At 37.3% G+C, this 70,279-nt stretch overlaps 6 protein-coding genes and 2 pseudogenes across 9 annotated transcripts in view; 4 read left to right on the top strand and 4 right to left on the bottom strand.

Moving 5' to 3' along the window:
- LOC141812872 (ferredoxin-dependent glutamate synthase, chloroplastic-like) overlaps positions 1-32,265 on the bottom strand; it is a 39,250-nt gene extending 6,985 nt beyond the window's left edge. Inside the window, exons 1-22 of the mRNA XM_074700821.1 lie at positions 31,627-32,265; positions 28,521-28,833; positions 27,707-28,149; positions 27,492-27,623; positions 24,851-24,949; positions 24,621-24,691; positions 23,736-23,832; positions 21,842-21,934; positions 19,292-19,437; positions 16,539-16,698; positions 14,859-14,969; positions 14,572-14,787; positions 12,732-12,889; positions 11,470-11,599; positions 8,890-8,948; positions 8,674-8,779; positions 6,003-6,099; positions 5,316-5,431; positions 4,636-4,833; positions 4,438-4,548; positions 3,017-3,256; positions 2,816-2,914 (exon numbers count right to left, since the gene is read on the bottom strand). Of these exons, the coding sequence (XP_074556922.1) occupies positions 2,816-2,914; positions 3,017-3,256; positions 4,438-4,548; positions 4,636-4,833; positions 5,316-5,431; positions 6,003-6,099; positions 8,674-8,779; positions 8,890-8,948; positions 11,470-11,599; positions 12,732-12,889; positions 14,572-14,787; positions 14,859-14,969; positions 16,539-16,698; positions 19,292-19,437; positions 21,842-21,934; positions 23,736-23,832; positions 24,621-24,691; positions 24,851-24,949; positions 27,492-27,623; positions 27,707-28,149; positions 28,521-28,833; positions 31,627-31,905 (3,474 nt within the window). The 5' untranslated portion in view covers positions 31,906-32,265. The remainder of the gene's footprint in view (positions 1-2,815; positions 2,915-3,016; positions 3,257-4,437; positions 4,549-4,635; positions 4,834-5,315; positions 5,432-6,002; positions 6,100-8,673; positions 8,780-8,889; positions 8,949-11,469; positions 11,600-12,731; positions 12,890-14,571; positions 14,788-14,858; positions 14,970-16,538; positions 16,699-19,291; positions 19,438-21,841; positions 21,935-23,735; positions 23,833-24,620; positions 24,692-24,850; positions 24,950-27,491; positions 27,624-27,706; positions 28,150-28,520; positions 28,834-31,626) is intronic.
- A 4,356-nt stretch (positions 32,266-36,621) lies between these two features.
- On the top strand, positions 36,622-39,639 carry LOC141813595 (phosphatidylinositol 4-phosphate 5-kinase 6-like; annotated as a pseudogene).
- A 1,961-nt stretch (positions 39,640-41,600) lies between these two features.
- LOC141813123 (transcription factor TGA2.2-like) lies at positions 41,601-45,811 on the top strand. 4 transcript variants are annotated; one of them, XM_074701029.1, is made up of 13 exons: positions 41,601-41,670; positions 41,798-41,914; positions 42,001-42,089; positions 42,323-42,396; positions 42,486-42,653; positions 42,959-43,012; positions 43,095-43,154; positions 43,221-43,298; positions 43,391-43,436; positions 43,533-43,795; positions 43,903-44,142; positions 44,891-45,033; positions 45,375-45,811. In XM_074701029.1, the coding sequence occupies exons 2-13, from the start codon at positions 41,844-41,846 to the stop codon at positions 45,460-45,462; spliced, it is 1,374 nt and encodes a 457-aa protein (XP_074557130.1). In that variant the 5' UTR covers positions 41,601-41,670; positions 41,798-41,843; the 3' UTR covers positions 45,463-45,811. The 4 variants fall into 4 exon arrangements, with proteins under 4 accessions (XP_074557130.1, XP_074557127.1, XP_074557129.1 ...); XM_074701026.1 differs by having other exon boundaries at positions 43,530-43,795; XM_074701028.1 differs by having other exon boundaries at positions 41,619-41,670; positions 41,833-41,914; positions 43,530-43,795.
- Positions 45,812-47,280: 1,469 nt separating this feature from the next.
- LOC141813269 (two-component response regulator-like APRR9) lies at positions 47,281-53,942 on the bottom strand. Its single transcript, XM_074701207.1, has 8 exons — positions 53,673-53,942; positions 53,433-53,594; positions 52,903-53,033; positions 52,697-52,810; positions 52,424-52,556; positions 51,887-52,328; positions 49,605-50,454; positions 47,281-48,404 (listed from the first exon to the last, which is right to left on the bottom strand). Exons 1-8 carry the CDS (start codon positions 53,908-53,910, stop codon positions 48,294-48,296), a joined length of 2,181 nt encoding a protein of 726 aa, XP_074557308.1. The 5' UTR covers positions 53,911-53,942; the 3' UTR covers positions 47,281-48,293.
- Positions 53,943-54,912: 970 nt separating this feature from the next.
- On the bottom strand, positions 54,913-56,254 carry LOC141813271 (rho GTPase-activating protein 4-like). The gene is made up of 5 exons (XM_074701209.1): positions 56,082-56,254; positions 55,887-56,007; positions 55,691-55,810; positions 55,377-55,607; positions 54,913-55,285 (listed from the first exon to the last, which is right to left on the bottom strand). Exons 1-5 carry the CDS (start codon positions 56,204-56,206, stop codon positions 55,079-55,081), a joined length of 804 nt encoding a protein of 267 aa, XP_074557310.1. The 5' UTR covers positions 56,207-56,254; the 3' UTR covers positions 54,913-55,078.
- Positions 56,255-56,989: 735 nt separating this feature from the next.
- LOC141813270 (mitochondrial fission protein ELM1-like) lies at positions 56,990-62,381 on the bottom strand. Its single transcript, XM_074701208.1, has 10 exons — positions 62,181-62,381; positions 61,503-61,741; positions 59,127-59,223; positions 58,886-59,035; positions 58,667-58,793; positions 57,984-58,096; positions 57,836-57,899; positions 57,674-57,767; positions 57,491-57,599; positions 56,990-57,091 (listed from the first exon to the last, which is right to left on the bottom strand). The coding sequence occupies exons 1-10, from the start codon at positions 62,379-62,381 to the stop codon at positions 56,990-56,992; spliced, it is 1,296 nt and encodes a 431-aa protein (XP_074557309.1).
- Positions 62,382-64,443: 2,062 nt separating this feature from the next.
- LOC141813238 (actin-like) lies at positions 64,444-65,749 on the top strand. Its single transcript, XM_074701168.1, has 3 exons — positions 64,444-64,503; positions 64,582-65,589; positions 65,684-65,749. Exons 1-3 carry the CDS (start codon positions 64,444-64,446, stop codon positions 65,747-65,749), a joined length of 1,134 nt encoding a protein of 377 aa, XP_074557269.1.
- Positions 65,750-67,521: 1,772 nt separating this feature from the next.
- On the top strand, positions 67,522-69,964 carry LOC141813680 (UDP-glucuronate:xylan alpha-glucuronosyltransferase 1-like; annotated as a pseudogene).
- The last annotated feature ends 315 nt before the right edge of the window (positions 69,965-70,279 follow it).

Raw genomic sequence — 70,279 nt, 5'->3', positions numbered from 1 at the left:
ATCTTCCATCCACTATTTGGTGATCTCCTCATCGCAACTTCATGCTCGTCAGTTAGCAAAAGGATGAGCAGGCCAGTCAGCGGAATGAATGCTTCCTTTGTCTTGTGTGTGTTGTGCAGCACAGAACAATTTCAATCTCTGAATCCAACAATTACAAGCTGACGCAAATTTCCAAAATGCGCAACCAAAAGGCTTCCAGCTAAAGGTCGGGAGTTCGAATCTGTACAGCGGCACTATTAGGAAGGGTTTGAGATATCACTCCCACTTCACATAAGGATCGTATCACATGCTATGTGATGTGAAGACACCTCAAGGTCAAACACTAAAATGAGGATTTCAGAGATGAGCAAACCCTACACAGTGACCATCTTCTTTGAATCTCAATGGACTGCATTAAAGTCAGCATGGAAGAAATGTGGTTCTCTTGATACGTATTCTGATAAATAAAAGCAAAATCTCTGATTTCTTATTCAATACCGACTTTATTTCATCTCTTTATTTCGCATGAATTTTCTGCTTCATTATTTAAATATAATTGAAAATAATCTAATTTGATTGACCGAAAAATAGAGGCATCGATCAACTATAAAATGATGCAAGAATAATGAATAAAGTTGTTGCCCTTGGAGGCTCTTGGGACTTATCTGACGGATCACAAACTGGACCATCTACTCTGGATTGGAGTTGGAGGTGACCTACTTCACTTAGATAGGTGGCCGAGTATGCATGTAGCGGGTCGGGCCCATTAGCAATGTGGTTTGACTGAGGTTTGTGTATGATGGCTTCCCATTTGTCATGTGGGATGGTTGATGTTGGTGTATGGATGTACCTTTTTCTTGGATATATAATATTTTTTACTTATCCAAAAAAAAGAATAAAGAATAAAGAATCATTATGTAGAGAACTAAAGGAGTTGTTCGTTATTGAACTTTGGCATAGGCAGGGAAGTGTTGGTGCAACAATGCTCCCAAGTGGTCGAGTTAACCAAGTTGTTTTGATGTGTTTGGAAAAGGGTCAAATTAAGTAAATAGGGACTTAATTGAGTGCATATGGAGATCACAAAGCTCATAGCTCGACATGGTGAGTTGTTATGATTGACTTGATGTAGTAAAAGATGGATGGTTTGTGATTGATGGCTCAAACATTTGTAGCAAGGAGAAATTGGAGTGATTAGCGAAGGGATATGGTATATGAGGGATCAAGATTTTCTAGGGAAGTAGTGTCCTAGCATGAAGTGGTTGAAGACCTAGAGAGCAAGTATTTAGGCAACATCATTGATGGATGATGTGAGGTTGAAGACGTAAAAGCTATGAGAGATTATGAATGATTGTAACCTTGGGATTATGCTTTTAAGATGATATCCAGTGACTTTAAAAACTGTTCAACCATGGAACAATTTGTTCCGGGTTGAAAAAGGCGGTTAAATTCAATCTTGAGTGTTGCATAGGTTTATGAAGCATAAGCCATTTGAAATCGAAATCTCTGATCAAATTCACTCGACTGAAGGTAACCTCAATTGAATGGAGTGCTTAGTTGACTCGGAAGTCTATTGAAAACTCCATATTCAGAGAACCAAAAGTTTCTGTTTGGGCTCCAAGCAAATTCAGTTAACTAAAGAACATCCTTAGTCGATTAGCCAACTTGAAAGTTAACCAAAAACTCTCTATCCATAGAACTTAATGCTTTTGTTTGAGCTTGAGTTGATTGAAATTATTCTAGATCTGGTTGACTAGATGCACGAGCAGTCATTTGAACAAGTTTTCTAGTCAATTGCCTACCTATTGGCTATATAATGACCATGTTTGCATGATCAGTAAACTGGGGATGTTTCCAGTCAACTGGAAGCATGGAGGAAAGAGTCATTAGAGCTGTTTTAAACACGGTTTGAAAATTATTTGGCTTTTATAAAAATTTAGGAATCATCAAGGCTTTATGTCTTTCAAAATTTTCAAGCTTTGTTAAGCATCGTTGCTATTTCTATCATGCTTATCTATATTCATTGAGAAAAGTGAGCCTACACTTTGTGCCTACACTTTCTTATATCATTTGTACAAGGCTTTCTCTCTCTCAAGAGGAGCTTTTCATAGCAGATTTTTGACAGTGAATCACTGAATGAATTGCTAGGCTGTGGAGTATGAGCAGGATTTCTAACTACGTAAACTCTTACAGTCAGCATTGTGCTTACATCTTTTATCCCAGTTGTGGTTACACCATTGACACAAACAACAAAACGATTAATTTCAATTCACCAACTATTCCCCTTTAGTCTGTCATATGAACCTATAGAAGGTTTTGCTACTGATAAAAGATGTAAAAAAAAAAGCAACAAAATGACAGCTTTTGCCACTAACAAAAGAGATAAAAAAAAGTTGCGAGAAAATAGCAAAGGTTTTGCAACTAATAAAATATGTAAAAAAATTGCAAGAAAATAGCAAAGTTTTGACACTAATAAATGATGTAAAAATTAGTGAGAAAATGACAAATACATGCTAATGCACACGTAAACTAAATACAAGTGGGGTCGGGCAAATTGTTGTTATGTGCTTCAAAGACTCTTCTCCAGCATAAGAGGATTAATGAGAATGCCAACAAATAAGGCTTAGGGAACAAAAAAATTTAGTTTATTAACTTATTGACAAAAGTTACATAATAATCATTGTTCTAAAAATGACCCAGTACCAACCACCGTTCCCATTAGAATAAATAATTTTAGTCCTATTAGAGCAAGTTATACTGATTATGAATCAACACGAGCAAATGTGAATTGGAAGAAAAGAAATGCAGAGGTACTATCATTTAAGTAATTATTAAATACCTGTATGATATCAGCATTGCCCTTAGCTACACCAGAAGCGACAGTGCCAATTCCAGCTTCTGCCACAAGTTTGACAGATACCTTGGCTCTGGGGTTCACCTGATTACATACCCCGTAAGCAGTCATAAGTCAAGCATAAAATGAGAGAATCCAAAGACAATTTGTCTAAACACTGATTTCCTTTTAGAAACAAAATTTTACCTGATGAAGATCATAAATTAACTGAGCGAGATCCTCGATTGAATAAATGTCATGGTGTGGAGGTGGAGAAATCAGTGGAACTCCTGGTTTAGAGTTTCTTAACCGAGCAATATAAGCACTGACTTTCTTCCCAGGCAACTGACCCCCCTCACCAGGCTTAGCACCTTGTGCAATTTTAATTTCCAATTGGTCAGCATTAACCAAAAATGTTGGAGTGACACCAAATCTACCTGAAGCAACCTGTAAGCGTTTCCATATTTAATTCACCATGCAAATGACGAGTTGGAGATAATTAAGCAGCTTGAAACATGTTGCACACCAATCAGTAAGCAAACTTGTAAATCATAAACTCTTTTTCTTATGTACCACTTCAGTAACCTTCTATTTGTATATATTCTGCTGATAAATGCAAGGTTTAAAATAGCAGTTCCATTCAGGAGCTTCAGCCCCCAGTCATAACTGTAAGGGTTTAGTACCATGTTGTGCCGCGCATCTAAACAAACGTCGAGATAAATGAATTTTACTCTTTTAATACGCTTTCTTTCACTTAATTTATCTACTAAAAACAAAGCTAGCAAATAGAGAATCGACTACATTTTTGTTGTACTATGTTATATTCATACTCGACACGCTTTGACATGTGTTAAAGTGTGTAGAATGAATTCAAATAAATTTTACTCAATTAATCCCCTTTCACTTACATTTTATACTTTTAATAATACTATATTATTTAGATAATTGAATCTTTTTTTTACTTCAATGCCTTGAGATGAATTCACATTTTATGTTCATAGTCTTCTTTGTTCCACTTGTTTTAGAAAATGACTATAGCAATTAAATATTCAATTGAATAAGAATTTTTAGAGAAACAAGCTACAAATAAGTAATAAACATAATTTGAATTCATCTTTAGGCATGACAAATTGTAACAAAGTGGGCCCACAATGTAGGCATGACATGATGCTCATTAGCACAAACAATATGGTAGTACATAAGAGATGAGTTTCATCTTTACACATGACAAATTGTAACAAAGTGGGTCCAATGTCGGCATGACATGATGCTCATTAGCACAATCAACATGGTAGTAACGAGAGATTATTTGTGCTGATTAATATAAAATTTAAGCGATTTACAGAAATTCCAATCATGCAGCCCAGCACGACATGAAATTTCAAAGCATGGGTTGAAGCCTCCAGCATTTCATTCTGATAGCATAAGATTGATCCATTTAAACTTTGAACATTTATAAATGCCATAAGAACATAGTGAATTTAAAAATGGCGGTAAAATTTTCCTTCAAATAATAAAAGAAACATTCTTCTTGAAACCAACTCAAATATCACTATCTTCTTTTTTTTTAAATCGAGATTTATCATCTTAGTTAAAAGGCCCAGAAGGTTGGGTATAAATATTTTTACCTGTTTGATTGCACTAGTAGCAGTATCCCCATTTTGAAGGCCCTTAAGATGAGGAAGTGTTGGAGAATACCCATCAATGACATCAGTTAGAGGACTCCATCGAATGGGATCCTAGAAAATAGTTGATAATTTAATTAAAATATTTTCTTCAAATGAAATGAAATTAAATTAGAGAATGATTCTTCACCATAAACTGACCTCACCACCTTCTCCAGAATTTGACTTCCCTCCTAATCGGTTCATTGCGATTGCAATTGCTTCATGTGTTTCCCTTGAAATAGCTCCAAGAGACATTCCACCAGTGCAAAAACGCTGAGCAATGGATGATGCGGATTCAACTCTTCCAATTGGTATAGATTCTCTATCACTCTTAAGCTCAAGAAGATCACGGAGAACCTAAGAAAGTGAAGTCATTGTCACTGATGCACACAGAAAGAGTTGAAATATGCCATGCTTTTATAAACACGGTTTTAATTCTGAATAATAGATATCTATAGGTCTTCTATGTAGTATGAACCATTGTGTTTGGAAGGCATAGATCAGTACACTACTCAATGCACACATCAAGTCTAGACTAGAATCAATACCAGAACTAGAAGATAAACCATGGATAAACTATTTAATTAACACCAATCCCAAGTAATCCACCTATAATACCAGAATGATATTAAGATAACAAGTATTATTTTGACATGTACACCTGAATATTTGATCTTATTTCATGAAACAACAAATGCAGTATGGCATGCAGTGCATAGGTGTATGTTCTAATTTTCAATAGCAATGCTTATGAAGTACTTGTTGGTTTTGCCAATTAGCTTCTTGCTTCAAGTCACAGATAAAGCATTCATCAAAATGAATGCAAATTTCAAACTCACATTCACAGGACGATTTGCAAGGTGCTGTTGGTAAATAGAATATGCATTTTCACTCTTTTGACGAACTGCTTTGTGTAGTAATTTTGACATCTCTGGATTATTTCCATGGTATTCACCTGATTTTGAACAAGAGGAATATACATCAGCAGGTATGATCATTATACATTTACCATCAGCCAGTAGATTGAATGATTAGATTCTCTATTATGCTGACAAATATATACTGGCATGGCAAACAATAAAGAATATCTCTATTATGCTAGTATAACAATCATTGGATGAGTAAAAGAAAAATGCAAAGATATCATTCAGCTTTAAAACATTTAGCGGCATATACATCACAAAGGAGAAGCAGCCAAGACCATCTTTCAGCAAATCCAAAAGTGTGCTCATATAGAATAATTGATAACCACGAAGCCTAAATGAATTAATAGTCATTTTCAATAATATACAAGAAAATAACCACAATAAACTAGTAAGCCACTAAAAGATGTATTTTCTGAGGCATGCCAAATGACAACCAAATGAATAAAAGATATGGTGTGTTTGCTGATGCACAAATATATGGTGACAATACAGATTATCTAATGAGACAATCTGCCAAATAATCCAATCATCAAATTACTAGTAAATGTATTACATATTTTTCCAGTATTGTGTCTAGATATTAAAAGAATATAATTATACCTCCAGGTCTGAATTGAATGAATCCAAAATTTTCTAGTCTCTTAGCTGTATCCTCTGAGAATGCTTTCACCCAGAAGGACAATGTTTCCCTTGCTAACTTTGAAAATGGAAAAGAAGACAGTCAGAGGAAGCAAAAAAAATATTCCCATGAAATGAGGAACAAAATAGAGAATGAAACAAAACTTCCAGAATAAATGAGGTTGCAATTATTCTCACACATAATGCATACACATGATATGTAACTCAGCACATTCTTAAAAAACTAAGAATAACCTTCTGATGGAAATGTCAGAAATATCATGCACATATTACTGGCAAATTATTTTGAAGATAAACAGTTACCAGCAACAAAAACATTAGTTATCTCTAATAGGATTTGACCAACTATGTACATCAGAACATAGTAAAGAGAGATAATTAAGATGTCTTTACAAACAATAACTATGACCCTTTTCCTTCGGAAATCAGAAAGTAAAAGAAAAATGGAAATTTAAAGCCAAATAAACAGATTAGTATTTCAGGTGCAAGAAAGAAGGAAAAAACAACTGGTACCAAGTGCAAAGGGCATGCCACCAGATTAGAAAATGCACTATTAGTTGGGGGACCTAATGTAAACTAGAACGAGAAAATAGGAAATATATAGTTGACATAAAAATGTTATAAAACTTTATTCAATCAACCAAAATTTTACCCAATTACATCCTAATGGTTGATTGTTCTGCCTTTTAACCTGAAAGTTTTCAAATATCAAAATCTGTCAGGCACCATATACAAGTTTCTATTTATGCAGCATATTCTGTATTATGGTTATCTCCATCATGTGACCCATACAGCAAGTTTTCAACTTCTCGATTGGAATTAAGAATAATATGAAATAGATGAGCATGTTTTCATATAACCACTCTTCCCATGAACACAAACCTTCTGCCCAAATCGGCTACCACATTGAATCTTCTGTGTCCTTTGTGATGAGTCTTTCATGTCAATACTCTGTGTCCGAGCACAACACATTTTCCCCAACCTTCACACACATTCACACACAAGCAATGCATCCTTATGTGAGTGCCAGCCCTCCGCCTCTACACATGGTATGTCTTCCCCAACCTCCTCCATGTGCAACATGTGACATCTTCCTCCTTCATGCAAGGTCATTTGCATGATTCCCAGACAATGTCGTCCTTAGCATGAGTACCAAATGACACCTAGACTCACTTCACCCTTCATATGACCTTAAGGCTCATTACCTAGTTCCACCGCATCACTGCTTCATTTGCATCATCATTTCATTCTCCAGTGGCTATATATCTGTCAGCCGATTTTTCTATCTCCAATTCAGCACATATGCTTCCTGCTGTGTCAGCAGGTGCTCAAAGAATCTCAAGCTCACTGGTGCCTTAATTTGGCCCATTCAACCGCTAACCCAATTAAGGTTCAGCTTTTTAACCCAGTTTGCTATTTGGTTCAACAAATTAATTCTAGCATTGCTTTGCATGTATCATTCCATGAATCTCAAGCCAACGTGCTCTTCTCTATTTGCGTGCATCATTCAACAGATCTCCCCTCTCTCTGTATGAATTACTCCATGGAGCTCACAAGTTGGATTAGTTTCCATTTCTCAGCATGTCATTCGACATTTCCCAAGCCAACATGCGCTTCTCGCTCTTCGCGTGCATCATTCCATGGATCTTTCAACTCTTTTCATGTACCATTCCATGGAGATCTCAAGATGGATCAATCTTCTTCTCTCCGTGTACAACATTCCTTGCACCTCAAGTCGAATCAATCTTCATGTCTTTGTGAATTTCATTTCATGAACCTCAAACCAAATCAGTCCTCTCTCTACATGCACCATTCCATAGAAATTTCAAGTTGGATCTATCTTCTCTCCATGTGTTCGTTCCATGGATCAATTGGATATATTTGTAACTAGTTACTCTCTGCAGTAACGGAGATTGGCACAAATATGTAAGAGTTAAGGGTTATTTATAATAGCATCAATAATATAAAAGTAGGGAGAACTACATAAGGTTCTTGGGAAGTAGAAATCCTATTTTTCCCTCAACAATATGATTATGATCAAAAGAGAATCACATTGACACTGACACAAACAGGAATTTGCCAACATATCCAACAAATATCCTACGTAGAACTAAAACTATACTCATTAACATGACTATTATGATATATTCATACTATAATAATGTATTCATACTACATAATGTTAGAGTTGACTTGAGAGTGTATTTTGTTATCGATGTTAACAAAATTGTGCCAGTTCAAAAGGCTGTACTAGAAGAAAGGAAAATGAACAAGGAAGCCATCAAGTCTGATGCGTGCTTAAAAATTTGAAGTAAATAGTTACTAAGGGTAAAATTACATGTCAAAATGCTAACCAAATTATTTTTCACACATCACTGGAATCAACATATACACCAAGCAAAAAATCATCAATTCATAGCCTTCTTGCATACTATCTCATAATTTCTATCTGCCAAGACAGACCAAGTTACCATATCTAATTTATGTGGTTTTTCAGACACTTCACTGTTTTCATGAGAACAATTTAACCTTTCCATGAAAATAGTATAGGCGAAAAGGTGTCTAAGATAGAGACACTTGATACTTGTTTAACATAACAAGATATAGAGATGCCTTCTTTGAAGCGTCTGACCTCATCAAGAGTTAATCCTCCTATCTTTGACACACTTCCACAAAATGCAACATCAACAACGTCCTGATCAAGTCCATATATCTCAAATATCTGTGCCCCACAATAACTGGTTTGAGAGGAACCAACCAAAGACAATTGGGTAAGAAAAGATCATTATATAACATTTCCATTTCAGATTCTAATCTGCATGCATCATCCATCTTCTTTTGCACATACCTGGATAGCAATGAGATTCCCATCTTTGACAATATTTTGAGAAGTCCAGATTGAACAGCCTGGAAAATTTTCGAATTGATAACCATTACAATTAGCCCAAAAAGAGATGGAAAAGTACCAAACGAAATATCTCAATTTATAAGATTCCATAGATATAGACAACATAATCTAAAATTGGACGATAAATTGCAGTGCATATTCAATGAGGAATATCAACAAAGTAAAAAAATGTAGATTGATCCATTCTAAAAGCTTCCATGTTAAGGATAACTAGATAAACAATCAAATTTAGCATGATATTCCTCAAACTGGTTTCATGTAGAAATAAAATTGCATATATGAAACGTGTAATAAGAAAAGATTTGAGAAAATAATTTCAAATGGGTGGCCATGAAATTCATACAAAGTAAGAGTTTTAGATATCTAGGTATGGTATTTCATTAAGACAATATCTAGATTCCAAAACCAAAATAAGATTTCTATTGAGTTAGGATGTTACATTCCTGATCCAACTTGTCCTAATTGTTCCTAGGCAGGATCTCAGTCCCAACTACCTAGACTAGATAAAAAGAATATGTTTTAACTATTGGCAATGCCATCAATTTTAATCATAAATTATCTTATAGAAGCTGCTACTTGTTATATATAGATGGAACACCTTAAGAATTATATTGTATTTTGAATACATATAGTATATCAATAATTTGAATCATACTTCATCTATTAGAATGAACTGTTTAAAATTTTCATATTAATATTATATATCCAAAGCTAATACATGTCCTAACTTGTCGATCATACTTCAAAAATGTTTTAACAAAAAATTTTTGGATAATTCAATCCTACACTGTGATCTATTCCTAGGTTGGATCTCGGTCGTTACAGCCTTGACCTAGAAGTATGCCTTTACTGAAGATCTTGTCTCATTCTTTTATCAATATTGTAATTCCCTCCCCTTGCAAACTCTCCTCTTCTAATTGCTTTATATGAGCTTGTCATCTTTGGCATGTCCAAGCAGTAGATGTTCTGCCCTTCTTTTGTGAGAAAAAGATCTCCACCAAATCCCCTCTGACATTCTTAAGTTCAGGCGGCAATCATCATGAATCTTCTTCCTTGGAGATATGGAAACAAGGGTAAGCCTTCGCTACTTCTTGCTCTTTTCTTCCTTAACATTTTTTCTCTTCCCTGTCTACTTCCATCCCTCACTTCCATTGTTCATCTGCTCAATTCGTCCAATGAAACCAACAGGCTCATTTTTCTCAATTGCCCCCATGCCATGGGTACAGCAAAGGGTTTTGTCAAGTCCTAGTATCGCTAGTCTTAGTCAGCTCACACAGTTGAGTGCCTTGATCTATGATCTCATGCAAGAGAGAAGAGTATTGTAGTGCTAAAATATTTATTGACTATTAAATGAATAAAACAATAGAAAGGAGCCTCTTTTAAGCCTCACAATAATCTGGTCTTTTAAAGGCCGTGAAAACTATACTGAGTTAGCTAAAAAGAATAAAAAATGTCAAATTGAATTTTACATACCTATTTATTAAATTGTATTGATTTGTTTTTATCAAAGGAAGATTTTTTTGAGGGCATCAGGAAGTCTGTGTCTGGTTTGTGTATTGTTTAAGTAGCAGCCAAGTCTTCCTAATCTTCTTCTTTGCCTTTCCTCTTACTCTTATTCTTGCCCCTTCCCCACTTCACCATAATCATATTTTTATAATAAGTGTTGATTGACAACAACTGTTACAGTACTGACACAAGGTGAATTGATCAGCACCAAAACAATTTTGTTCCAACAAGTCAACTAGGCTTGGTTCTAGAGTGAAATACTAAACATACTATCCTCCAATGTCAGAAGTGTATATATCAAATTTGTTATGCTAGATTCTTGAGACACATTGCAGGTACTTGATAGAAGTTATTTTTAAAAAACAAATTGTTACTGAGATAATTAATTACTGTCTTATTTGACACGGGTACTAATTGTGCAGATCAAGGTTGTGTATACGTGAACTGTAGATCTATTTGTAGATTTACCCTAGATGATTGTAACAAGACAATAATTAGTTCTCCAATAAGCACAATCAAGATACTAATACCAATATAGCCTTTTAATAATAGTTCAAATGTAAGAGATGAGCACTCACCCAATTGCGTAACATGGAAATAATTTGATGCAGAACTTGTGGTAACATTTAACTATAGTTTGTATTCATATTCCAAAATGGGCAGCCCAAAGTTATTTGATGGAACAAAGGTTTGCAATGTCTAGGTATTCAAGAATATTGCAACTTGTGAATATTGGGTTGTCTTGACAACATTACAGGATATGACGAGTTTAGGCTTTATGGAAGTTTTGACAAACTTTATTACAAACCATAGATATCCCTGAGTGTAAATGTATCATTCGAATTAACATGTAAACTTGCAAAGTTCAATGCCTGATTCAAATGCTATAATCAGGATTCTTAAAGAAAGATACTTGTGAATTCACAGACGTATTATATCCATTGACCAAGCTAATGTGGTACAAAATGAACTTACACTAACCCAATAAATATGACAGCTGCAATAAATGTGTACCTTGCAGAAATTCCTTTGTGCTTGCTCTATTGTCACTGTGGGCATCTTTCCAGTTCGCATCAAGTTAACAACTTTGGTACTGAGTCTCCATTGGCGACATGTCTCTAGTGCCAAATAGGGGCATATCGCACTGAGAAGCACATTTATAATGTTATCAACTTGATACCCAGAATTTACAACTTTATGAAACAACAATGAAAAATGATCTAGTTGGTACAACTTTTGTTGTTAAAACCTAGGAATTTGAAATTTTCTAACATAGCCTTGCATAGTGGTCAATGGAGGGATAAGGTTTATTTAGCAACATTAAATAGTTAGGACAAACTTCATGACGACGGTAGGACACAATAACAGTACACCACAACTTCATTAATAGATTTTTCATTTTTAATCACATCATCCCAGATATTTTCAACAAGTACAGTAAGCTACAAAATTGCTATGGTTCAATAATACAAAACCACCTTGAGAGATCATCATGTTGATATCCCAAGTTATCGTCATAATCTGAGAGATATGATTACTACAAAAGATAAACCCTTAAAAGCTAAATTATTTTTCTTTATCCCCCACAAGAAATTGTCAAAATGTTTTAACTCATTCCGATAAAAAGGAGTATCAAATAGTAAATACAAAAATGGTTTGGTTTGAATGAGTAGTTAGTCATTTAATATTACTCCCATCAGACTTGTGTAACTTCTATGTGAAAATTGTTGTATATGCATGCATTGAACAATCGAGACACTGTTATATGCCCCACTTCCTACTAAAATTTGGATTGTATTGACTGAAAATTATGCGTGGAAGTAAAAAATTAGAATGTATGATCAGCAATTAATGAGAGTCCATCAAAGATTACCAAACTGCAGGCAGTAGGAAATACAATTGAGAATCTGATCAAGTCCAATTATCAATATACTCGTCAATGAATGGACCCAAAAACTTATGGTTTATAATGATAATAGTGGCTCCATGCCTAAAACAATCTACAGCTAACAAATCCTCAGATTGGTGCAGCCTGCCGTGTGGGTAAGACTGGCCAAAGGGAAGATATAGTGGGACAGCATGTAATTGGCTCACATATGGATATTCATCATGATGTTCATTGATTTCTAGCTCACAGACTTCAAGTGGTATAAAATAAAAGAATGCATGCCTCATTGAAATAACTTAACAAACTGAACAATCTGGGTAGCAGAACAGATTGTAAGTATGAATTTTTAGACAAGAACAATATACATGACTACCAAGATGAATCATACCTAGCTCCATATCCAACTAGACATGCAAAATGATGGGTGCTAAAACATTGAGCAGTATCAGCAACAATTGAGGCTGACATCCTCAACCCATTTTGAATCAGATGTTGGTGGACAGCACCGACAGCTAACAGTATAGGAATGGCAGGACGAGTAGGTATCTATTCAAAATTATAAAGCAAAGAAAAAGGAAAGGTTAATGGCAAATAACAGTTTCAGAATGCTGTGTTAGACACAAAATAAATTACATTTATGCTATGGTCTCATATTTGATTAAAAAAAACTTCCAAAAGATAATTCCTAATTTGCTCAATCAACAAGTTCTTGAATGCGTGCAGTGTCAATTAGAAGAGCGTGTCTGATTGTCACTTCTACAATGTCCATGTCCATACTTTTGCACCTTTTTCTTTGTCCATATTGATGCTTGGGACCTAGCCATCCCTTCAAAACTTGAAGTTTAAGTACTTTAGAACTTTTGTTGTTGATTAGTCATGCATGACTTTTGTGAAAAAGAAGAAAGTTTTGAAGCTTTCTCCATTGTCTTTAATTTGGAATCACTGCTACTGTACTTAGAAATGACAATGCCAAATAATACTTCGCTAGTGTCTTTCAATCTTTCTTCTCTAGTTGGGTATCTTCATCAGTCATCTTGCTTCCATACAGGTAATAGGATGGTAATGTAAAAAGGAAGAGTGGGCATTCAATTGAGACAGAACCTTGTTGCTGTGTTCACTTGCAGTTTTGGGATGATGTTATTTCACCCCAATCTATTCTGTATTTTACTTGGGTGATCTAGATATGAGAAAGACTATTTTTGTTATTATCGTAAGTTAACATCGAGCTCTTGTTTCAGCTAATATGCTTCATCCCTCCTACCATACCTGAGACAAGCTCAGGTGCTTCCTATGCCTAGTACTTAGTATATTCCACCATCTTCTTTTATGTGTGCTTCATCTAGTCAACCATCCTTTACTACAGAGCAAATGATACCAGAGACTCAACCAGTATAGACATACAACAACAACCACGTACTGAGCAAGTTGTAGCTGTTTTGGCAGACTCCACTGCCCAACCATAAACTTCTTTGGATCTGGATACTACCTCAGACATTGACCTTCCTATTTCCCAAAGAGTAGCTGAAAGTGCAACAATTACACGTCCTCTTTACCGTTACATCTATTATGCTGGCTTGTATCCACAGTATTCTTTTATCTCTGCTTTAGATTCTGTAATGATTCCTCAGACTATCCCAGAAGCTCTATTTTATTCAAAGTCAAGACAGACAATAGCAAACAAGATGACTACATTACATTATAAGAATACAAGAACCTTGGCACTCCTTCCTTTGGAAAGTCTACTGTTGTCTTCAAATGGGTGTGTACTAAGATATCTTATGATGGCTCTATTGACAAATTTGAGGCTCAATAAGTGGTGAAGGAAAACACATCTATGGGATGGACCACATTGTCACTAGTGACTAAGCTTGCATTAGTTTGCTTCTTCCTTACAATAGCAGTTGTATTTTAGTGGAATCTACATCAATTAAGTATCAAGAATGTTTTCTTCTATGGTAAGCTGGAGGTGGAGGTCACATGGAGTAACCTACTAAGTTTGTTGCTCCTGTTGTCTCCAAGAGAATGGTTTAGCAAATTTACCTCCGCACTTATCCATTTCATTTTGGTACGACTAGGAACACATGAGATCAAAGATATAGAACATCTTTAGATATTGAAAAAATAAGATACAATAAAACATTTTATTTAATGTTTGTTTGTTGAAAGAATTAATGTAATAACCTAAGACATGTTAACAAAGCAGAAAGCTGCAGTAGCCAAATGCTCACCAGCTCCTCTGAACGGTCAGAAAGAACAAGAAGTTGGCAACCATCCCGAACTGCTTCATCAGCTTCTTCACAGAGCTTCTGTAATGTTTTCTCCAATGAACCATCCAAACCCTTTCGAATATCAAAATATGTGGACAATACTTGAGCTTTTAAGTTTGGGTCCTTCATCAGTGAATCAAGTTCTCCTTCATTCAGAACAGGATTTGACAGAATAACCTGGGAAAAGAGGTATTAATAAATTCCAAATAGCTTACAAAGTTTACAAAAGATGAATCAATAACACAGACCTGAGATGCATTTTCTGGACCAACTTCTAAAATGTTCCTACGCTTGCCAAGATTGACCTCAAGAGACATCACTAGGCCTTCTCTAAGTGGATCAATTGCAGGATTTGTGACCTGTGGAGACGGCCATGATCAGCAACATACAAAGAAGGAAAAAACAGCTTCTGAATCAACATAAATTTGAAGTCAATGCATGAAGAAGAAAACAGAAATGAAGACACATCAAACTGAACTAGTCAAAACAAAACAATCATCTGAATTTGTGGTGATAGGAGTTCAGATGACAGAAATTCAACATATGGACAATGGAAATGATGCAAGTATTCTGGAGACTAAATGAATGTAGAAGGATAGTCACCATTTTAGATGGCATAAAACAGCTTACAAAGCTTGTTTGTGAGAGTGCATAATATATTTTAGGTGTTGAAGAAAAGAAGAATGTTAAGCATAAGCTAGCATCTAATCATGTTTAGATAACATGCAGTGGATGGAACTTCAAGATGAATGTTTACACTTTACACAGAGGACTAGTGAACTATAGATGAATATGGAAACAATTTGTTGAGAGCTGTGCTGAAATTCCTAATATAAAATGTTCATTAAAAAAGACTGTTTGCAGGCTTAATTAAGTTTGAAACAATGTCTATTTGGAAACTTAAGTAATTTAGTACCCAAGGACCAAATGTCATCCATCTCAAAAATCGGCAATATGAGTATTACATAGCTCAAAATTTACAAATGTGTAAAACAGAAGAACATGAATGAGAAGACTCACAGCCTCATTAGTCTGAATTTTATGCAGAAGTTTCTAATTTCTGATTAAACATACTAATTCATTTATGAAACTGGCTAAAACTAATAAAAAAGCACCAAATAGAACCTATACCTAGATATAAAATACATAAACCGAAGCAGCCTAAGTTGAAGCATCATAGCTTATGGCACTTATTTAGTCTCATATGTAGATTGTGGAGAAATTAAGGGGTTCATAGGATTACATCAGCAAATTATTGAGTATTTGGTCAACAGTTGATCCTAGAAAATTAATAGATCAGTTGCCTTGAGCCCTTGACATTTACAAATCCCTTTTATTGGTCCACAACTCTCCAAAAGGGACCCAACTTGGATCTCACAATAATTTTCTAACTATTTTAGTGCAAAGAGAAGTTGACTGTGAAAGAGGGTCTTATCTCAATTTGCATAGTTACAATGAAAAGATAAGACAAGGTTTCTATCAGTATAAATATAAAGCAACTTCTCTAAGAGAAATAATAAATTAATAATATTGAACAATATTAAATTTTTCTAAGAAAGGAGTACAACGCAGTATCTAGAATCTAATTCCTCCATATAATATCCCTGAAAATAACTTAAATCTCACGAAAGAAAATATTTAACCATAACAATATATCTGATCTAAAAGGATCAAAAATGAAAGAAATCAATTTGTGGTGTAAACTTTGGGTTTTTTAAATGATTTAAAGCGATAAATAATCCAATTTTCAGTAAATAAAAGTTCAAAAGATTTTAAAGATTTCTCAAGTTAAAGGTATGTGATTGCCTAATAGAATAAAATGCCATGTTGCAGATGCATGAGTAACTTGCTACCTTATAACTAATTTCCCAAATAAGAAAGATAATCACATCACATTTACACCAAACTTACAACTTAGACCAACCAACCTGAGCAAAGCGTTGTTTGAAAGAGTCAAAAAGCATATGTGGCTTCCGAGATAATACTGCCAATGGAATGTCATCTCCCATGCAAAATGTTGGCTCCTTTCCTTGTGAAGCCATTGTTTCAATGACCATTTGGACATCTTCACTTGAATAGCCAAATGCCCTAATCCAAACAGAAAGCAAGGAACAACATTTTGAAAATAAAAAACAAATATAATATCTCTTACCATAATCATCATCTATCAGAATTATATCATAGATCCATAATTTCCTATGGAAATATTTATATTAGAACAAAAGATGAAAATATTCAAAATTAATAAAATAAAATAAAACCCAGAGAATTGCTGTGCAAGAAAATGGATTTTTAATAACTTGATACCATAGTTTAAAATATCATTCAGTACTGCTCAAACAGGGAGAAAATCATCCTAATAAATGACTGGAACCAACACAGCTTTGAGGTACATCAATAGGTACAGGAGCCATCTTGTTGGCACCCAAATCTCAGTGTGGAACGAGATTATAAATCATATTTGATACCATGGATCTCACATACATTAGAATCTACATAAATTAGTTAATAACTAGTACAGTCAGTTACAAAATGTTACTAGTTTTAACAAAATCTATGCTAACCATCCAATTTTAACAAATTTATCCTTATCCAATTTGATTTCACAATGGAGCTATTCATCCTCAGTTGAATTTATTACACATCATTTCAAGGTTTAAAAACTATTTCATGCTAAACTTTTAGTCTTTCAACTGAAAACAACTTTGGTACAGTGCTGAGATGACTCTCAATGCACTTCAAAGCATTCTGAGATCAACTCAATTTTAACCCTATAATCCCCATCACTTATACCTTTTAAGCCTATACTAATTATAAAATTAATTGGATTATTTTGAAGCAATAAGTTATCAAAAATATAACAAGCATCTTGAGTAATGATTATAGCTTCCTAATACCAAAATGAGTATCGAGTATTAGATGGAAGGATCAGTTCTTGTAGTAACCTAGTGGGATTAATCCCAATATTTTCTAAGGTTCATATTAAATAATGGTCCTAAGACATAGGATATAGGAATTCATTTCTCCATATATGTAGATTCATATTAAATAATGGTCCTAAAACATAGGATATAGGAAATCATTTCTCCATGTATGCACATAAATATATCTTAGACTTGGATTGTCTCAATTAAAACTGAAGGATTCATCTCAATTTCTTTGCAACAAAAGTGCTCCGAATCGTGCATATCCTTATCCCTTCCACTCTCTCTTCAATTTTTCATGAACAGTAGATGAAATTGAGGCATGAATCATGAATAGAATCTTATTGTCTCTTCCCCACTCTCTCTTCTCATCCACTCTCCTTTTAGTGTTTCAACCTTGGATCACCCGAAGGAATCAAATCAAAGGATGAATTATGGGTGCAGCAACAGCTAGTTCCAAACTATACTAACCGAGAAAGCACATTCTTGGTAAGTACCATCAAAACCCTGGTCTGAAACCGGTTCAGACATGTTTTGTCTTGGTTGCGAACGATGAAAATCTTGCCAGCATGAGTAGCACAGGTGCATTTACACATCTTAGTATTAACATCACTTCAGTCAAGCTGATTGATAGCAAACAACATTTAAAATCATGCATCCAACCATAATGCTAGATCATGAGGGACTAAGGACATGAAGCACTCTGGCTTCAACAATTTGTTTCAATAAATGTTCAGTGTTTTTGGTTTAATTATGTTATAATGTTAACAGCGATAATGTTTTACCATATTACCATGTATATTGGTCCAACGCTACAAGTAAAACCATCATACCAACCATAATGGAATTCTAACAAACATGATCTAGGTGCACTAAAAAGAATAGGAAAGGGCCAGGGGAGAGGAGAAGCACTACTAGCAACAAAGGAGTGACGCTAAAATTAGAAGAAATTGAGAAGAGTTCATATTTTGTATGTGTCTATTTTTAGATTTAATTGTGTTAATTCAAGTCTCATTCCCAATAATTAACCGGGATATATTTATAGACATGTCGAGAAACCAATTTTAATATGAAATGTTCTAAGAGCATTATCTAATCTAAATCTTAAAAAATTATGGTCGATCTCACTAGGATTTTCAAAAGCTTATGCTTTCATCCAATACACAATGCTCATGTTGTTATTAATACGGTAATATCATTAGTCAAAACGCTTATTACATGTTTGCACTTGATGCTCTAAAATTTTAATTAAATAGACTTTTTAATTGTGATAAGGTTATATTTTGAGGAAAACAAGCTAAGTGGAAAGAATATAGGCTTGCAGCTCCTTTAAGTTGATCTCAGTACACTTTGAAGAATGCCACAGTGTGCTAAGTGTTGGCATGACAAGGTTTTAAACCTATAATATTTCAGTCAATAATCAAAATTTTGCGCCAGAAAATATTTTAAACCTTGCACAAATCCGAATAAAAAATTCCACAATCTGTAATTTATAACAGGAAAACCTTGGAAATCATTAAGGACAATCATCTCGATGAATATAAAATATGCAGCTGAGAGGCAATGTCAAGTTACTACAACTAAGTTGGGTGGTTGCTAGAAATGCTGCAACACAAGGCAAAAGTTAAAAGAGCAAACATTCTGATTTTGTTAAACTATGCCAGAATTTCAATAACTAACACTTCCAAGGCTTACATTATGAAGTCCATAAACCTGATGCATAACAGAAACTTAGGTAAAAGGTGATAGATCCTTACTGCTGATGCCTCAAGGTTGTTTCATTATCCATAATAACAGATGAAAGGAAGTTCCCTGGTTTCATATTGCGCATTTTTTCACGTAACCAGTCACCATAAGGGTGAGCTGAAGCAACTTTCTTCTTAACATCAGTATTCTCATAAACCTAAAAAAGTAATAAACAAGAATAACAATAAAAACATGAATTACAAGTTGGAAGAAGCTAAAATGTAACACAATTCAACTATTTGGTCACAAAACTTAGTCACCCATAATTTAAAAAAAAAACAGAAAAATAGGTAATTTAGTATGACTAGGAATTTAACAAGACCAGTCTAATTGAAATGTATTGAGCTTCAGTTTGATCTAAAATTTTAATTCATAGTTTTAATGAATTTATCTAAGCTAAATGATGCTAGCTGATGAAAGGTGAAATGCTGAGGCAATGAAGGAGATCAATTTGGATTGATATATCTGAAATAAGACTTTCCCTTTTAAAAATGATTCATTTATATTGTGGATTGGCCTAAAACTGAACTGCATTGAGCTGTGCAAATGAGAGTGATAAGTGACAACTAATTATGTTTGGATCAAAGATGTGATTCCATTCTAGTGAAGTACTGCAATTGGACATAGGATCCTATCCCTCTTCCTCTAATATTTAAAAATCCATGCAACTTGTTTCAAACACCACTTGATTTGCAGCAGTCTCCTCCCTCTGAAACTCCTGATGCTTTCTTCATTCATATTATATGTTTTTAGATTTTTTTATGGTTCAGTCATCATCATCAAGATACTAGAGATATTGCTGATGTTTAGTTTTACACATGCAATTTTAAATTATTATTATTATCACTGTATAGTTGAAATAATATAACTAGATGATATCAATTGTGTGATTAATGTTGAAAACAATGATTACCACTGTTATCTCATACTGAGTAACCAACATAATGTTGACACATAGTAGTGTGTCTGATGACTGAAGTTGAGGCTATGGACAACATTGCACATAGTTCGCTCATCAAGTAATCCTCATGAGTATTCCAGTATGCACATTATTTGGTGGAAGCAGTGTGCTGGATGGAAAACTGTTTCAAATATCTGGTTGTTCAGTAGACATCCCCATGTTAGAGCAGGCACCTGGTACCACTTCTTTGATCATCGGTGGGAGTGTGCAAGGAAACCCAACCTGGTCCAAACTCCAAACACACTCTGATTGGCTAGACAAAATAGTAGATCATGGTAGGAGTGCTCTTAGTACTCATACGAGGAGTGCTCTTAGTACTCATACGAGGAGTGCTCTTGGTACTCCATGAGGAATGTTCTTAGTACTCATATGACTATTGGATTCCTCAAATGCATTCAGATTTTTTTAATTCTTACATTGTATTTTACTATGACCCCTCGTTACCACTTATTTCAGCAAAAAATGTTGGTTGATTGCCCTAGGTTTTCAAAATTAGCAGTTACAACTAAAGGTACTGTCACTTAACATGTATGCTCTAGCAATAATAATTGGAGTTGAAATTAGGAATGCATCCAAGCAATGTCACGCCAGTATAATAAAAACTGAATAATAATGAAACAGACTTTTACTAATAAGAAAGAATCAAAGGACTAGTTAACATGGATAGACATGAGATTTCTATAAGAGTGATAGAGTTGAATCTACCATTCAAAAAAGAAACATTCACAATAAAATGGATGGTTGAAATGGGAGAAGCTTTTCAAGACTTGTGTGATTGTCATGTGACCTTTAGACCAGGAAAATTTGTTGAAATTGTGGTGTGCCTGACGAATAGGTAGGAAACAACTCATATAAAAAAATATTGAGATGATATCTACATTTTGAAAGGAATCAATAGATTCTATAGGTAGACAAGGTGAGTCATTAAAGTTGAAAGTAGAAGAGGTAAAAGAAGACAACAGAAAATTCTATTTGAGAAATAAAAAGTAATTTGATTGTGCAAATATTACTAATGATATAGCCTCACATCAAATTTTGTAGAAAAATAAGACCAATGTAACAGTTCCAAAATAGTTCTTTAGACCAACATGGCATGACAATGGTGAAGAAAATGGCGATGTATACAAAGCTCCCAATAATTTCTAAATAGATGCCCAATGTTTGTATTGCTGTTCTGTTTGCAATGTCATTTCAAATAAAACCCATTTATATTCCATTCCTAAACAACACTTATTAAAACAATTAAACTTGGTTACCAACTAGACAAATTAAAGTAACCTAATCTCAAAATTGAATACTAATCAATTAACATCCTACTGAGACCATTAACTGGTACTGATCAGAACAAGTTGATACCGTGTGGCACTAGTCTTGCAATTTGAAAGCCAGTCACAAAATTTCAGTGAAACTCGGCTCTAGTTATGTACATACAGTTTCTAATTACATCAGTTTTTCTTGTTAAATCAGAATAGACTTGCCCAAATAAATAGGCATATGATAACAAATCAGATTGCATGTGTTCAACTATAATCATAAAAAGATATTAATTTCTTTTATAACATACTCTAGCTATAAGAAATGAAGGAAAAGGCATACTCACCTCACCACTCTGTAGATCTACAGTTATCATCATTCCTGGACCTAGTCGGCCTTTTGTTATAACCTTTGACTCATCCATTGGAAGAACACCAACCTGCAAACAGTTAGCAGCAACAACGATAAACAAAACATACTTTGAAGTTTTCAAGCAAACAATTACCCAGATGACCACAAGGCCTGCAAAAATATGCATTGACTGGATTGGCTAACTGTATCACCGATAGGTCTTCGTATTCACCTTCATCCTTTGGAAAGGGCATTAGTGTTCTATTGGCTAATTCAATTTAGAAATGCCAATATTCTCAAGTCAACCATTACCCACAATGATGCGCTTGTCTTGCTATGGGGCTTCAAATTTCTACTGATGTGCTTTTTGATAAGTCAGGCCAGAAAACTAAGGACATCCATTCTGGAGTTAAATCAGCACTAGGGTTTGAAATATTGGTTCCCACCTCCTAGTATGGCCAATATTTATCATAGACAAGGATCGTTAGTGGACTACAGTATACAACATTTTCTATATTGCTACTACGAGCAAGCACAACACCTCACAGATGTATACTACAAAATGATTGCCTTTGATCCATTTCTATGTCTATTGTCAATACAGTCAGACTAATCCAGTACCCAGTAAGTACCAATCCTACAACTCACTGAGATTGAAATGAGACTGGTATTCTAAACACTTGCTACAAATTCTATGCGTTTAAACTCAACTTAAACTCACACATCAAATTCCACCCACTACATTCGCCAACTGGAAAGATTATGAACAGGATGCACAGCCACAGCCCACTAGCTATGGCAACTTTCTTTTGTCAAGTTATTCACGAGGAGGATCTGGCTAGATATAAACTACACTATCTTCCAGCTTCTATCTTCTAGCCCAAGGACCCATCACGAACTTAATTCCTTACAGTATCTAGACTTCATCTATGACTGTTGCACTTTCCCTACGTGCACCATCTTGTCTTTTGTAGCCTCCAGTTTTCCTTTTAATTTTTTTTTAGTCTTTCTACATCCTGTCTTATTATTTTACATCTTACAAATTAGATATTGCCTATTTCTGCATGAAAAAAGATGCATGCCATGTTAAGAAAATATTAAAAATTCCTAATAAGATCAGAACCCATGATCAAATAGGACCTGGTTGGATAGGTTATCTTGTTGGCTTCTTTTGTTTTCTTATTTTATGAATCTCTTTGAATTCTATCTTCAACATAAACATGGAAGATGAGACATGTCTGTTTATATATTCACAAATGTGCGTACACTCGAAAACAAAATTCCATCATCCAGCAAAGAAAATCCCACATGACATACTATGCTTTCACTTATGTTGCCCAAGAATGTGTAGGTTGTTACTTCAATTTGCAAAACCCAGCTATATGTAGAAAACTAAAGATATACTAAATTCATCATGTTCTCCTCACGTTTATTCTTGAATAGATTAAAATTCAATTGAACCAATAAGAAAAATAAAATGATGAATCAACTGAAGCTGAAACAAAAACATTGCCATATATACATATGCAGGCATGTGACATGATGAAGAATATACATGGCTGCATATGCCTCCACATGGACAACCTTTTTAAACTATGCTATAGACCTAAGTGACAAATGAAATTGTTGTGAAGTAAGATGAGAGACAACCTCATTTTCCTTTGTGTTACACCATTATTTGAAGTCCACTTCATCAAATGAAACTTTTCTAGAACAAATAGCTGAATTATTACTAATTGTATAGTGCTTCTGGTCTTCATAATTGTCTGTATTGACTCAATTTATTATCTTCTCAAGATCCACATGATAGATATATTAATGGTGACAATGCAAATTACAAACACATTGTATCATAAAAACTCATCCTTCTTGAATTAAATATCAGGTACCTCAGATGCAACATAAACCATGTCATCCACTGTTCTCCAATATCGAGCAGGTCGAAGACCATTTCGATCCAGACAAGCTCCAACAGTTGTTCCATCACTATGGCAATTAAAATAAGCACTTAATTTAGGGTGGAAAATATCAATAAGAGTGCTTAGGAAGATATTCTTGATCACAGTGACATTTTTTTCAAAGAAAAGGTTTATACAGCAGATATCTGTTTTTCTAAAGAATCAAGAGGTTCGTGGAACATGACATATACATAATGATTATAGCTAAGGTTTTGGAAATTCTAGGTAAATTACCTAATTCACTACTAAACAAATTTGTTTTCATCTGTAAAACTCCTGGTTGATGCATATGGATGCACTGTAACAAGAACAATTCCAAAGAATTTGTCAAGCAGTTGCTACTCAAAGAATAACTTTGTCCCATAATCATCTAAATCACTCCTAGACTCTAAATAGCAGTACATGCACACACACCAAACTCTTTCAAAACTAGTGGGTTACTAGATCGACCAATATGATACAACCTTGATGTGCCAATCAAAATTCTAATATGTAACTTAAGCAATACTAATATGCTAAAAGACTACTAGTGTTTGGCCAGCTGATAGGATGTCAACTCTTGCTAACATAGAGGAACTAATGATGGAGAGAGACAAACATAGTTGAGGAATATTTAAGCAAGATGGATACAAACTTCTGAAAACAAATTGATCAAGAAATAAAAAATTACACCTGCACTTTCCATGTAATGTATGCATATATGAAAAAGAGTTGAGCCCTAACTAGGCAGGAAATAACTTCAAAACCATTAATGGAGTCAAAAAGACACATTTAGAATGTTTATGCCTACAACAATGAAAAGTTGATAAATGATACCTGAATAAAAGTAATGCAGGTCCATCCCAAGCTTCCATTTGTCCCTTGTAGTAGTCATAAAAATTAACAACCTAACATGAGAATAAACTATTTTATTTTAGAAAAGGATGCAAAAAGGAAGAAACAAAAGCAGAAAACCATTTTATTCAAAGAGAGGCATTCATGCTGAAACCAAAGAAGGAACAAACTCACGAATGTTTCCTGATGATATAGTTTGCGCAAAAAATCACCTCTGGGTATTTTATGGTCAATGTTGGATGATTCTTATATGCCTCAGGAACAAGAATCATAAGAGCTTCTGCTGGAGTCCGACCACTTCTCAACAATAACTGATCAAGGAAAACATGAATGTTATGAATCAAAATACAAGAAAAAAAATTACATATAGTTCAAAAAAAATGAGGAATTGGTATTCCTGCTGCTAGAGGCAACAAATTGCTGCAGTGGAACATGCAGAGAATTTTCTCACTGAATAATCAACCAAAAGACAGGCAAAAAAGTATCTTAGGATAGCCAAGATCCCAAGACCCACGAGTTGCAATGTTGCACCATAATGTCAAAAAGGCAAATTCTCCTGTGATAATAAAAAGAAAAGCTTGAAGAATGTCCGTGGTTGTGAATCTGATAATCCAAAATTTGTTTGGCTGCAAGTGTTGATCAAACTTTAATGTCCCAAAATCCTACCAATAACCACATTACCACCAACTGCATGTGTGTGACAGCACTGCTACAAGACAGAATGGTCTGCCACCAACTTAAACTGCTTAGCATGTAAAGTAATTGTTTTGCTGATACTCATCTTCTAAGACATCCATATAACCTAGTTGAATGAATTGTCATGTAACAATCATCAAGGCATGTTAATACCAATTATTTGGGATAGGTACATAAATCTTTTCCTCCATTGAGTTTTATGCAAAGCTATATTTGAATGAATTGAGTTTGTAAATTTTAATAATAGCTGACATGGATGAATGTCAAAGACCAGAATCTGGTATGACCGTATGAGTGCTAGAATACTAGTTCTTAACAGCCAACATGACAATTGTTAACAGTTACCACAACTAACTTACCTGTTAAAACTCAATGAACATTGTTCCTCGTAAATCAAACTGATACCAACCACAACTTTTACAAATATCGATGCAGAGTAACACTATTATTCTAGGTTCTAGATGGTGTTGCCTCCAAGAACAAGTAACTCTGAATAAAAAGAATGTTTCTTTTGGTACAAGAATGGGGTATTTGCGAGGAAGACAAATGTTTTATATGGTACCAAATCATGTCGGTAGCATATGATTATTAAAGTTAATAATCTTCCAGCTGATGCATGATAGAAACTCATATATGATAACTAATATGCCTTAAGTAATTATCATATTAATATATTAATAGTGAATACAAAATAAAAACTCGTATTTGACTACAAATTTGCCTTAACTAACATTTCAGTATAAAAAATTATCATACTGATAAATCTGATATTCCAGCAGTGACTTAAAATATAGGTCAATCCAAATGTTGTGTAAAGACAAGCATGTATATAAAGTCAGTCAAATCAACTCATAATCAAGCTGTACTAAACATAAACTAGAACAGCTTGGTAGATTCCAGTTCAAGTTGTTTGTGAAGTGTCCAAAATAATTCTGAATGCTGTCACAAACCATTCCAAAGGACCAAATTATAAGATCAGTTTCAATAGAATAGAATTTGCAGAGTTTAAATCCCTAAAAAAACATTTCTAAAACATCTAAGTAAATTAAATTGAACGAAATTAAGGGATTTTAATGTCATCACTGTGTTAGAAAAGTAATTCAGCTTATGTTCCAGTCTTTTTAGGATAAATTTGGCATTATTAGGCAATATACCAGAATTGCAATGTTTAAATACTTTAAAAAACATATTTCTGAAACATCTTATAAGTAAATCATGTTGAACAAAATTAAGGGATTTTAATGTCATCAATATGTTGGAAACGTAATTCAGTTAATGTTCCAGTTTTTGAGGATAGATTTGATATTATTAGGCCCCAGAGCAGAAATATTTGTTCGAGTGCTTTGACTTTGAAGATGTTAAGAACCAAGATCAACAAGAAAAATACAGAATTCAGTTCAAGCCAACCTAATTTATAAATGTTGAGATATTATATCCACATAAATTTGAAATAAAATCCTCTCAAAAAATGTTTTTGCTGCCTTATTATTAGCTCAGTAAATCATAAATCTCCAAAATCAAGATCAGCTTCATCAAGCATGATATATAATATCTTAAATAACATAATTAATTCGAGGAGTCTGCAAATTGTCACATTTCTAATCAACATAAATTTGAAATTACTCTTCTATTATCTAAGACTCCATCTTCAACTATGATGTGTGTGAAGAGTGACTGCATAGCATTGTAAACATGATATTGATAAAAAGCTTAACGAATACACGCACATGCACACAGACAAAAAAAAAACGCAGCTTTACCTGTTTGATATGCTTATGTGACCTCTAGGTCACATGGCAGCAATGCCAAGAAGCATCAGTACAACAAAGATCCAGCTCAATTCTTTATGATTGAAGGTAAAAAAAACACCTTTTTGAAAGTTTCAATAAAGATAATCAGTTAACATATTCAGTGAAGACTAATATTGAAAAGATCCAAAATCACAGTGCCTATGTATGCCAAGATACCATGATCTTAAAGTGAAACCAATGGTAACTAATTTAGCTCAGAAGGAAATATGTCTGTCTAGAGCACTCAATAACATATAAAGCCAAAATAAAAAATAAAAAATACAATAAATATAACCAAGCTTATGATGGATAACAGTTAATGCAAAGTTGAAGGAAGCTAATCTAAATGAGAACTGAGAAGACATACTTCAGCTGCACTATCAAGATTTGCTGAATCAGATGCTTTTGGATTCCCAAATGGCCGAATTTCGTTCTCACGGCCTCTCCAAACAGGGGACTTGAGTGTTGCTTCCCGAGATTGCATCCAATTCAAGTTTCCCTTCAACCAGAAAAATTTAAATAATCAGGAAATCACTGTTATGGATGCTAAACACTCAGCAGCTAATTTAGAGACAAAATAACCTGTATAGTATTGATCTCTCCATTATGTCCAAGTAACCTCATTGGTTGTGCAAGAGGCCATCTAGGGCTAGTATTAGTGCTGTACCTTCGATGATAGATTGCAAACGAAGATGTGTAAAGTTCATTCTGAAAATCCAAATAAAATTGTCCAAGAGCTTCTGAGCGAAGCATCCCCTTATAAACTACAGTCCGATTTGACAAAGAGCAAAAGTATAGATCATCTGTCCATTCTTCAGATTTTGCAGCCCTTTCAATCAGCTTTCTACAAATATACAATTCCCTCTCAATGTCATCAACCTTTTCCTCTTTAAGGACTTTGACAAATACTTGTTGTATGTTGGGCATTGTTTCCTTCGCATAGTAACCAACCACTGATATGTTTACAGGAACAGGTCTCCAACCAATGACCTCCAAACCCTCCTCTAAGAATATCTTTGTTATAACTGCGATCATACAAAGAAAATTGAAGAGAACAGAAGCAGAAAAAAAATTCAACAGCATGAAGAGAAAATCAAAATAACAATTAAGAAATTCATCCAGGTTTAACTTAAAGGCGACAAAAAACAACCAAATTACCTAATTGAATAAGTGGATATAGCTTGTGATGCAGTTAAATTACCGGTATTTATCACATAACATATTTCAGCACTATATTAAAGAATCCATGTATATAAGCAACAAAATCAAGTAAAGTAACCAAAAAATATAGCTATAATACAATAATAAGCTACAGAAATATTTCTACTTACATAGTTGAAGCAACATTAAAAGGATGAGCAGCAAAGAAGAAATAAAATATTTTCTGTAGAAATACCTGACTTAGCTCCTTTCTCAAAATTTTCATCTTTTGGGAGAAAAATCATTCCAACACCAGTTTTTAACCTATCCAAAGAAGCAAGTCCTTGCTTCACAGCCCAGTTATTATACAAATCCCAGGGAATAGATGTCATTAGACCAGCCCCATCACCAGAGTCATTATCAGCCCCACAGCCTCCACGATGTTCCATGCAGCCAAGTGCTATAAGAGCATCATTCACAATCTTATGAGAAGGTTCATTTTTCAAGTTTGCAATGAAACCAACACCACAAGCTCCTCTTTCCGAGATGATATCATTCAAACTCGCAACCTGATAGCAAACCAGTGGTTTATTGCAAATGGAATATCAGAAGTGCAACATTGACAATGACTTATGGTTCATTAAGGATAGACATTTGAGAAGTAAATGAGATGCAGGTGTGAACACTATTCTCATGATTCAGCTACCTGAAGGGTAAAGACCTAACTAAAATACTTAAACTAATATTTGGTTAGTGGATTTTGATTTTGTGGCACAAGATTTTGTGGAAGTGTCCAAAACCCAATGTTTTGTAGACCAATTCAATAGAATAGTTGAATTTTATATGTAGAATTAAGTGGAACTATGGAAGTACACTCCCAGGTGATCTAGGGATGTTGAGATTTGATGCAAATACCAGTTTCCCTTTATAGCATATCAATCTCACAAACTTGATGGATTTCTAGGGAGATATATTATTCGTTATGTGGTTATTGTAGTTTTAAATTAACCTATTTAAAACAATTGCTGCTTTAAATGCTTGCTAGATCTTTTTAATACAATTACTTGTATTTGAATGGATTAAATTTAGAATTAGACAATGGAAGTTGTAATGTCAGTCTAAAATTTTTCCAAGACATGTGACACATTTATGTCAAATTAGTTATTTATTACTTAATGGATATTTAATCTTATAAGAATGGTATTTTTCAGGATATGCCCGCTACAATTTCCAAACGTCATATAAGATTCAAAAATGATTTTCATCTTCATGTATCTGAACGGTTAGACAACAGAAGTTGTAATGTCTTAGTGTAAAATTCTTCCAAGTCATATGCCATATTCAAAATTAAACTAGTTATCTATCACTTAACAATAGATATTTGATTTTTTTTCTATATAAAATTTTATGAGTTCATTACAAAATCATATATGAGAATATACGAATGCATATTTTTGAACATATTCCCACTACAATCTCCAAACATAATACAAAATTCAAAAATAATTTGTTATCTTTAATGGGAAAAAAACTTGTGTATATTTTCAAGAGATAATATTCTAGGAAACTAAATCAATTCTTTAAGCTTGAGATTTATCTATTTGTTAGCACAATACAAGTAAATTTCTAAAGTTCCACGTGAAGAAAAGCATAAAATGACAAGATTTATGATAAAAGAAACCAAAGGAGGCAACAAACATAGCGTCGAGCTGTCAAGGCATTGAATTATATGGAAAAATGAAAAACAAATAAAAATATAGAAATGAAAAAAAATGTTGTTCACCACAGTTCTTGTTGAGTAGGCACACTTCCTCCTCCCATCAGGAAAAAAAATAGCTGCTTCACCGCGCCACCTCCTCCCAATCACACAACTTTCTTATCTTAAAACCTAGCCTAACCAACCACAGATTCTCTCCACAGCCTAGCCCACCTTAACCCATGTTCTCTCCCACCCCCCCCCCCCCCCCCCCCCCCCCCCCCACCACACACACACACACACACAACATTGAAGATCCAAACCACATAGTTGTTCATCGTTTACCATCCCCTTCCCCCTCACTTCTACAACTCAGCTTGATCCTTCACGACTTTCTCTTCTGATAGCCTCACACCCTGCAAATCACAGATGAAGGCCCTCCAAGGACTAGATCAATGAGGGGAAGGTTTTTTAATAATATGCAGAACCCCAGGTAAAGTAACTGAGAGAATGTATTTAGAATCTTTGATATATCAGGGAATCACTTGGAAAAATCTTTAGCATGACAAGATAAGAACTTATTAATATAGACCTATCTTGATGCAGATTATGCTACCTTAGTCAATGGCCACAGATTGACATCAGAATACGCATCTGTGGAAATTTGGTTACTTGAAATCTATAGAAAGCAAAGTGAGATAGGCCATATGAGTGTGAAAGACAAGCACTAAGCAATACTCATATGTTTCTGAGATGATGTGGGTTAAGTTGTTCATAGATGAGTATTGTGTTGCATCATCGTAATCTATGTTAAGGCAATGCGTTGTAATAATAAGATAACTATCTGTCAGGGCTGGCAATACCAGCATCAAAAATTTCAAAAAATTAAGAATCAGCCAAACTGGATTGCTGAGATCAGTGGGATTGAAATCGATTAAAAAAATTACAAAATTTAAAAACACAAAAATAAGTATGGAAAGAATCAGATAACAATTTTAATCAGTTTAAAAAGTTACTAACTTAATTCAAATTAATTAGATTAATTAAAATAAATTTGATTTATTAAATTAATCTATGATTTAAAAATCTGATGAATTAAATTAATTTAATCAAACTACAATATGATTTAATGTAATTGTAATTTAAAATCTGATTTAATCGTTGATGTAATCAATTTAATCTATAAATTAAGATCCCTTTTAGTAAATCAATATGAGTAAATGGCCACAGAAGTCCTTTAATGATCAAAAACAAGTGCAAATTGGAAATGATTTTCTTTAAAAGGAGGTGCAAATTCTTATTAAAGCTACAGTGTACCAAATAGCAAAAACTAACAGAGTCAAAGCAAAGCTCCATACAAGATAACCAATACTTCAGCACCAATTCATTGTGAGCCAAGCACAAAGCTTATGCACAAAAACTCGCTGTCTGCAAAGTGGAATAAGTACATGTATTAATCTGAAATAGTTTTCCTAATCACCTAAAGAAGGAAAACTCAACAGACCTTCAGCAATCAAATTCATTAATCCATTCACACAAGAGCTAACTCATGACCATTCAAACGTCGATAAGAACTAAACATGAATTATTACTAGAGAAGCACGGATCACCCAATCAACCACGAATCATTGAATCTCACCTCCACATAACGACAGAAAGCATTTACCTTAGGCCGATCATCCGACTGGCTACGTTTCACCTCCGACGCCGTGAGCGCAGCTCCGTGACGCTCGAGCACCGCCCTAACCGCGGACGAAGACGACCACCCCCTGCCACCGGCCCCCGATCGGAGCGCCGCGGCCCGGCGGCGCCTCTGGCGCTGCCCGAAATGAGCCGCGTCGCGGAAGACCAAGTTCCGGGCGGAGGAGAGAAAGAGCGGGTTCGAGTGCGAGGACCGGAGGAGGATCTCGCGCGGCGCGGCCAAGTGACCAGCGGGAATCGCCATGCGCGATCAAGAAATCTCGCAAACCCTCGACTCGCCGACTAACCCAGCAGCCGGGAGAGCAAGAAGAAGGGAAGGAGGGGGAGACGAGGAAGGGAAGGGAGGATCGTGTGGAGGCAATAAGATGAGGATGGAGGAGCGAGTGTGTGGAAGGGGAGAGGATAGCGAGAGAGAGGTCGGAGAAGAGGAAAAAGGCTCCCCCTCACGTCTCTCTCCGCGGAGGTGGCGAATGGAGGAGGAAACGACAGGGCATGGGCTCGGGGCCGGGGGAGGAATCGATCGGGGAGTCAAATACCCGACTTGTGGCTGCGCAGGAGCGCAGGCAAAGACAAAAACCCTTGCTCTTGTTAATTTCGAATCGCCCCACTCTCAAGGAGAGAGGAAGAGAGAGAGAGAGAGAGAGAGCAGCAAGGAGATCGTCACGGCTCACGCTTGCGGTGCCACCTCGGTGATGCGACCCGAATTTGACTCCCTTTTAAAGAAATACAAGTGTATTTAAAATTCCATTTTGCCTGCTGCAGTGTACCGACTTTTGTGTTCGGCGCGCACTAAAATAATGCATTTGGTAATAAAGTAATTCGTGAGGGTGTGACAAGTATACGTTTTTTTATTAGAATCATTAATCAAATGTCATTAATTTTTTATTTATTGTTGTTCCGATCAATTCAGTCAACCGAATGATCCGACTTACGTGAAAATAATCTCGAAATATGACAAAAGTAATTTGAAACATGCTCCAATGGAGGATTAACTGGGTATGAGAATTTCCAATAAATCACTCCGATATTTAAATTAGAATAATTTTTTTTAAAAATATTGAAAAAGAACAAAAATATTCTCCTTTGTCATATATCCTTTTTTAAGATTTATATACTCAGCTGAAGAGCATCTTCATGTCGATCGGTGTCGCATCATTATGGGAGTATACAAGTAGACTAGATCTAATAGTTATTGATTGTTTTTGTTTCTTTTTGACACTACGTGCTGATAGGAGGGTATCCAGGAAATTAGATCTGACAACTTCATAATCACTCTTTTATTCTTATACTGTCGCATGTTCAAGAATGTTCATAACCCCTATATCCATAAGCTTGCAAAAAGCATAAACTTATACTTATGATATGAGGGATTTAGATATGCATGAAATCGGAATTTGAGTTGAAACTAGAATGGGTCTAGAGATCGAGATAGAACTTAAGACTGAGATGAAATTTGAGATCGAGATGGAACTTGAAATCAAGATGGAGCCTGAGATCGGAATGGAACCTAAAATCGAGATAGAACTTAGATGAAGATGGAACTTGAGGTCAAGATAGAGCTTGAGACTTAGATGGAACCTTAGACCAAGATTGAATCTGAGGTAGAGATTGAACCTGAAATCGAGATAGAACCTAAGATTAGGATGGAACCATAGGTCGAGATGGATTCTAAGATCGAAATGGAAGTTTAGGTCGGGATGGAGTCTTATTACATTTAGGTTTCACTAGAATGAAATCATTTTCTCTTAGATTATTCTGACTTTAGATGACATATCAATATGATCCTTAACATTTGAAATGTGCTTCTTAAGGGAGATTATCGCATCACAGGTCACATTCATAAATTATCAAAGGACATATAGTCGTACTTCTTTTTATATTTTTATTTATCAAAATTATTATTATTATTTAATATTAGTATAATAATTATAAGATGATAATTATTAAATAATTGTTACATCATTAGTAACTATAATTTTACAATTATTATAATTATATCATAATTATTTTAATATAATACGATTAGTATTAATTAGTTAAAAAAAAGTTTTTATATTATATTAGTTATGATTTATAATTATTATAATATAATATGATATTAATTTGTATTGATAAAAATAAAATGTTTATATTATAAAAATTATGAAATATAAATATTATAATATAATATTATTAATATTGATTAAAGTTAAAATAATATTGATAAAAAAATGAAATACACATGCTAGAGTAGATATGAACTATATGTTATTAGATAATTTATTTATATTGATCGGAATTAAAATTTATATATATATATTATTAATTATGAATTCATATTTATTATGTAAAAATTAAAAAAGAAATAAAAATATATTGACGTGGGATGAATATATTTTTACAATAAAATAAAAAAGAATGTCTTTTGACTATTTTAATAAAAAAATGTTTTTTAAATTTTTTCTCCAAAATAATTGGGAAATCAAATTGCAGGCACTAAGCTGATAAAGAATTAGACAAAAATGGCAACCGAACTACTACCTATGAGTTGACGAAATAGCTAGCTACGCGTATGGATGACGTCGGATTTGGGAAGCAGGCGGATTCTGGCAAGCCGTTATTGCCGTTCGCCCCCGGTGTACCAGCTGTCTGGTTGGCGAAGGCACCTGAAACTTCTGGCAAAATAAAAGTTCACTAGGTGAAAGACAGAAATGCTGTGTTGGCGTGGGAAGATTCATTTCAAATCAGTTAGTTTCATGGTGGGAAGAGAAGATGTGAGTTGGGAAATTAAATAAGGTTGCTTTTGGAGATTTTGTTCTTTTTAAATGTGAGGTCAAATCTTTACACCTTTTTCTTCTGGTAGCTAGAATTGTCGTGTTGTGGCAGCAACTTCAGCAGTTCGGGGTGTTTGATTAATACAATGCAACAGAACTGATATTCGGCGCGAACCGCACTCCACGATCCCTTACGTGACATAGCCGATCTCTGCCGTTGTCGGTCATCATCACCACGCCATCTAGCCACCGCCCGCTGCTGGCCCGGGCACGATCAACGCGCTACTCACCGGTGCATCGGCCGACATCAGATTTCTGATCAGATTGTGGTCGGAATCCGATACAATTTGGTCGGAAACGCGATCGACAGTGGCGCTCGTCGATTTCCGACCAAATTGTACCCGGTTAGAATCCAATGTCGGCTGATGCGTCAACAAGCGACGCATTGATCGGACCTGGGCCGGCAGTGGCCGGACGGCGTGGCGACAGTGGCGGGGCAGCGGTGGAGTCGGACGTGAAACACTGTGCATTCCCACATTTGGACGGTCAGATCTGTATGCGATCGCATGATGGATGGTGAATCAGCATGACGCTCACAGGCGTGTACAAGCGTGTCGCACAGAATATCAAACTCGTAGAATGCAAATAGGGAATCAAAGTAGAAATATTATTTGGTTACTCGTAGGTACTTGATCGCATAGTGGGCCAAACTATGCATCTTGTGCCCGGATAGTGGGCTGTGGACTGTGAGTTCTTCTTCGTCTTCTTTTTCAATATTTACTTTACTCACTTCTTCTGGAGCTTTTTCCCTCTCAATGCATGGCCTCGATCTCTGAGGTTTTAATATCTCTCGAGCTCTTCAACTTGAGAGAGTTTTAGCTTCCAAATTCTTGAAGCTGTTCCAAATTCTCGAAGCTGTTCAAAATCACAAGTCACAGCCAAATATGATGCATGACCTTTCATTTTACCTGCTCCACAACTTTACAGCGACGTCATGAGCTTCAGGTGGTTGCATTTACCTCTATTGAATAATTAATCTAATAAAATTTAAAAAATAAGAATAAATTATTGATTTTTAAAACTTAATAGTCGACAAAATTCTACAAAGAGAAAAAAAATACAACAAATGCCAAAACCGTCGTCCTTTGATATTTGAGTGTGTCATGCTACATTCATGCTACAATTTTTCATACTATCTATCATTACTCATACAACAAATGCCAAAACCGTCGTCCTTAGATATTTAGGCTCCGTGTTCCGTTTACTTTGTAAGATATATGGAAGGGGAAGGAAAGAAATTGACCGTGGAAAAAAATCCTTAGAAAAGGGTACTGCAAGAATGAATATGATGAACTTATACAAAAAAAAAATTAGAAATTAATTTATAATTTCATCTGTCATCTAATAAATAAATAATAATAATTCATGTTTAAATAAATAAAAAAATCACCGTAACAATGTTCATTTTCGTCCTTCCAACTAAACAGAGCCTCAGAGTGAGAGAGATATTTTTCACTTTTCGTCCCGCCATTTAATTGAATACGAGTGACGTGTCCACGAGATGGCGCCACAAAATCTAGCAACCGGAAAAAGCAAGCTGACATGGATGGACGACCCAAATCGACACGGCGAAAACCACAAACACGCGCGGGCGGCGTGCCCCCAAATCTATCCATTAATAGATACCGTTGACCAACTTCATCCTCCTCGTTCTCGCTGAACGGGATACGTGAAATCGTCAAATCATGGCTTCAATTTAAAATAGTTGCAAAAAGATTGTGACGAGACGAGAGTTGCGAAATGGGTGCACGACAGTATCGCCACAAGATTGTAATTTTGTCTTATTTTTTAGTGATCTTCGTGTGCCCGAAAAAGAAAACGAGATTTGTTCGGGCGAGAATTAGGCTCGCCTTCCATTTGTTAGGCCGGATTGGATTGCTCAAATTAGAAGAATGGCAAATCAAGAACAACAATGAAGCGAAAAGAGTTTTTGGTTGTGATAACAGACATCCCAATTTTGGCTTTCTTAGTCTTTAATCGCAATCTTTCTTTATTTTTTTCCACGTTAATTTGTGGAAAACTCGTTTGCATAATTTCTCGTTCCGTTTCTGGTTCTCTGTAAGTGATTCCGGCAATGGTGGTCGTCGCGATGGGGAAGGAGTAGGAGGGAGGAGGGAGGGAGACGACGGCGACGGCGAAGGAGTAGAATGTACAAGGAGCACCGGCGGCAGCAGAACATCGCCAAGTCGTGGGAGTCAGCGGTCCGCAAAGCGCAGCAGGTGTACCAGGCCGGCAGCCGGCGCCGGGTCCGCCAGGTGTCCCCCATGTCCGCGGACGACGACTCTGCTTCCACCTCCTCCCGCGGCTGGGGCGGCGACGATGACTCCTCGATGGCGGCGTCGACGGAGGCGGAGGAGGAGGAGCTCTACCGAGCCGAGCTCGTCCTCCCCAGCGGCGACTACTACTCCGGCCAGTGGTCCGGCGGCGTCCCCCACGGCACTGGCAAGTTCCTCTGGACCGACGGGTGCATGTACGAGGGTGAGTGGCGGCGCGGGAAAATCACCGGCCGCGGGAAGTTCTCCTGGCCGTCGGGGTCGACCTACGAGGGGGAGTTCAAGGCCGGGTTCATGGACGGCTTCGGCATCTTCACCGGCGCCAGCAGCGACACCTACTGGGGCAACTGGTCCATGAACCTCAAGCACGGACACGGCAAGAAATCCTATTCCAACGGGGACTACTACGACGGCGAGTGGCGCTCCGGCCTCCAGGATGGCCACGGCCGGTACGTGTGGAGCAGCGGGGCGGAGTACGTGGGGCAGTGGGCAGCCGGGCTCATCCACAACCGCGGTACCTTCGTCTCCGCCAATGGCAGCAGGTACGACGGCGGGTGGGAAGGCGGGTGTCCCAAGGGTAACGGCAGCTACCGGTGGCCAGACGGCAGCCTCTACGTCGGGGTATGGACCAAGGACGACGCCGGGATCCAGCAGGGCGTGTACTACCCCTCGCAGACGGCGACCTCCCCCGCCGCCCGGGACCCGCAGGAAGCCTTCTCGGCCGACCTCCGCGAGTGCAAGATCGCTCCGGGAGAGACCGTGTCCGTGCTCCCCTCACAGAAGGTCCTCAACTGGTCGGACGTCGAGATGTGGCGGCCGTCGTCTTCGTCGTCGGACCGGCCGCAGAGGCGGGCGTCGGTGGACATCAGCGGCCACGGCGGGGCGCCCAGAAGGTCCAACGGGAGGACGCACACCATCATCGGGGACATCCCGATGGACGTCGCGAAGGATGAGACAGAGGCCTGCAAACAGAGCTTCCCGGCCGCCGCGCAGGTCGTGGGCGCCGCCGAGGCCGACGAAGAAACAAGGAGAGACCATCACCAAAGGGCACAAGAACTACGAGCTCATGCTCAATCTCCAGCTTGGAATCAGGTAAAACCATCAGTACGTAGATCCTTATGCTCTTCTACCTTCTCTTTCAAAATGTAGAATTTGTTCCATTAATTGTTCATTTCACTTTCGGAAGAATTTGCTCTTCTCTTTCAAAGTTTCAGTTAGTTTCATAGTTTTTGGAGTTCAGACAATTAAGCAGAATCACGACTGCTCATGAACATGTTTACGATTCCCCGCCATTATTGTTACATCATGAAGCTCGAAACATGGAGCACTGGAAATGTCGATCAGCCTGATCTGTTTGTTCTTCAAAACTCACCGACGAAGTTTCGATGTCACAGGCATGCCGTAGGCAAGCAAGGCCACGCTCAAGCTGAGCTGAAATCGTCGGCCTTCGATCCGAAAGAGAAAGTGTGGACCAAGTTTCCATCTGAAGGATCAAAGCACACACCTCCACATCAATCTTGCGAATTCAAGTGGAAAGACTACTGCCCTTTGGTGTTCAGGTTACTGCAACAATTCTACTCTGTTATCTTCTTGTATACATAAATCTTACTCATCCTACTTCAGACTTGTTGATCCATTATGCTTAAATTGAATGTCCAGGACACTTTGCAGGCTGTTCAAAGTAGATCCAGCTGATTATATGTTGTCTCTTTGCGGAAACGATGCACTCAGAGAACTCTCATCTCCTGGGAAGAGTGGAAGCTTCTTCTACTTGACCAACGATGACAAATACATGATAAAGACGATGAAGAAATCTGAAGTAAAAGTGAGCATGCATGCATCTTTTCAGAGACAGCTCTTCTTCTTCTTCTTCTTCTTCTTCTTATTTATTTATTTTCCTCATTGTTGTTCTAGGTCCTTTTGAGAATGCTCCCAGCATACTACAGCTACGTGAGGAAATTCGAGAAGAGTTTGGTGACCAAGTTCTTTGGCCTTCACTGTGTGAAGTTAACTGGAGCTGCACAGAAGAAGGTCAGCTAATTCCACAACTTCCCCATTACAAAGATTTTACGTTCATGACATGTATAATGGCGATCTAGGTCCGTTTCGTCATCATGGAGAACTTGTTCTGTTCCGAGTTTGCGATTCATAGGCGCTTCGACCTCAAAGGATCTTCCCATGGTCGCATGACCAGTAAGCCAGAGTCGGAGATCAACGAAAACACCACCTTAAAAGATCTCGATCTCAACTTCATCTTTCGACTACACCGTTCCTGGTTTCAAGAGTTCCAAAGGTATCGTTATCGATTACTACGTACCTTCTTGCGCATGAAGATAAGAGATCATTCACATCGATCTTTTCTACAGGCAAATCGACAGGGATTGTGAATTTCTCGAGCAAGAAAGGATCATGGATTACAGTCTCTTAGTCGGCGTCCATTTTCGATACTCCAGAGAGACCCCTCCATCTGAAGGTTCAATTCAGCTTTCAAAACTAGAAAAGGATCAATTCCTCTCCGATTCCAACAGGTATAGCCAATCACATTGTTGAATGAGCTTAGTAGCTCGAGCGAGCGTCACCATTGATGGATGTTGCAGGTCGAGAAACGTCCGGCTAGGCCTGAACATGTCCGCCAAGGCTGAACTAACTGTCAGAAGGAGCGACGGCGAGCCGCAACTGATCGGAGAGCCCACAGGGGAATACTTCGATGTGGTATTGATCTTCGGCATCATCGACATACTGCAAGACTACGATATCAGCAAGAAGCTCGAGCACGCATACAAGTCCATTCAGCACGATCCGTCCTCCATATCCGCCGTCGACCCGAAGCAATACTCGAGGCGTTTTCGAGATTTTGTATACAGAGCTTTCCAAGAGGACAGTAATACTTAGACGCCATCAGACATTGCAATGCAAGCTCTGAGCTGAACTCAAGCAACAAACATCATCAGTGTCTGATCGATCTTAGACCTCTAACCTCTCAGCATGGCACACTTGTACATTACCTCGCCGGCGATCGATCGATCGATCGCTCGATCGGCTAGGAAAGGTTGCTCTGTGGCTGCTTGGAATCTGCCTTGATGGAGCTAGCCATGAGGGCTCTCCCAAGTAAATGTATGTGAATAGAGGAGCTTCAAGCAGCAATTCAGTACTGATCATTTGAATCTATAGAAGCTAGTGATGAGCATACCAATTTAGAGTTGTAAATCATTTAACTGATCGAGAGTAGAATGTATCAAATGTCTTTTTCTTTCTCCCTTTTGTAACAGTTTGGATAATACTAGTTATTTACCTGTTTTAAGGTGGAACAGATAAAGAAATACATATAAATTGAATAGTGTGGAAGTTGTGCATGGCTTTGTAAGTTCTGTTGAATTTACCTAATGTCCTACCTAATTAAATCAAGTAATGAGTGTATTTGATTCCCTGAATATAATATTTAAGGAATAGATTATCTTTTATTATTATTTTTAAAGAATTATCCGATGAGTTCCTTCTGATATTAAGTCAGACTCGAAAGGAAAAGAAATAGATAAGTGAGATATCATAGAATAATATTCTTATCATAATTAGCACTTAGGATCCGAGGTGCACTCGAGATTCGGAGTGCTCGGGCACTAGGGCGTTTGACACTTAGCACTCGGGTTCAACAATTCAAGTGCTTGAGGTCGGGTGGTTAGGTTTGGTAGCTTGGGTGCTTCGGAGTTCATCACTCACAATCCACTCGAACTCGTGCAACTATTCGATGCTCACAACCCACTTGCACAACCATTCGAGCTATTGTCACTCAGGCTCGATAGCTCAAGCTAAGGGTGACATAGCACGATGACTATGGCTAGCTGATCAAGATCGGGCCAAGATAGGTGCATCCTTATATATATAAATAAGAAATATAGTATAAAGAATTGGTTAGTAGGAATATTTAGTTTTCATAATAATAAAAACTCGATATTTTATATAAATGCTAGCTACATTTGACTCGTGTTATTTGCATGATCGATCCATTTAATTTAGTCCAATAGACTTAATTGCCTTGACTGACACAAAAATGAATTATAAAATGAACGTGCCAAATTATAAGTAATTAAATAACTTTGGCATGAAAAATATGTGTACGTGTTTCATCTCAATCCTAAGCCCAAATGAAACTCTATGTGTATATATATATATATATATAGTGTACCTAAACTTCGATCAAACTAGCTTGTGAAATTATTCTTGATCATCTAGCTTCTTTACCTAATCTAAGTTTTAGTTTAGCTAATGCCCAATCATGGAGAATGATTGGGATAGTGTGGCAAGTTTCACAACCAAAACTGTGTTTCTGAGCAAATGGAAATAATGAGTACTAGCTGTGCCTTAAAATTAATGCTCAACTTATTATACTTAGACCTTAATTTGAAAAGAGTGTCATGCTCCGAAGAACCCTAATATTTAAAGCTATGATCTATCTGTTTATAGAAAGGGAAGTATCTTTGGGTCGGCAAGGAGATACATACAGCATAATGCCACCAAGCAATTAAGTCCCATTTCCTGATAAGGACCTCTGATTGCCAATTGGAAGTTGGCGTTAGAATTGTGGGAAACTTGTGTTTTAGTCGACAGCAAAACACATGCATTACACACACTTATTAATTGCCCTAGTTTAATTAGTTAAATTGTACAGTTCATCCATATATTTTGATATTGTTCTAATATTGTTTATGAAAATGGAGGTGCAATTGGAGGAGTCAGTGACCAGTTGCACCTGTTCCCCTTTGCTTTCAGGTCCCACCTCTGGGGAGAGAAGTCCACGAGGAGGATGATCTTCTGCAATAAAAGATTAGTTTTTGAAGGTGGAATTATTGCAGGAATTAATTCTTCCTGCAAAGAGCCAACTTTAGACGAGAGGATGTGCAGTCAATTCCCAACTTTAGAAGAGAAGTGAAGTGCTAGCTAGATACTATCGATCTCTTAGCTATATATGATTCTGATTGTTCTTGCAGTTCTTCATTTAATTTTCTCCATGATCTTTGTTTCCCTTCTTGCTTCTTCTGTTCTCTCGCTGCAGAAGCAGCTACGTCACATGAAGGCGAGGTTTTGCAGGATGATCTTGGATGGCAAGTAATCAAGGAGAGGGCGATCATACTGGCCTTCCAAATAATCAGCTCATGGCTACAAACTTCTTGTACTTTTTTGTTTTCCTTTTCTTCCTAAAAATTAACTAACTTGTTATATATATACCAAGTTCATCTTCCTTGTACCTCGATCCAGTGACCAGGAGGGAGCTGCTTACTTTGGGGAGCTGGAAGAGGCTCTCATGCATGGAGTTGCAGGAATCACAAGTGATCAAGACAAAACGTGTAAGCAAGATATTAATCATCATCATTGTTTAGGCTTTGTGTAGTCCAACGCAGACATGGAGGAGGCCTGAAATGGCACCCTACCCTAAAAGGTTGTAGTAGTCGGCGTTAAAGCATGGATCACAAAGAACATGAACAGTGTGATACTGTTCCCTTTTGAAACATTTCAGCTGACACTTTGAGTCTTTATTCTTTTTCTTCTGATTTGGCTCTTTAATTTCTTCTTCCTGCAGCTTTCTGCACAAGCAGACCCCCAACTCTTGATATCTTCCCCTCATGGCCAATCAGATTCCAACAGGTTTCCAAGGTATGCATGCACCACTTTTGACTGGTTTTCATTTCTTTACAAGTATTTACACAAAGCAGGAAATTGAAGCTAGCTGCTACGATTCGCAGACTGAAGGGAGCACTGATTCAGGGTCAGTGCAGAACACAATTTCCCAAATGGACTCAGAGGAGTCCCCAGGGAGCAGAAAGGCTTCCTCGGAGCTGTTTGGGAAGCAGAAGGAAGAGATGGCGAGTGATTCTCCTCAGACAAACCAGAAGCTGAAAACCCAAGAAAAGGCATGCATGATGATTTCTTTTCTTTTCTTTTCTTCTTTTTTTTTGCTTATATGAAACCTTAATTCTCGCTGCCACTTCTGGAGGCTACAAATCCTGCCATACCTCAAAGCATAAAGACACATCAAGCCCTTTTCTCTTTTAGTTTAGCCATCCAATCTCACAAACTCCAAGAGACCTTTAAGTAAGTTCTAAGGCAAACTGTTGAGAAGAAGTATGCAACACAACTACAGCATTTGCAGCTAATGCATGCACGTCTTTTTTTCTCCCCCTTAACAACATTATTTGGCTTGTTTTTCGTGTGGCAGAGAAGATTGGTTGGTTCTACTTCAGATAAAGATGGCAAAGCAGTCGATCCAAAGGTCTCTCTCTCTCTCTCTCTCTCTCTCTCTCTCTGAAGAATATGCTTCTCATCTTTGATCCATTTATTACTACTCCCTGCAGACATTAAAACGCTTAGCTCAGAATAGAGAAGCAGCCAAAAAGAGCCGTCTAAGAAAGAAGGTTTACTACAGTAGTGTTTTCTTTTTCTTTTCAGTTTCTGAAAATATATCTGGTTGGAAATGGCAGGCTTACATCCAACAACTAGAATCCAGCAGAATAAAACTTACTCAACTGGAGCAAGATCTCCAGAGAGCTCGGGCACAGGCACAGTTCTTCTTTGTTTAAAGATTTATACTCTCTCCATGGAATTAGTGATCAAACTTTCAATCTGAATTAATACTTTGTTTAACTTGCAGGGCATGTTCTTGGGAGGATGTGGCACAGATGGAAATGTCAGCTCTGGTATGAGTTTGCTTGCAAGTATACACCAGCAGTGCAATGGTAGAATGAGATCAACAGTAATTGAGGCTCATGGAATTGTTGTTATATATGCAGCAGTGTTTGATATGGAGTACTCTCGTTGGTTGGATGAGGGCTGCAAGAACACGATGGAACTCCGGCAAGGTTTGGAGGTCCATCTCCCTGATGCAGATCTCAGAGCCATAGTAGACAAATGCCTCACGCACTATGATCAACTGTTCCAGCTCAAAGCAACTGCAGCCAAGTTGGATGTCTTCCACATCATAACCGGCATGTGGGCGACTCCGGCGGAGAGGTGTTTCCTATGGATGGGAGGGTTCAAACCATCTGAGCTTCTAAGGGTGCCTTCTTATATCTCAGTAACAATAATAGCTAAGTCTTTATCATACTAATTAGTGAACTCGATATCTTATAACATATATTATCATCTATATTTAAATAAATTCAGGTCATAATGCCACAACTCGATCCTTTGACTGAAGGACAGCTAGTGGGGTTGTATAACCTCCAACAATCTTCTCAACAAGCCGAGGAGGCATTATTCCAAGGACTCGAGCAATTCCAACACTCACTTGCAAACACTGTGGCCGGTGACTCGCTCATCGAAAGTGCAAATGTTGGGACTTATACGGGTCACATGGCCGTCGCGGTAGGGAAGTTTGCCAACCTTGAGGGATTTGTGAGACAGGTACTCCCTTCTATCTATATATATGTGTGTGTGTGTTCAAGCAATGAATGGTAACTAGTTTGGCATTCATGAGAAGTAGAAAGCTTGCTCAAGGTTTGGCTATTCTTGCAATCCCAACACCTATTCAAAAGTGGTCCTGAAACATGCATTCAAGTACATTTGTTGCATTGTCATAAGGCAAGGCAATTAGAAGAATCATCCATTGTCCTTAATTTTGTCTCATAGCCAGTGTCTTTTGCTCACTTTTCTTTCCCATTATGTGCTATGTATCTTCATCTTCTTGGATACTTGGTGCTTGCCCATCAAGATGGAAAGCCACTTGTACATTTTTAATGTTCAAGTGCTTTCAGATGTTGCTATCTGTCCATAGTACTAAGAAAGGGACCCAACAACCTCTCTTTTGCTTCTTGGATGCAGCCAATCAAAGCTATGAATTATTATAATTCAGTTCTCTCTTCATGATAATCTTTCCTTGGGAGATGGGACACACAGATCACATATCCTTCTGTCTCTTCTTTCTTCTTCAATGGGACAGATACAATAATTTCAGCATGATTGATCTAACTGAAATCATGAACCTTCGAATCTTTCTTTCCTTTTCCTCTTTCCCAAGAGTACAACCAATCATATTATCTGTTAGGCAGATAAGGAAACCTTCAAATATGCAAGTCACAATAATTAGAGTTTTTGTTGAGACAATATATATAAATACTGCAACTTATGATTCCCTTGTTTGTAATTTATCTAGGCTGATAATTTAAGGCAGCAAAGCCTGCACCAGATGCATCGAATTCTAACGATACGGCAAGCCGCAAGGTGCTTCTTGGCCATCGGGGAGTACCACAGTCGACTCCGAGCTCTTAGCTCCCTTTGGGCTTCTCGACCAAGAGAGTATGATTCTTTCACACATCAACATCAGCTTCAGCAATTGTCACGGGCATAGTTGCCGCGAAAATCTCCCATCAATTCATATAAAAATCACTTAAGGGCTCCATCTAGTTTCAGAGACGACAAGGTCTCAACTAAAAGTTTCTATTGTGGCTCATCATGGACCACTAGCTCTTCTTATCACAAAGGAACAGACATAAAAGCTAGTAATTGCATATTAAAAGCCCCACTTTTCTCAGTGTTCAGTGTGTCCTATCCATTTCTTGAAAACAATAATAAACCTTTTCCAATCTTTTGCAGTTTGCTTCAGCTAACTGATTTGTTCTTGAACATACATATGACAGGAACTTGATGAATGAGAGTGCCTTGCCTGTGACCACAGAGCTCCAAATAGTTCAGCAGCCAGTAGATGGTCATTTTTCAGGCTTCTAAAACCTGCAAGAATGTGAAGAGATTATTCATTGCATTTATTCACAGCACTTGTTGGTTGCATATAAAGAAAGCTGAGGTAACAGGTGATGGAATGGGTGCATGCAATCAATAGGTGAGAGAGAAAGAGAGAGAGAGGGAGAGATTCTTTCACAATAAACATGATGAGAAAAGTTAGGCAGAAGAAGAGGAGGAGGAAAAGGACTGATCATTTACATGATAGTGCAGATAAGGCTGTGTTCCTCCTCTAACCATCACAGTGCAACATCAAGCCCTCCTTATCTGTAAGTTGTATTAGAACACACTTTGGTCACAGATTTAATGTAAAAAAAGAGCAGCATATGTGCTTACTCTTGCTGTCCTTTTCATCTTTCCATATAAAAATATTGGCTCTGCCATTTTGCTATTTGGACCCAAGTGAAATAACTCTCTAGTAAAACTGGAAAACTTACTGTGATGTGATTAGATAGAGATTTCTTTTGAGCAAAAATCAAAAGGACATCCCACATTTAATGAATTTTTAAATGAGCATCTCTTTGTAAAAATCGTGCCCCACCATATGTTTTATCTAGAAAAAACGATTACTTTCAGTGTTGCTGTAGTTGTTACAACGTATAATAACTACAAAGTAACTGTTATAACGTTGTGACAACGCTTACTTTCAACGTTATTATAATAGCTACGATTAGCTATTACAACAACATGTAATAACTAATATAACACTCTTGTAGTCCCCGGGGCTATGGTGCCGCGGTAAGACATTCAAATTGTCACCCAGACACCCGCGGTTCGATCCCCAGTTACGGCGTATTTGCAGAAATTTTCCTCCAAATGGGGATCGCAATATCTGAGTTGGCCGCTGCGTGCGTTTCCCGATTTACCCTGGTGGCCGGTGGGAAACTTCTGTGGGACCGAGCTGGTCACTTTCAGATTACAACAATGTAATTTACTAATATAACACTCTTGTAGTATTGTAGTAATTAATACAACTCATATAGCAACTATTTAAGTAGCACTATAATTATTTTAAAATAATTTTGATAAAGTTTAAACAATTTTGATCGAGTTGATAAAGAATATTTCGATATAATAATGTTCAAGGTTTTTTAAAGTTCAAGAGTTTTAGAGTTTATAATTTAGAGTTCAACTACAACTGTGTAGCTACCTAATTAGATAGCTACTATAATTATTTTAAAATAATTTTGACCAACTTAAAACGATCTTAATGAAGTTTAAATAATTTTAACAAAATTGATAAAGATATGTATAATAATTTTGATTAAAATAAAATAATCAAAATTTCATATTATAACAGTTAACAATCTTGAAATAAGAGATATTTTTAGTACAAAACATTTAGTGGAACACTCTTTTGACTTTTTTTATAAAAAATATTCTTTTGATGATTTGCATAATTTAAGACACCCTTTTGATTTTGATTTTTTTTCTTTTTCTTCTATAGTGACAATCAAGGTCTTTATCAGTGGTAAACCATTTATTGGCAACATGTGGAGTGTCATCTTGTGCTTGGAATTCTTCTACCATAAGATTGATTTTAAAAATAACCAACACTACTTGTCAAAGGCATCAAATAAGGACTGATTATAGTATTCAACCTTACCTAATCCTGATCATTGGCCTGTCATATAAGTAGGTCAATCAATTAAACAATAATGATAATTGTTTTTTGAATGGAATTTACCAAAATTTAAACCTTAATTGAAAGAAACATTAGAACAAGCCTTGAGAATAATGGAAGATGATTCATCAATAAACAAGCTTATTAAAAGTTTTTGAAAGATAAACCTATTTGTACTGTACATGGAACATCAAGGAGCTTTGTTTGGCTAAATTGTTTGGCAATAGCCTTACAAGACCCTTATTTTTTCAAAAAGACAAAAGAAAGACCTAAGACGTGTATTCTGCCTTTAGTGCAAACAAATGGATCATTAAGACTCTCAAAAGGTTTTAGCACAACTATCACACACCATGAAAAATTATCCAAAATTCCTAATATTCATTTGATGATCAGTAAATCAGTGAACTGTAGCGATTATAAACTAATTATATCTTGGAAAAGAAAAGGATAAATAAAGCCCATGGCACGTTGGAGCATTAATCTGCACTTCTGGTTCCAAAACACCAAAATTTATTCTTCTACAAAGTGTAAACTAATGCAGATTCTGTACATGACCATGCCATAATTTGTCCTTTTGCAGTGCCCCATATAATGTAAGTATCTTCAATTCAGAAAGTATAAATACAATTAGAGAAATGGCTAAGATATAAGTATTCAACATAATGCTAAAGCTCAGAATCAATATACAAACTTACTTAAATTTAGCAACAGGTAGGAACTGCAGTGTATAAACACTTGATGGTCACCTCAAAGACCACGACAAACTCGGCATAGCCTTCTCGTGTATTTCTGATAGGATGCTCCTTTTAGAAAGACTCTCACATGTCCAAGTGATATGAAAAGTGGACCAAGTGTTGGAATTATACCATCATACTCATATAACTTAATAACCTCAGTCATCTATTTGCTTATGCATACAAGAAGTTAAATCTATCCAAACATAACGAGCACTGCTACCCAGACTCGCGTCAATTTGAGCCTTACGGATTATGATAAATTTAGCATGATATATATGTGATTTTTTCTGATTTAGCTGCTTTGCTAGTCTTGGCAAGTCGGTGGTTGACAGAACATACAGAAAATCAAGTAAACATCAAATCTGGAATTCTCAATATGAACGTCAGCACATCGACCCAGCAGTTAACATGACTGATAATACCACTTCTAGAAGAACATTTAGTGTCAGTAGATTCATTTAGTCATCTGCTTCGGTTGTAGTCGTCAAATCTATAAACTTTTGACGTACAAATTGCCCTTTCACTCTTGGTCTCTGTTCTGCAAGTTTCTTCCTGCTGTGGTATCTAACCTGTGAGAACAAAATACGGTATTACATATTGCAAGTTAGGAAATAAAATAATTTTAAAGTTCTTCCAAAACTTAAAGTAACATTTCTTGAACATTTGAATCATTTCTTGCCAAGAGCTCCCCCCTACAAGTATTCATTGAAACTATGATCAGATGACTTTCAGGTTAATTTTTTATTTTTAGCTGATCATGTAGTTTACCGATTTGATAAAGCTGTGACACTTGATTTTGAATATATATATATATATACATGGAAAAAAACTTGAGTATGCTAGACAAATTTCAGTTATAAATTTATGTTAAGACTGACAAGGGATCTCTGATGTGACAATTAGAACAATTTACAATTTACCCTTATAGTTGAATATTAACAACAGGAATTTATTGAATGACTAATTAAATTTTAAGATCCAAGAGAACTTTCATCTATTTTAAAGATCTAGTGAGACGATTCACTGCAAACTACAAACCAAGAATGTTTAAATGCAACAATCAGATTCCATTCTACTCTTTTCACACTGTACTAAGGAAGAAAATTAGTTAATCAAGAATATGAAACAAAGGTTGTAATTATCCAGTATTTAAGTAACAGACATGACAAATTCTTACCACTAATATCATGAACTAAGTATTTTACTACTATACAGGAGATGTCAAACAATTCTGTACTCTTAATACTACTTACAAGAAAATGACAAAAAGACTTTTAATACAATGATTGATGTCCTTTGCTTGCTGCATTTTATTAGCTAATAAGATAACTTTGTTAATTTAAGCTGAGTTTGCAGAGTAGATAGCCCTGTGGCCTCTTTCAAATATTACTTACAAGAAAATGACAAAAAGTCTTTTAATACCATGATTGATGTCCTTTGCTTGCTGCATTTTATTAGTTGATAAGACAACTTTGTTAATTTAAGTTGAGTTTGTAGAGTAGATAGCTCTGTGGCCTCTTTCAAATATTAATTTCTCACAGAAAGTTACTGGCATAGACAATTAAATCAAATTGGAGGAAAATTGCATGTAACTTATGCCTGTCATAACTTAAGTATTGGGATGGTTTTTGCTTGAGATGCTATGCAAGTGTTTCAAATAACTAATCCTTTATACTCACAACTTCCAATATCATTGCAATGCAAATTACAAACTTAAACATTATGAAAGCACTAATGAAATAAACATGTGCACAACATAGCCCATTTACCTTTTTCTCAAAGCATCTGTCTTTCCTTTTTAAGCGGAACTTTATTAATGCAGCCTCTCGCTGAGAACGATCACCATCCAAACCTCTTTGAATATAGTTACAAACCCCACTTTCATTCCCACACTCTCGAGCACTAGCTGCATGTACAGCAGCTTCCGTTGTTTTGCTACAACCAGAGACTCCACAATCTTTATAAATATCCTGCCTAGAAAAGGCATTTGGACCAACTTGTTCTAAAGGAGGATCTCGTGAATCCCTTACCTCGGCTTCAACTTGAGCTCTCCTCCAATTGTGGAGTTTATAATTTTCTTCATGGCTAAGATATTCAAGATGCTGACTATGGTCTGCAAGATTACTATCATGGTGACTATTTCCGTCAGTACAAACCTGACCTGTTATTTTTTCTAAGGAAGTTGAAGTTTTTGGATCAAAAGATGTCCCTGGGTAGAATAATGGCTGCAATATAGTACCATATCCCGCAGAAAAGTGTTGGTAAGGAATTGCCTTGACAGGAATTGGCATTGACATAAAGCCTAATTGAACAGGGTGACACGCAGAATCAGCTACATCAATGGGATGAGAAGCAGAAGAACCATCTCGTATTGGATTAGATAAGACAATTCCATCATTCTCTTTGTTGTAACCAGAGGAAAGTTGGAAATGAAAGGAAGCTTCAATTGCTTTATCCCGATCAAATGATTGCATTTCTCTAGAATATAAGGAAAGAATTCTCTCATTAGAATGACTGGGTTTAATAACATTTAACCGGGTTTTGTCAGCAGGTTCCATGGATTTAATGCATAAAGATGAAGAAACAGGCTCTTGAGAAAACTGCTTCTTGTCGCCATACCTACAAGACACATCATCCAACATAATGCTCTACTAAATGTTCAAAATAAAAAATAAACATTACATCTGTCAGTTCATTAAGTAATAAACTTCCTAATTGAAAATCTAGAAAGAGTGGAAACTTGCATATCTAAAGTTATTAAAACCATATCTAACTCCATACTTAGTAAACTAAGAGATGGGGATTTTTCATAAATGCATGTCAATAAGGGCAAACTCGCTAATAAGAGCTTCCAATTTTTGCTATATATTCTCACAATTAAAACAACACTATGACAAATGAAGAATAAAAGTCACAAAATACTGCAAGATAAAATTATGTAGAAGGGCAACTTATGAGCACAGCTGTGGAGTAACCACATAGTAGAAGCAATTATAGTGAGCAATTGTTGTTTCAGAATCAAACAAGTACGAGCTGACATCACAGAGTAAATTTCAATTAGAACTGGCCAGAGAATTTTGATGGTCTTCCTTCCCAAGCAGATCAAGCTATAGAATTAGAATAAATACAATTATCTATTACAGAATGAGTAATGCTGTTTAAAGCAACTAAATTAGACTATAGGTATACTAAACCTACAAGAATACCATTTCTATTCCACACACAGATCATGTATGGGCGACTCAATTGGCATAAAATGCAGATAATTATAACCAATGTATAACTTGACACGGAAAATTCACAACAGAAGGAAGTTAGGCAAAATCTTATGTAGTCTATAAAGGGAGGGAAAGCAATGATAAATCAAGATTCATAGAAAATCTAACTACGTACCAGTGAGAAAAAAATAAACTCCAAATAGATTATAGAATGAAATACTAACAGGATAGGTACTTGAATCTGGTACATCAATATCAGTAAATATAGAATTTCTATAGTATTCGGTACATATATGAAACCATGACCATGCTCATAGATAACAAAATTAAAATAATTGTACACATTGTTAATAACAATTCTTATGAAATGGGGAAATCATATATATTTGCCTAGGGAAAATAAGCTTTATTTTCACATATTGTAGAAATTTTTACTGGATCAAGGGACTGAGAAAACAATTTTCCAATGCGGGTGCACACTTACAATCAACAAGATTTTTCTTGACTTGCTTTTTATAGGTCAATCTCTGGTGGAGAAGTTTATTCTGGTACTAAGCGTTGAAAAGAAAATAAGGATTTGATTAACATGGTAACTCATTAGAAACTTAAAATGACTACTTAGGATTGATGGATGCCTTCATCCTAGAAACAAATATATAAATAAAATCAGCGTACCACCCTTTATCAATTACTTAGTGGTCTGAGTTAAATAATCAAAGTAAAAAAGAGTTAAGTGTATGGCTTACAGGTAGACTTGAGAACTAAAAGAAAATAGGCTTTAAGTATGTATGAAGTAGAAGCTGGAAAAAGAAGGGAATTTATAAAATGATTACTTTGAAAAGGCAGAGGCATTAGAATGGTTCAACACGTGATTTTTTCTGAACTCTGGATTGACATAGCCATTCTGCAGTGATCTTCTCAGAGTAAGATCTAGTAGCTTGGAGGAATCCAACTCAGAAATACTTCTACCATGAGAAGATGATGAAGCTTCACCTGGTGCATCTGTAAAAGAAACTCTTTTTAAAGCAGCATATTTCCAGCTGCCACTGGCTATTGGCTCAATAAACTCTTTCACATTGTAGGAAGATTCATGCATTCCATTAGGTTGACAATTTGGTTTCAAATCAGCATCCTCACCCTCTTGAAACCTCAGACGTACTGCTTCCTCCCTATATATTGGTTTATTGAACAAAATATTATTTTCCTCTCTGGCCCCAGTTAATGAGACCTCTAGATCTGAATGACTTAGTTTGATTGTGGGCTCATAAGTTTTATCTGAAAAGGAATTAACCAGAATAAGAAGTCGCGCTTAGATTCCTCATCCAGAAAAGATGTAATAAGCAAGTATGTTTCATAACCTCTTCCCTCACCGTTATTGCTCAACTTGTTTTCCATAATTGTCTTTGGATTAGATTCTTTGGAAATGTTTCTCACCATATCTGGGAGTGTTTCCATCTGTTTTTTCACACTTTTGCTTTGTACATCTGGGTTACTGCCAGAACTCTGATAAACATATGAAAGTGAAAATAGTGAGATCAAAGCAAACAAAAATATTCTGTCAATATTTTGTAGAGGAACAACAATTAATCATCCTTGACAGATCTTTGCAGTTATTTGGACAACAACATAGCAGATTTACTTACCTGAACATCACCATCATCACTGTTTTCCCCAGTCTTGGATCCAACAACAATATTGGTACTCAAATGATTGCTAGCCGCAGCATTATTGTCAGAGGCATTTGAAGAATTAATCAACTGCATGAAACAAGCAACCTTCCCTCAGATATTTCACAAGCTAATTGGATTCGACCTCTAGGAATCAATTGCTAATAAGTACATAAACCTACACAATGCCTCCTCCAAACATGCTGCCATAAGTTTCGTAACTCATTCTTCCGTACTGGTTTCACCAAAAAATCCACAGCACCCTTTAGCATGCACTTCAGGACTACACCAATGGAATCTTGAGCAGACATCACTGTATAAGAAAGAACCGTAGATATAACAACAGGAAGACTCAAATATATGGCAGGACGTTGTTTACCTTTGATTCTCTAACTTATCATGACAATGGGAAACTCATTTCTTTCATGTTAATATTTCAAGAAAAAGAGATCCACCACTACATTCTACAATGAGATTGCAATTCGATTGACTTCTCCAACATCTTCACTAGTTGACAGACCAGTATAGAAAGATTCAATTGAAAACAGGAAAACAATTATATCACCAAATAATTACGATTAAAGATAAAGTTGACATTTTGGATCACTCTTCTCCGAAAACCAAAGTTTAGGCATGATGGACGACAAATCTTGCATAAGACCATCAACTACCAGACTACTGGAAATTTGAATCGACCTGTATGACGACTTACTTATAACCGGAATGTTTCTACACTCCTCAGCAGCCACGATTCTCGAGAGGAGCCCGATCCCAGAAAGCGAAGGCATCTCTACCTCGGTGAGCACAAGGTCCAAGTTGTAGCGCTTCTCCCTCAATACCTCCCAAGCCTTGAGTCCATCCGCCGCCACCGCGACTGCAACCAACCACCACCAATTTCAATCGCCAAAACCGCAGGGAAGCCCGCCAATCATACCTGGAGGAGGAGAGAAACCGTGATAGCTGCATTTTCGGAGGAGGGCGGCGACGATGTGCCGCGTAGAATCGTCCTGCTCGACGAGGAGGACGCGAAGGGATCGCCGGGGGAGAAACTTCTCCCACCGGATCACCTGCCGCTCCGAGCTGGGGTCTGCAGCAGCGCTCCCCCTCCTGCCTCCGGCGTCGTCCGCCGCCGCGCCACACAAAGCCTCCGGCCGTCTCCCATCCTCGGTTCTCCCCGCGTCGACGTGCATCGCGCCGCCCTAGAGACGAGACGAAGAGGAAGAACGAGATCTTTTCGTGGAAGTGGAGGAAATCGGTGGCCGTGAGAAATATCTCAGGACCAGGGCGGGTGCGGATGAGCGGATCCATAGGCCGAGTCACCGTACGGCAAACAGACCCACTCACGAATCACCGATAAGAGGGGTCCACTTCGGAAACTGTTCTACAAATCGGATACATGTGTATCATGGTTCAGAGGAAGCAGTGGATCGAGGGAGGAGGGAACGGGCCACGTCAGAAAGTATGAGTGACATGAAATCGGGTATCGATAGGGTCCGACGTGGCGCCATCGCAGCCACTCCCTGGCCGGCTGCGCTCCCGAACAACCAAATCCACCCCCGTCGTCCGCCTCCCCGCCACGAGATTTATTTATTTTTAATTAATAATAAATAATTTATATTTGCTGCAGATCTTTTCTCTCTTTTCTAATAAAATATTTTTTTTGCCTCTTCTTTTTTCAATTAAATTTCCACGTCAAAATCGGATAATAGTTCGAAATTGTAGCAAAGGAGTGGATGTATTACTACCTTTGTTTAGTATTTGATTTGATAAAATCTATTTATGTTCATTATAATATAAAAAGATTTATAATAAATAAATTTGATGAGCTTGACCTATTAATATTTTAGGAACAAAATTTGTGAATAATTTACAAATAAACTCATGTAATATAAAATTTATCAAAATTGATCACGATTAATCAACCCATTGATAGCTTGAGCCATTGATACAATGTTGATGCAGGGATAGTAAATTTGACGTAGTGGCCAACTATAATAGCTTGTTCGATTTACCACCTCACAGATGATCGTAAGATCGACCATATAAAATTGCTAGGATAGTAAATTTGAGCTACTTGTGTTTGTGTTTGTAACAAAGTAAAGGGGCTGAGCAATCAGAATTCAGAACTGAAACAAATTATGAAATAAGAAGTTCTGATTGTCAACAACACAAAAACACATTGAAAATTCTCAGAATTCAGGGCTGAAACAAATTGCAAAAAGAGAAATCAGAAACCACTAAGAACAGTTTTCACCTCGCTTACAATCAGAAACTTGCAAGTTAGTGTGCCTTTCTGACTACTTCCTTTGAATCTGCAGGTACAATGATTTGCATGAATTGCTTCAGAACTAGTAGCTGTTAGTTCTGTGACTTGGTGGAACCACAAACACTATCTGAATTCGCATAAACACAGTTGGTCGGCGTCGAATTCTGTTTAGTCCCTTGAGGTGCAGAACTTGTTGTTTTTGAGGTGGCCTCTCTCTCTTTAAGAGTTTTCAAAATCATCAGCCTGAGAAAATTCATCACTTGCACTGCATACATGAGTGCGTTTAAAGGGTCTGCCATCTGCATGATAATTGGAAACATATGCTGATCGATAAATGTTTATATATGATTCAAGAAGAGCAGAAACAAAGTCACAACTGAACACCAGAACCTGGGTCATGTTTGGAGCAAAAACAGTAGCCACATTCTGTGCATTCATCTTGTTTTGTTGCTCATCTTGGACGACATCAGCCATCAAATTGATTGCCCAGTCCAGCAGAGCAGCCTCAGTCGCCGGTAAATGCTTTGCGAGCTGAGAGCAAGCCTCTTCTGTCTTGCACTGCATCACCTCCTCAGACGAAAGAGAGTCCAGCACCCCAGCAGGAAGTTCTCTAAGCCAGGCCTGCGTAGAGATCCGATCGATATCAAGATGATGAATCACACTGTAAACCAACTAGCAGAATTGGTTTCAGAATTGATAATCACCTTTATTAGACCTGCCAGACAATGAACACCAGTCTCCTGGGGCAATATTCCACGGTTTAGCATGTCTCGGACATACTCTTCTTGGCTATTGTCTGGAGTAATTCTGAAAATGCCTTCTGTCTGTTCAAACGCACAAGAAATTTCAAAGATCAAGATGGTTTATTTACGAACTTCACTTAGAACGAGCAGAAAGTACCTGAAGACCTCCCAGTTCATAGAGGCGTTTCTGCATCTGCAGAAGAATGGTGGGAATGCTGTTGCCTCTGGAATCGTACGAGCATTGCATCGACTTCGTAGAGACTCCAAAAACCTTCGCACTGTACAGAAGATGCGAAAAGTTACATCCTTGGAAAGCCAGAACATGAACATGAGAAGGAAGAAAAGAAGGTACCTTGCGCTGGGAGCTGTACGGGGAACCTCCGGCTCGAACTCCACCGGCAGGCCGAGGAATCCGTGGAACCGATCGAAGGTGACGTGGGCGACGTGCCGCACGTCCGTGGGCCACCCGATCTCCATCGAGTGGAGATCCCCCTCCTCGCTACCCCGCTCCGTCTTGCGCGCGCCCTAGCGGCAGCTTCCTGCCTCCTCGTTCCCGCACAATCCAAGCGCCGGCGCCGGAAGAACTCAAGACGCTACCGGAGGCGCCAGTCAGGTCGCCGAAAGAAGAAGAAGAAGAAAACTGGATTCAAGATGGGATTTTTGCGAGAACGGAACTGGTCGCAGAGATAAAGATTTGATCTTTAGGACATGGGAAAGTCTCCTCGTCGTCATCGCAAGTAGTTCTTGCGGACGCAGAAGTAGTAGCAGAAGGGAAGGGAAGGGAATCCATGGCGACGTGGGAATCATTACTGTGGAGTTTGAAATGGCTTGGCTTGCTGGCTGTGTGTTGTTGCCATACGGACTTGAGAGAGACAGAAATATACAATTCTGAAACAGACTCAAGATCCTTAAAACTCAGATTAGCTTGATTTGATAAACACATAATTCTTTATTGCAACTATTTTAAAAGGTCGCAACAGGTCAAGAACCTCCCTCAATTAACTAATATCCATTTAAACAATCACTAACGATCTCATTTAATTACCAATTAAAACAGTTTGATTTCTATACAATCACAAGCTGTGTTCTATGGCAATCATAGCAATTTATAGAAGCTGATAACAAGATCATTTGTTTGGCCAAAAGAATAACTAACCTATACAAGGCATGTAACCATTGTTAGTATCACTTGTGCTCTTGAGAGCAGCCATGCTCATTCCATCGATCCGCTTGGGTTCTTGAGATTGATTGTATGGGGATCTAATGGCCGAGTGCCAGTCCTCGTTTAGCAAGGATATCGCGAACCTGAGAAGCAACTTCAGCAGCATCATTAAGAGGAGGGTAGCTCCAGGCATTCGACATCTGCGAATTCAGAGAGTGTTGGCAATTATTTGCTGTGCACAAATTCTCAAATTGAGTAAGATCAGTAAGAACCACAGATATAAGAGAAAAAGTTTCCACGATTAGCAAGTACAAAATACAAACAGGAACTGCTTATCTAACGGAAAACCTGAATGAATCTAGAGTTTTCACTGTGTGTCGATAAACTAATATCTTGAAACTCAAAACAATGTGCTTCAAGCTCAAAATTTCCCAACTTCTTTCTTTCTAATCTATCGAGATTGAATTCTTCCATAATCGCATTTTTTTCCCAAGTAAATCATGACCAAACTCCATTGGTGCATCTTATCAAAGGAATTCTAACCACTTGATCTTAGAGCAATGGAGCTGCAGGTTAAGGATGGAAGAAAAGTGGCTTACATCCTCGAAGCCTGTAAATGGCCGAACGACACCTCGTTCACGTAGTGTCTTGTGAAATGCAGCGAATTTCCACTTGCAGTGCTCGCTTCCGATGACATAAATTGGTTTTCTGCAAGATGAACTATAAAGCTAAAGGAACAAAGAGCTTAATTTCAAATTACTACTGAAATTACTAATACATACCCTGTGCTGCAAGCTTCGCTGAGCATGCTTATTGAGTCTGCAGTAATGACAAATGCATCAGCCCACGCTAGCTGACCCATATGCAGATTTGGATCTGAAATATCAGAATCACGATGTAAGAGATCGCTGCAGTACGATATCTAATTTATACATTGAAATTACCTTCTCCGTCCCAAATGTATATATTTGAATGCCCATCAAGATCTCGTTTTACAATGTCAACAACCTGTTGACATTCACCGGAAATTGTATCGTAGTGTTTCGCAAAATTAACAAAAATTAGATAGTTAGAGCTAAACCTATAACCAACCTTCTTAGGAGTCCTCCTAGAGAAAGAAACTATAACACTTCCACAGCTTGCCAGCACGTTTTGTAGTGAGCCAATCAATTGTGTCGCAAGATCTGAACTATACTTGCAGTTCCCTGAAATAGCATCAACTTAAAAATCACCAAAATACCGAGAAGCTGAAACTATTCATGAGTGATTGCTTTAAACTTAAAGAAAAGAGACAAGATAAAAGGAAAATAAGAATAGTAGAAAAGGACCTCAAACTCTTTCATTTTTATCATGTAACAAGAAAAATTTGAGTATTCTTCAGGCAATAACTTGCACTTGACATTTATAGAGAAGTTTACTGAGATTTTACAAGATTCTTAAATTAATTCTCCCTCCTACCCATAGTAAGAAAAGGGAGAAAAACATTGATAATATTTCTTGCAAAAATTTGAACGGGTCAACTAACAAGTGCTAGATGTTCCAAACATTCAGTGACGGAAGTCAAACGTCATGATTCTCTATTTCATTTAAACAGCCAACATTCCAATTTACGATCATACCAAATATAAAAAAACAACATAATAAAGTGCAATAATTAGATGGCAAAATGGATGCATATTCCAACATCAAACAAATATAAAGCCTTGTTAAATACAAGTCTCAAAAATGAAAATGATCAAGATACTTTAACTACTGCAAATAAAAAGAGTCATTACTTGTGGGTCCTCCGATATTCACTACAAGTAATGGCTTGGGGAGAGGAGCTAATTCATCATGCCAAGCATTTGCAGCAACACGAAGTGCAGTAGAATCAGCCTGATGTAGTGCTCCAATAGTGCAAACCTGAAATTTCTCAGTCATAGGATATAAGATTGCAATATGTCCTGCCGTTCCATGTAGTTTATCTTGCATAATTGTCATAAAGAGAAATATACCACATTACTCCCAGGTGGTTCTTGCGGTGTTATCCACCGTCTCAAAATACGAGGGACCTCCCGTTGTCCACTGGCAGTAAGAGCATAGTAGTCATGACGAGGAGTGACCACCAAGTCAAATCTATCAAGGCATGACCTTGGATGTTGTACCTGAGATGAAATGATAATGAATAATGATACAAATAAACAAAAACAACAGATTGATCTGCTTATAATCAATTTCATATGCAAAGTTACAGACCTGAATGACAAAAACCTTTTCAGATGCTAGATGTTTTACTGAACTGGCAATTGATATGGTGTCACGACCACAAGCAACTATCAAGAGCGGACCTTCTCTGAAAGGAAGAAAAATCAATTTTCCTTTCAGAACACTAGAGTCAAGCAGATTACAAAGTAGAATAATTGCTGTAGGACACAGTTGTACAAACTGATATTCTCAACTCTAACACAGTGATGCAGTATGGACATAAAGGGAACTGGAAAAGGAATAATCAGACTGCATGTTAAAAAGTAATCCTACCGTCATTTCTTGTGAATATGTTTCTTTAACAGTCATCAACCATGCAACAGAACAAAGAGTTAAAAAGACAATATATACTATTACTAGATTGATAACAGAAGTTCTCTGCTTCAGCTATTTTGAATACTTCTGCTTTCTACTTCTAATGAGATATTGATGAGGTGAAAGATGCCTTTTTGCCATGTTGGGATCACCCCAACGCCAAATAAGGCGAAAAGGCCAAATAACGACTTTATATACATAATGCCATATGTGAACATATATGGGCTATGCACTCCCCTTTAATATCTGCCTAGGTGATGGCATAAGTTTTTATAACTGGGGTAGACCAAATTGTCCTATTCTATTCTAACTCTATTTTTTTTTTCAAAAATCTATTTCAATATTAGAGCCTCATATCAAACCACTGCCCCTCAAAAGATGTTACTTGCTGATGCCAAAATGCCATCTCGCATATGATCTGGGACGGACCTCTCCACTACAAACGATCATAAGGTATCATGCAAATGCAACAAAGATATGTTTTGACAAAGTCGCTAAAAGGACTTCACAAGTTTAATCAATCAAAAATTTTCACCATTTTTATGAAAATGTGTTTCCGTTCATGACGTACTCATTATCCAAAGAAACGAAAAAATAAAAATATATTAAAAACACATTAAGCGTTTCAAGATTGCTCCAATCACTATCATCAACCATCCAACCATATTTTCTTAACTATTTGGGATTAGTTAATGCTCGTATCACTATACAAGACGAAAAGCTTTATGTTAATCTTTTGTTGCAAAAGGTGGAATCCGCCACCTCAGTGGCCCCACATGGTCGGCTCCACGACCATCTATGAGGAGATAAATCGAGAAGCTATAATTGGCTACTGTGGGGGAGGGCATTTTTAAACCTTGCATGCATGGGATGTTGTCTTCCACGACTTCAACCGAAGTTATTTAGACTTTGTATTTTGACATCTACGTGTATTCAAGTTGATTAAACTTCAAGACAAAGAAGAAGTTATTCATCAATGGCCTAACCAAAATTTCCTACATCAAGTGAAAATTTCACAAGAATTAGTTTCATCTAATTTTCCATTTATTAGGAGCTTCATATGTAGCTGTTTCCCAAATTGATTGCTAGGAAAGAGAATCTTGCCCAAGAAAGAGATCTAAGACCCAATAATCCTGCTAACTGGTGATTTAACAGATTCCCCAGCAACTTTGTGGTAATGGAACCAACTAACAAAGAGCATAATGACAAAAAGACCCCAATGTCTAATCACAACGCAATAAAGTTGTAATTCATTAGTTATTCCAGATGCTCTCAGAATCTGAAAAAGTCCTTGTTCTTTGTTTCATTTCTTCTGAAGAATTGAGAAGATTTTCCAAGTCCATTATAATAGTGTTTATGTTGGAACTGGAGTTATCAACCAAGAAGGTCATGCTCATCCTTATTTTAGTGAAACAATCACTGGAGACTATGCAATTATGCAAACACAACAGCATCATGTATTCAGGTCATGAGGTTCTCAAATCTATAAACACAAGTGACCTAACAGACACAGTGCAAAATGGATGGCATATTTGCAACAATATACATTTGGTTCACAACACCAATAGAAAGCATAATCAAGTCGAATGGGTTTTACCCTTCAATGAAATGTGTTATAATTCAGAAATGATGGGGCGATCCCATTAGAATCTTTTATATATTTTAAGTCTTCAATAGCACATTCACATAACTATTCTCATCTATGCTATATCTCGTGATCTGATACACTAGGTAACCAACATTAACTTTGAGGATTCACAACAATTAACTAAACTAATAGAGAGATAATAAAAAGAGCTTTTCAACCAAATTTACAGCTTTTGGTATCGATAAGTTAGAACTATCTATACAGCAAACAAACATCTAGAATAAGTAACAATGAAATTGCCAGCCTGTCAACAGTAGAAAATGATGAAAGAAAAACATGTATCATTCTTTTTCAGTAAAATCAAGCGTAAAGGATTCTAGTCATAATAAGATACAACTTTTTTTGATGCAACATTTTAAAAGTGATTTTTCTCTATCATAAAATATAAGGAAAGATTGTCTCACTTTTTATATGTTTCGGAAGCGATGGAAGCAATTTTCCTGCCATCTTCCTCTAGAATGGATAACAAGCCAGTATGTGTGCCACTCTGAACAGGAAATGGGAATGACTTCATCTCCGGAGGCGAGATAGCAAATCTTGTGTCGGTAAATATTTGTCTAATTAGGCAGTCCAATGCTTTATGAAGAGAGATAGGAAGCCAATGAAGCCACTCATTCACACTCCCTCTTGGTCTTGTTACACGCTACAAGTTAGTGAGAAAATATTTGAGAAATTAAAACATGGCATCATGGCAAAGATTCATCCACTGAATTTAACGATCAATGGAAGAAAAACCCTAGAAATTTGTAAACCATGGTTAAATTTTGATGAATGACATATCCTAACATCAACATTCATTTCCTGAGCGAATTATCCACCAAATAGCCAATCTTCAAAACTTACAGAGGAGGAAAAGGGAAGACGAAAAAACACTCCATTCAGTTTAGTTTTTATACCTTGGTTGATACTAGTCCAACCCTAGATTTCCCCAGAAGGCACAATGTCAATCGATTCCTAGAAAAATCATTATTTCCTTCTAGTTCCACAATGTGACGAAAGTAAATGTACCCAATTCTCTATCTGGATCGAACAAACTCCAAAGTTTGAAGAAAAAGAAAAAAAAAAGTCACCGAAAAGCTTACATAGATCGAGAGCTTGTCCGCCAGCCCAAGTGCACGAACCAGGCCGATACTCTGGTTCTCCGCCGCCGTGGCCCCGTTGCTGATCACCATCGCCCGTCTGATGACGTCAACTCCGCCCTCGAAGATATCCGGCACGCCCTCGAAGATATCCGGCACGCCCATCCAGCTGCTGGGAGGCTCCGGAAACCTAATCGGCCTCATCGCTCGAACCTTCCACGGACCAATCGATGCTAGGAACAGATTCGGGCTGCCGTTCGCTAGTTGCTCTTCTTTCTTAAAACCCCGCGCCTTCATGGCAAATACGAGAAAGGGGAACGGTATTTATTAATTTAATTAACGAATAAGTTTTTTTTTTTTTAATCTAAACAAAATTCTTAATCATTGATTAAAAACAAAGGAGAAATATTATTAAAAAAATATACCGACTCAATCTAAATCCCATAAGGGCATGGTGGGAGATATTTGATTTGAATAAATATCTTAAAAATATCTTTTATTATAGAGAATATTTCAATGATAATTATAAATCATCGAATATAAATTTTTTAATCATAAAAAATTAAAAAAATAATAAAGCATATAGGTTTAGTTTTTATCGGTAAGATTTTATTTTATTTTTAAATTTTTCAAACGTTGGCGTTTAAACATTTCAATTTTGAAACAATAAATTGGATACCGTATACAATTTTTTTCTTATATATACATCAACTTCTCTAGCATCCTTCATCACATAAAAAATCATTGTATATTAAAAATTTAAAAAATGATGGATAAAAATTTTAATTATTATTTTAAAGATTTATTAGATTCTTCAAGACGAAAATTTAAACGGAGAAAATTTTTAAGTTCATCATAATCTTTTCGATTCTCAATTTCTATTCCCTTCACAACACCCATATAATTTCAAACCTTTTTTCATACCCATCATCATATTATCAAAATTTTCAAACTATCAAAATTTTTCAAGTGTCGATCATCGAGCTTTATTTTATACATATCTTCTGAAATATTGACAAAGTAATCAATATTCCATGCAAGCTCTAATAGGGCTGAGTAATTGATTAAAATCGAACTAAATCGAATTAATTAAAATTGAATCGAATCAATTTTTTTAATAACTGAATCGACTGAATTTTTAAATAAAAATTGAACAAACTAAATCGAGAAAAGACTTATCAATTTGGTTTTCGACCGAATTAACAAAAATAATTGAATTATTTAAATATTATAAAATATTTATCAATTAGTTAAAGATTTATAAATTTACTTAGAAATTTATAAATTATTTTTTTATAATTTGGATTCTAATTATGATTTAATCAAATAAGAAATTTTAAAATCAAAATCGAACCGAATTAATCAAATTAACTAATTTTTTTAGAAAAAATAATCAAAATTTTAAAATAACTGAATCAAATTTTTAAATATTATCAGTTTATTCAATTTAATCAAATTTTTGCTTACCCTTAAGCTCTATCTCAGGGAATTAATTTGTTTCACTCAATGAAGATTGAATCAAATGAATCGAGAGGGGAGCATTGATGTAAGTAACAACAAATTTTTTAAATTTAATTATGAAATTTAAAAATAAGATATTTGATAGATGGTATTCATAAATATTTAATTTATGAGATATTTTATTATGAAAGTTGAAATATTTAAAAGATGAAGATATTTGATTAATGATGTGAATGTGAAAAATATTTAATAAAAATATCTCCTTACCACTGTCAATGTTCTAAGAAATCATAAACAACTTTAATGATCGATGGCGGAAGATAATTTTATTGATTGACAGCGAAAAAAACTTGTTGAGCAGGATTTAGACACGAAGAAGATTTTAAGAAGATTTTGATCTCGTTCACTCGTGCGTCGTGTTTTTCCTTGGTCAACGTGGCTCGCCGCTCACGCAGGCCGCCCATCCGCCTCGTCTTATTTTTGTCATCGCAGTGTTCGATACTGCAAAGTTCTCGTCGCCGAAACGTACGGCATCTCCTTCTTCTCCTCTCCTTCTCTTCCTATTTAAAGCCCCACCATCGCCTCCCCTGTTCTCCGGTTCATCCCCTCCCCTGTTCTCCGGCTCATCCCCTCCCCTGCGCAAGATCCAGCGTAAGGCCACTCGATCCATTTCGACTTCTGACGATCGAATGATTATTGATTGTCTTTCTTTATTTCTTTGATTCGTGCAATTAATGGTCGAATGGAGCGTTTGTATCTAAACTGTGTAAAGAACTTGTCAATTGGCTTCGCAGAACCTGAGAAAATGGCCGAAGGTGAGGACATCCAGCCTCTCGTCTGCGACAATGGCACCGGAATGGTCAAGGTCGGGCATTTCTACCTTCATTTGAATACCCTCGTACTGTCGTGCTGGTTGATGATCACAGGGGCGACATTTTTGCAGGCTGGTTTCGCCGGAGACGACGCGCCGAGAGCTGTGTTCCCCAGCATCGTCGGCCGGCCTCGCCACACGGGCGTGATGGTCGGAATGGGCCAGAAGGACGCCTACGTCGGCGACGAGGCTCAATCCAAGAGAGGCATTTTAACTCTCAAGTACCCTATCGAGCACGGCATCGTCAACAACTGGGACGACATGGAGAAGATCTGGCACCACACCTTCTTCAACGAGCTTCGTGTCGCTCCCGAGGAGCATCCCATTTTGCTCACCGAGGCGCCGCTCAACCCCAAGGCCAACAGAGAAAAGATGACCCAGATCATGTTCGAAACCTTCAACGCTCCGGCGATGTACGTCGCCATTCAGGCCGTCCTTTCCCTTTACGCCAGTGGTCGCACAACAGGTATCGTGCTTGATTCCGGCGATGGTGTGAGCCACACTGTCCCGATTTACGAAGGATATGCTCTGCCTCACGCCATCCTTCGCCTGGACCTCGCCGGCCGCGATCTCACGGACGCCTTGATGAAGATCCTCACCGAGAGAGGCTACTCCTTCACTACCTCCGCCGAGCGGGAAATCGTCAGGGACATCAAGGAGAAGCTCGCCTACGTTGCTCTGGACTTCGAGCAAGAGCTGGAGGCTTCGAAGACCAACTCCGCCGTCGAGAAGAACTACGAGTTGCCCGACGGGCAGGTGATCACCATCGGCGCAGAGAGGTTCCGGTGCCCGGAGGTTCTGTTCCAGCCATCCATGATCGGAATGGAAGCCGCCGGCATCCACGAAACCACTTACAACTCCATCATGAAGTGCGACGTGGACATCAGGAAGGACTTGTACGGCAACATCGTTCTCAGCGGCGGCACGACCATGTTCTCCGGGATCGCCGACCGCATGAGCAAGGAGATCACCGCCCTGGCCCCGAGCAGCATGAAGATCAAGGTGGTCGCTCCGCCGGAACGAAAGTACAGCGTCTGGATCGGAGGCTCCATCCTCGCTTCGCTCAGCACTTTCCAACAGGTATTAAAAGGAAAAAAAACAAAATTATTTTATATAAATATAAAATCATTTTTTTTTCTAATTTTAGCCTTTTGACTTTTGATAATGTCAACAGATGTGGATTTCCAAAGTGGAGTACGATGAATCTGGCCCCTCCATCGTCCACAGGAAGTGCTTTTAGGCTCCCAGAGTCAAAGTCAACGAAGTGTTTTTGAAGTGTTTTTGGGTTCGCAAAGTTGTTTCTGTTTTTCCGATCTACAATTTTGTTTTTCTCATAAATTTCATTGACAAATTACAATGATTACACTGAATCTTAATTTTTCTAATAACAGAATGTTATTAGTGGCGTAATCTTGTATATGATAATAAAAATTTATCTTTTAAATTGACTCATGTGTATATAATGTCCAAAAATATCATCAATGCCCTATTTAAAAAATAAAAAGAAAAAAAAAGATATTTAATCCTAATTTTCATTATAAAAAAATCTTCATTCAAATGATGTTTTAATAATTTTAAACTCTAAAATCTAAATTACTCTATGTTATAATAATTTTAGTTAAAATTATTATAACATGTAATAGTTTTTGATAAAATTACTTCAAATAATTTTGATAAGCTATTTTAAATTATAGTAATTTTGATTAAAACTATTCTATATTAAAGCAATTTTAACTAAAATTACTCTAATTATAGTAATTTTAGATAACATTATTTTAAATTATAATAATTTTGATAGTTGTTACAATATTATTTGATCAATTCTAATCAAGTTGGATCGATTTTAACTCTCTAAAAAAATTTAATCAATATTAAAATAGTTTTGATCGAAATAATTCATAATAATTTTTGTTAAAATTACTATTTCAAATATAAAAGAAAAGGTATTTTGAAAACGAAAACCCTTTGGATAATAATAAAACTATAAAATACATTAAGTCTATATTTCAAAATTCTCAAATTCAAAATTCAACTACAGCTTACTATAAAATAATTTCTTTTAAATGAGCAATGGATCAAAGAAAATGTACTGTTTGGGAAAATTTTTATGAGTCAAATTGATCACTCTCAAACTTAATAGGCGTAGATTGGATTCTTGATTAGAAAAAAAAAAACTCTTATAGAAGTGTTAGGTAAAACAATAAAAGTGAAATTCTAAGAACAGTTCAACAAATTCTGTTGGAGTATTATTAAAAAACATTTAAAAAATCCAATAGATAAAAAGGAACAATTAATTAATCTTTTAGTGTCTACTAAACCAAAATAGATTAATTGATCAGATGCTCCAGTTAGATGCTGCACTGTAACCAATGAAACCATTGATGAGGTTCCCAGTCTCATCTCCCTGCCCCCTGTCTCCAAACGTACTGACTGAACCAAAACATGCTTCAACTGCAATGATCCTTCATCCTGACCTTAAAAATTGAATCTTTAAACAAAGCCCAGAGTAAAGATGAGATTTTTTTGCGTGGAGGAGTTGATCTGAAGCTCGAAGAAAGAAGGAAGGATGAACAAGGAGACAGCAGCAGTCATTTGTTCAAGCTGCGTCATTGAGTGCTTTCATCAGCATGTTTTGGGCACCTAAGATTGCAGGGGAGGAACAATCACAGGTCACCATTCCATGCTTTGATTCATTAATCTCGCTTAAGCTTATAAAAATCCTTCCTTTTTGCTCATCATCCATCGATTGCTCTTAGCCGCTTTATTAGTTCACCATCTCCATTCTTTATTCGCTTCTTTTCTCCTTCGATCTTGGCCGTTTCCTCAAGGATCCTTCTGCGGGCGCCTTTCTTCTTACGCGGGTAGGTTTCTTCTCCTTCTCCTCCACTTTCTTTTCGTCGCTGTCGTGGTTTCAGTTGCCAAGATTAGATTTTTTTAATCGCTTTCTTTTTCCTTACTCCCAGAGAGCTGAATACAACAGCATTGCTGTCTGGTTATTCCTCCCTGAGCAAAATGAAAGGGGTCAAAGGAGGAGACGCCGGAGGCAGCCCGGTCGAGGCCCGGCATCGGTCCGCCGGAAATCCGTGAGTAGTTGTCTATATGCTTCAACTCCCCCATTTGCATTTCCGATATCCATTCACACATTTCTGTGAACAAAAATGCTTCTCAGAATTCAGATGGTAGGGACGACGATGACGATCGATGCATTGTTTTGTGTTCGTTTCCCCCTCTATTTGTTGTAAGTGCGTTCAAAGATCTGTTCATCAGATCTGCTGTCATCCTTTATGATTAGGCAAGGCGGTGCATGATGACAAAACCATGCACATTATGAAGTATGTTGTTGTGCTCCTTGAAAGAGCCCTGTTTTAGGAGCAGAAAAGCCAAGGAATCGAGCAGACCGATGTGACAGGCACATGATAGCAGGACCATCTTGCAGAGATTTATGCATCAATCTTTGCGAGTTTGGTTTGATCTTGCTAAATGACCATCTAATTCAGTGGTTTCACTTCGATCTTATCGACTATTTGCAGATCTAATGGTTCTGCCAACAAAAGAAGGCCCCCGAGGAGCAGTGACTACAATGGTTTCCAAGAGAGAAGCTTGGTGTTAAGGCCCTGTTCCATACACCTCGTCCTGTTGATCATCATCAGTGGCACCGTTTTAACGATCCTCCACTGCCCTGTAGCTCACCGCAATGAGCATCGATTGCACAGTGCTTCGAGATTCATCGACGTCGGATGGATTTGGGACAAAGCCAAACCTGATCCCCGTTACGTATCGAGCTCCGTCGTCGACTGGGCGCAGCTTGTGAAATGCATCCAAAACTTGAATGCTGAAGAGGAGAAACTGGAGATCGGCCTACTGAACTTCGACATCTCTGAGATCAACCAGTGGCATCGACGCTTCCCGCGCGCTGGATTCTCGGTTATACAGCTCGATTATGCAGCGAGCAACGTTACGTGGGATGCCCTTTACCCTGAATGGATCGACGAAGAGCAAGAATCGGAAGTGCCTTCCTGTCCTAAACTTCCTTCTCCCAGGTTCCCGGAAGGTTCCTGCTTCGACCTCATCGCAGTCAAGCTTCCTTGCGACAGCAGCTCGGGGAGGAGCTGGCAGAGAGACGTCGCTCGGTTGCACTTGCAGCTGGCCGCCGCCGAAGTCGCTGCAGGTTCCCGGCGAAGTCCGAATGCGGTCCACGTTCTGTTTGTGTCAAGCTGCTTTCCGATCCCGAATCTCTTCGCGTGCAAGAATCTCGTCCAGCGGGAAGGAGATGCGTGGCTGTACAAGCCGGATTTGCGATTGCTTCAGGAAAAGCTGCAGCTTCCTGTCGGCTCATGCGAGCTTGCCCTCCCTCTTGAAGCAAGAGGTCAGCTTCAATTTTCCTTATTGCAGAGAAATGTCAGTGCTCAATTCGTGGTTTGCTCTTTGTGATCGCAGAGAGACGGCATTCAGAAACTCCTCGCCGGGAAGCATACGCCACCATTCTCCATTCCGCCGACGTTTACGTCTGTGGCGCCATTTCAGCTGCCAGAAGCATTCGCTTGTCCGGATCAAAGAGAGACCTAGTGATCCTCGTCGACGAAACGGTCAGCGATCACCACAGAAGTGGCCTTGCTGCTGCTGGATGGAAGATCAAGACCGTCAGCAGGATCAGGAATCCGAAGGCCGAGCGGGATGCTTACAACGAGTGGAACTACAGCAAGTTCCGGCTCTGGCAGCTCACGGACTACGACAAGCTCATCTTCATCGACGCCGATCTGCTCATCCTGCGAAACATCGACTTCCTGTTCACTATGCCGGAGATCGCCGCGACGGGCAACGACGCCGCCTACTTCAACTCGGGGGTGATGGTCTTGGAGCCGTCTAACTGCACGTACCGGTTGCTGATGGACCACATCGATGAGATCGAGTCCTACAACGGAGGAGACCAGGGCTACTTGAACGAGATCTTCACCTGGTGGCACCGCATTCCGAGGCACATGAACTTCCTGAAGCACTTCTGGGCCGGCGACGAGGAGGGGATCAAAGCGGCCAAGACTCGCTTGTTCGCCGCCGACCGCCCGTCCTCTACGTGCTGCACTTCCTGGGGCTAAAGCCATGGCTGTGCTTCCGCGACTACGACTGCAACTGGAACGTCGACGCGATGCGGGAGTTCGCGAGCGACGCTGCGCACGCGACTTGGTGGAGGATGCAGGACTCGATGCCGAAACGCCTGCGAAGCCACTGCCTGCTGACCACGAAGCAGAAGGCCGGCTTGGAGTGGGATCGAAGGAAGGCGAAGAGGGCCAATTTCTCCGACGGGCACTGGAGGCGGAAGATACGTGACCCGCGCCGGCGAACTTGCGCCGAGGAGTTCTGCAACTGGGAGAGCATGCTGCGGCACTGGGGCGACCCGAACTGGTCCGGTGAGAGTTCGACGGCGATTGCTTCCGCAAATAGTATTTTTTAAATTAATATCGGGAATTAGAATAAATGTAATATTTTTTAAGAGTTTAAATTTTTTTCTTCCAATAATCGTATGTAAAATGGGCAAAAATAAAAAAGTATCCACGTTTCCCTTTATACAAATTATAAAATGAATATTTTATTCCGAAAATATTTTTATTTTTACTATCACGCATATCGACAATTCACAATATGCTACAATATTATAATAATCTTAACTTCTAATATTATTAGTCAAGATTAATTATTATAATGTGTAATAGTTATAGTAATATAATAATTAATTAATAATTATTATAATTATTTTAAAATAATTTTAATTTAC

This window comes from Curcuma longa, chromosome 20 (genome assembly GCF_044706935.1).
Source record: "Curcuma longa cultivar G26 ecotype Majalengka, Jawa Barat chromosome 20, ITB_CL_G26_1.1, whole genome shotgun sequence".
Lineage (NCBI taxonomy): Eukaryota > Viridiplantae > Streptophyta > Magnoliopsida > Zingiberales > Zingiberaceae > Curcuma > Curcuma longa.
The sequence above is the reverse complement of the archived record's forward strand: the minus strand, read 5'-3'. Positions and strand labels throughout refer to the sequence as shown.

What these genes read in the sequence shown, in the direction of transcription:
- LOC141813238 (XM_074701168.1), top strand. Translation starts at nt 64,444, where the DNA reads ATGGCCGAAGGTGAGGACATCCAGCCTCTCGTCTGCGACAATGGCACC. An exon ending in ATGGCACCGGAATGGTCAAG is followed by an intron (nt 64,504 to 64,581) that starts GTCGGGCATTTC and finishes ACATTTTTGCAG; the next exon opens with GCTGGTTTCGCCGGAGACGA. An exon ending in CGCTCAGCACTTTCCAACAG is followed by an intron (nt 65,590 to 65,683) that starts GTATTAAAAGGA and finishes TAATGTCAACAG; the next exon opens with ATGTGGATTTCCAAAGTGGA.
- LOC141813271 (XM_074701209.1), bottom strand. Translation starts at nt 56,206, where the DNA reads ATGGAGATCGGGTGGCCCACGGACGTGCGGCACGTCGCCCACGTCACC. An exon ending in CGTACAGCTCCCAGCGCAAG is followed by an intron (nt 56,008 to 56,081) that starts GTACCTTCTTTT and finishes TCTTCTGTACAG; the next exon opens with TGCGAAGGTTTTTGGAGTCT. An exon ending in ATGAACTGGGAGGTCTTCAG is followed by an intron (nt 55,811 to 55,886) that starts GTACTTTCTGCT and finishes GCGTTTGAACAG; the next exon opens with ACAGAAGGCATTTTCAGAAT.
- LOC141813270 (XM_074701208.1), bottom strand. Translation starts at nt 62,381, where the DNA reads ATGAGGCCGATTAGGTTTCCGGAGCCTCCCAGCAGCTGGATGGGCGTG. An exon ending in AAAAGGTTTTTGTCATTCAG is followed by an intron (nt 59,036 to 59,126) that starts GTCTGTAACTTT and finishes ATTTCATCTCAG; the next exon opens with GTACAACATCCAAGGTCATG. An exon ending in GAATATCGGAGGACCCACAA is followed by an intron (nt 58,097 to 58,666) that starts GTAATGACTCTT and finishes ATGCTATTTCAG; the next exon opens with GGAACTGCAAGTATAGTTCA.
- LOC141813269 (XM_074701207.1), bottom strand. Translation starts at nt 53,910, where the DNA reads ATGCACGTCGACGCGGGGAGAACCGAGGATGGGAGACGGCCGGAGGCT. An exon ending in TAGAAACATTCCGGTTATAA is followed by an intron (nt 53,034 to 53,432) that starts GTAAGTCGTCAT and finishes TTTCTTATACAG; the next exon opens with TGATGTCTGCTCAAGATTCC. An exon ending in ATGTTTGGAGGAGGCATTGT is followed by an intron (nt 52,811 to 52,902) that starts GTAGGTTTATGT and finishes TGTTTCATGCAG; the next exon opens with TTGATTAATTCTTCAAATGC.
- LOC141813123 (XM_074701026.1), top strand. Translation starts at nt 41,844, where the DNA reads ATGGCAAGTAATCAAGGAGAGGGCGATCATACTGGCCTTCCAAATAAT. An exon ending in CTCATGGCTACAAACTTCTT is followed by an intron (nt 41,915 to 42,000) that starts GTACTTTTTTGT and finishes ACCTCGATCCAG; the next exon opens with TGACCAGGAGGGAGCTGCTT. An exon ending in AACCATCTGAGCTTCTAAGG is followed by an intron (nt 43,796 to 43,902) that starts GTGCCTTCTTAT and finishes AAATAAATTCAG; the next exon opens with GTCATAATGCCACAACTCGA.